The sequence below is a fragment of the Lepidochelys olivacea genome, assembly GCF_965140295.1.
Source record: "Lepidochelys olivacea isolate rLepOli2 genome assembly, chromosome: 1".
Classification (NCBI taxonomy): Eukaryota; Metazoa; Chordata; order Testudines; family Cheloniidae; genus Lepidochelys; species Lepidochelys olivacea.
Genome location: NC_140411.1, coordinates 170664554 through 170736642, shown reverse-complemented (window position 1 = coordinate 170736642; position 72089 = coordinate 170664554). Strand labels below are relative to the sequence as shown.

Sequence of the window (72089 nt, the reverse complement as noted above, 5' to 3'; positions counted from 1 at the left end):
TGAAATCCATCAAGATATGACTGCAGGGAGGAATCTCTCCTTCCTTCTAATGTGGCCCACTGAGTCTACTTGCCTCTCTGGCTTTCTGCAACAGATGGGGGATTGGAGAAAGACTGCCTTCTTTATACTGAATCCCTGCTCAGTCTCTGCCCTTTGGTCCAATGATAGCTCTCTGTTGAAGGCTTCAGAGATAGCTATGAAGTGAAATCTGTCTCAGCAGCATCCTGAGGCAAATCAAGCTTAGCAAGTGGTTCCAGAACACAGGAAGAGACCAATATCAGATGGATCAGACAACACCACATATTCACAAGCTTGCCTTTGTGTTAGGACTTCCTCACATAGTATTTATAAAACACCTAGACCCACGGTTGATGTGGTATAAATACATGAACAGTATGATGGCAACTCCATCACTGCACTCTTCCCAGCCACTAAGCCTGTGGAGTTGTCACCCTGGCAAGTCTCCGGTGCTTCCCATCTTACTACTGGAGCTTCTGCTACCACAGCCAAAACCAGCCAGAACACAGCTGTTGAGCCTTCCTGTATCCCCAAACACTCAAACAATTTACATGTTTTTAAATTAACTGTATCGACTCAGAAAATGATCTGAGCATCATTGTAGACCTCTCAATGAAGCCCTCTACTCAATGTGCAGCTGCAGTTAAAAAAGCAAACAAGATATTAGGATGCATATGGAATGGGATGGAGAATAATATGGAGATTATTATAATGCCTTTCTATATATCAACGCTCTGGCCTCAGATGGAAAACTGTATGGAGTTCTAGTCACTCCATCTCAAAAAGAATATTACAGAATTAGAAGGGGTTCAGAGAAGGGCTACGAGAATGATTAGGGGCATGGAAAAACTCTCATATGAAAAGAGATTAGAAAGACTGGGGTTGTCCACTTTAGAAAGAAGAGGAATAAGACTTGACATAATAACAGTATATAAAATAATATATGGTCAAGAGCAGCGATTCTCAAAATCGGTCCGCTGCTTGTTCAGGGAAAGCCCCTGGCGGCCGGGCCGGTTTGTTTACCTGCCGTGTCCGCAGGTTCGGCCAATTGCGGCTCCCACTGGCCGCGGTTCGCCGCTGCAGGCCAATGGGGGCTGAGGGAAGGGTGGCCAGCACATTGGCTCGGCAGGGGCTTTCCCTGAACAAGTGGCGGACCAGCTTTGAGAACCACTGGTCTAGAGACAGTAGATTGGGAGCTTCTCTTCACCTTATGTCACAACACAAGAACAAGAGAATAGTCAACGACATTAAAAGGTTTGCCACAGTAAACAGTATTCAAAACTGATACAAAGAAATACTTTTTCATAGACTGTCTAATTAAGCTGTGCAGTTTGTCACAGGATGTTGTTGAGGCTAAAAACTTTAGCAAGCTTCAAAAAGTATTGGATATTTATATGGATAACAAGGATATCCACAGTTATAGTAGGTTTCAGAGTAGCAGCTGTGTTAGTCTGTATCCGCAAAAAGAGAATAGTTAATGCTAATATACATTTTAGAAGAGATAGTAAACTCATGCTTCAGGGTTTAAATCAATCTCTAACTACTAGGGATTAGGAGATTTTACATAGGAGGTAGATTATTCCATTCTGTCCAATGTGAGGTTTCTTGCACCTTCTCTGTAGCATCTGGTTCTGGCTATTGTGAGTGATGGGATATTGGACTAGGTGGCCCCTGGGTCTGAGCCAGTATGGCAATGCTTATGTTGCTAATTTCTCAGGTATGAGAATAAAACTCTCATGGAATACCATAACTGCGTCAGCTATCTCTCCTGGCCCCATGCAAATATTTGGCACTGTGATAGGGCCTTCAGTGGCCAGGCAGCCTAGTGGCCAGATTGCTGGGTAGGGGGGCCATAAGGGGACCTGACCCCTCCTTTTCCCTCAGTTTCTGGCCCAGGGTCCTGTGCCGCTCACACCTCTAAGTAGTGGGGCTGGATCTTTCGCCGAACTGTGAGGGGGCGTTTCAGGACACTTTCCTGGGCTGCTCCCTGTGCAAGTCCTTCAACGTGGGGCGTGGCCCCAGTAGTCCAGTTTCCCCACAGTTGGACTTAGCTGTAGGTTCCGCTTAGCAGGGAAAAACTTACTTGTTTTCCGTGGCTGCGTGGCTGGCAGGGTGCCAGTGTCTGTCTTCAGGCAGGCAAACAGAGAGCTCCTGCCTCTTCACCAATCAGCCCCTGACTAAGCCAGGCCCCCTTCTTTTCTCCCTCCTCCAGGCCTGGCATTGGCTGCAGGTATAACGGGGCTGGGCTAGCTGAACCCATGGGTTTTCTTTAACCCCTGTTTTGCCAGGCAGCCAACTCTCTGCTCCTTCACACATCCTCCCCCTCATGACCACATTTGTGGTGTGCCCCTCCCCCCCAAACATCCGGGGAGAAGAAGTCTACATTTAGATGGGCTCTCCTGGCCCAGTGCTGTACGTGGAAGGAGAAGGGTTGGAGGGAAAGGTACCATCTCATGATTCAGGGGTTTGTGTCCTTCATAGCATGCAGCCAGCGGAGAGGGGCATGGTTAGTGACTAAAGTAAAGTATGTGCCTAGAAGATAATAACGGAGCGAGTCCGCAGCCCATTTTACCACCAGGGCTTCCTTCGTGATTACGGAGTAGGCCTTCTCCCTCGGGAACAGCTTTCTACTAATGTAGAGGATGGGATTTTTGTCGCCTGATGGAATTGGGCTTTCAGAGTTTGAAACACCTCCTCACAGGCTATGGTCCACTGGATCCTTTTAGGACTCTCATTCTTGAGGAGATCAGTAAGCGGGGCCACAATGGAGGAGAACCCTGGGATAAAGTGGCAGTAGTAACCAGCCAGTCCTAGAAACTGGTGTACTTGCTTTTTTGAGGAAGGAGAGGGGCACAGCTGGAGAGCCTGGACTTTGCCATTCAAGGGTTGGATGGTGCCTTTTCCCAACGTGTATCTGAGGTAGGTGGCCTCATCCTTCTTGAGGTGGCATTTAGCGGGGTTCGCCATCAGACCGGCCTCCTTGAGGGACTGTAGCACTGCGGCCACATGTTTTAAGTGGTTCGGCTAGTCGTGACTATAAATTACCACATCATCTAGGTAAGCAGCTATGGGAGTGGAGAATGTGGTCCATTAGTCACTGAAATGTGGCAGGAGTGCCATGCAAACCAAAGGGTGTGGTCTGAAACTGGAAGAGCCTGAAGGGGGTAGTGAAAACTATCTTTTCCTTGGATTCGGGTGTGAGGGGGATCTGCCAAAATCCCTTTGTTAAGTCCAGGGTGGTGATATACTTTGCCTTTCCCAGCCGCTTGAGCAGCTCATCAACATGTGGTATTGGGTATGCATTGAACTCTGATACTGCATTGACCTTGCGGAAGACAATGCAAAAGTGAGTACTCCCATTGGGTTTTGGGACTAGTACCACAGGGCTTTTCCAGTCACTGAAAGACTCCTTAATCACCCCCAACACTAGCATCGACTGGAGTTCCTGTTTCATGGACTCTCTTTGTTTCTGGGGAAGGGGCAGAGGGTTTTCCCTTACCTTAACTCCCAGTTCCATCTGGATATGGTGGGTAAATATTGCATAAAATACTGTATACTAAAGCTGCATGAAACAAAAAATGTTTTATTGCCCAAAGTTTCAGAAGTTGAATTCAAGCAATTTTATCTTGACAACATTTCTCTTTTCCTACAAAATTTTGCAAAATAAAGTTTTTACAAGAAAGGTAGAGGTTCCCCTCATCCAAAAAATGTTTTAAAGGTGAAGAAAAAAAATTGGAGGTATTTTATGAAATTACAATAAAATGCAAAAAACCTCATGTTCTGAGGTTTTTTAATTTAATTGCAAATATTTTGCATACTGACGAAAAGATGTACAGTTCCCTATACAACTCGAGGGCAAACTAGTAAAATTAAAAAACAAAGGGCATAGTAATGAAGTATGAGCAGAGAGAGAGAGAGGGAGAAAGAGAGAGGATTTAAATAGGAACAGTATTAAATCTTTCACTAGTACCTTGGTAAAACCTGTAGCACAACATGTCCAACTCTGGACCCTTCCCTCTTACCAATTCAATTCCCAAAAAGAAATGCAGCCATTTGGCATGTTGTCCTTTGCTGGACAACTGCTTGGAACCAGGGATGCTGCTCCCACGATCCTTCAGAGACTGCAATGCTGGTCTCTCCGTGGCAGCTGTGGCACAGGCTTCAGAGGGCCAGGGGCCCTTTCACGTTATTCCTTTGATTTAAAAAAATGGAAACACAATTGCTACAGTTTCATATATTTTAGAATTAAATTTTTTTAAATGATCTTAAATAACATATACAGTGAAGGGCACTGCTGGCAAAACCCCTATCAGTCTATAGACATACCCGACCCCCATAGTGTCCAATGCCTTGGGAAGACAGCAGACTACTAGTTCAGTTTACAGCAGCAGTCATGTTTGTCTTCATGGACTGGATCTCATGAATGACAATCACTGTGCGATTTTTATAAAGCACTCTCCAGCAGACACTAAGTGACTGAGAGCTTGTCTATCCAGTGGAGTTATGTGCTCTATGGGGTTGTGATTTCTAGGGCACTAGCATGGTGCACATTAATTGGTCTGTGTAGCCCCTGCTGGTGCACTTTAAAGTAGTGGTGTTTGAAACAGTACTATGTTAAAGCGCACCAAGGAACCTTTAGTGTGCACCAGCAGGGTCTACATGGACCAATTCATGCACAACACGTTCAAGCTGTGTGGAAATCACACCTCTGTAGAGCACATTAGCCTACCATGTAGACAAGCCCTGAGACTTCCACTGTTTTGGGTAGGAATATCACCCACTGATGGTTCCTTTTGCAGGCTCTCAACTTGAGTTGATAATATTGATAATTTAGCAAGCATTCAACCTGATACTGAAAGCAATGGAGAAAAATCCCAGCAAGGGATGAATGCAAGTACAGTGATTTGATATTACCATCTGCACATCAGGAGAAATGGGCTATATTCCTAACTGTGCCTCTGATCATTGTTTGACTTTAGGCAGGCACGTCACTTAACCTTTCTGTGCCCCAGAGTCTTCTGCTGTAAAAATAAGGGTTATAATTAGAGCTGGGAAGGAAGATTTTCAAGATTTCAAAAATGTTTTTATTGCAAATTGGGACCAAAAAGTTGAAATCTCAACTATTTTTGCAAACAGAAAACAATTCAGGGCACTCAAAACATTTCATTTTGATCATTTTAAAATGTTTTGTTTTGATTTTGACCTATTTAATTTTTTTTATGCTTTTGTTTGGTTAGTATTTTTTACTATAAGTTAACTTAAATTTTGAAATGAAAAGTTGTTTCAAACCAAAAAATTGAAGTTTTTTTTTGAACATGTCAAAATGGGAAATTTGGTGAACTGGTTTTCATGAACAATCTTGTTTTTTTACAAATCATAATTTTTCAAAGGAAAAAATATTTCACTGAAAAATTCCAGACCAGCTCTAGTAATAATACCCACTTACTTTTGCCCCTTCTTTTGATGTCAGAATTACTCTCTGCCAAACAATAGCAGAATTCTGGGGCCTTGTAATTTGCTTTCTTAGTGAAGGACAAATCAGTAACCTGGGGTCTGTGTGTACCTGTGACAGGGTGTACCAACCCTGCACTGGTGAGGCGAGAGTTAAGGAGCTGCTTTGGGCCCGACAGGCCACATCCCCTCCCCTCTGCTAGGCATGCTCCCATTGAAGGAGCATTTAAAGGGAGCAACTCAGCTCAGTCTGGGTGTACTGTGGAGGAGAGCAGTCAGGTGCAGCAAACTCCTGCTGGGAAATTACAAGGGCTTCACACTGCTAGGACCGAGCCTCATAGTGAAGCCACTGGGAGCCAGTTGACCACAGGAGCCAAGGGTGGCTGACTCACTGAGGCCAGTGAGAGAGAATGTGGAGATGGATCAGAGAGATCCCATGTCCAGCCCATGATGATGCCAGAGAGACTGGAACAAGGGTAGGAGGTGACCCAGGGAGCATGCTGTGGGGTATCAGGCCCTGAGCCCTGTACGAGGGCTACTGTTTCAAATGGTCCTGGGTCAGAACCTGGTGGAGTAGGGTAGGCCCAGCTTCCCCTACCTACCCACCCACTCTTGCCAGTAGGTGATGCTACCCCTGAACTGTAGCCACTAGGCAGAGTGGCCTTTGGACTCTTGAGAGTGGGCAACACTACCTTGGGCTGGAACAGCCAGATAAATCAACCCTTGGACTCACCATTCGGAGTCATGTCTCAAAGTACTGCCACTAGGCGGTACTGCTGACCTGGAGCACACAACCAACCCAACAGTTACACTAAGTGTAAATTGCTTTATTTACACAGATATACCAGTTCTGACATTAAATGGTAAACAGCTTCTTACAGGAATCTCAGCCCAGCACCAATGACCCTGAGAGCAACTCTGGCTCCAGAACTGACTCTACTCAGAGACCAAAACAGAGGGCAAATTCTTCTGCTGTTCACATCGCTCTCTCTCCCCATAAGCTGCCTCTGTACAAAAATCTTGCATAACTCCAAACCATATTCAAAACTTGCTCTCACAATATAAAATTGGAAGACTATGCGTAACAGTCCTACTTGCTGACTCCTGACACAGTGCTAACCTTTGTAAAGGGATTTGAAATCCTTAAGTGTTGTTGTTATAGCATCCTATGTGTTTCATATAATAAAGACTAAAATACTAAATCATGAATCACTTTAACTGAAGTAGTGAAAAAGACTATAGTTTCTAAGGCAAAACTCTCAGCCAACTTTAAAAGACATGTATATGGCATATATTCCCGCCCATGGGAAAGAGATGCTGGCTAATCAGAACCAATTGGGGACAAATTCCAAAGCAATGAGATTTTACCAATGAGACCTTGGAAACACAAACTTAATTTCATTGTGTAGTACTGACCTTGATACCTTATATCACAAGTTCCAATACAGTATCACCCATCTCTACTGTTACTTTGTCCTCTAGCTATCTCTTTATTCACCTTGTGTATTGTCTAAAATACTAGATTGTGAGCTCACTGAGACAAGCACTGTCTTTGTGTGGTTTGTTTAAAGAGTATCTCATACAAAGGTTTCAGAGTAACAGCCGTGTTAGTCTGTATTCACAAAAAGAAAAGGAGTACTTGTGGCACCTTAGAGACTAACCAATTTATTTGAGCATGAGATTAACATGCTCAATAAATTAAATACAGATTAACACGGCTGCTACTCTGAAACCTGTATTAAGGATAAAATTTACCAAAGGAAGAGGAAACCTTTCACTGTTTTTTGTTTTGTTTTTTAACTGTGACAAAATTTGGGAATATTGAGAGTGTTAAATATACACTGTATGTAGAGAAGAATTTTCTTTTAATGTAAGAAAAGGAGTGTTGGTTGTTTGTGTTTTACATTTTTGCTTGTTTAGGTTTTATTTTAAAATGTGAAGGATATTAGTAAGAAGTTCACGACTCTCTCAAATCACATTAGTGACAGATTTTGTTTGGTTTCCAGTTTGCCAGAAGGGAATGGAAGAGTATGCGCCAGCCAGGGAACGTTGCTATCCACTGAAAAATTTGTCTGGATGGAAGAGTTCCTTTTCATGGATGGGTTGTGGCTTTTGGCATGCAGGAGGCAGGAAGCAGTTGCCATAACTACTATGCAATTTTTTAAATAAACTTCTCTTTAAGGTAAAGAGACCTTTTAAAATACATGTTGTTATTACCAGCCCTGGTGGAACCAATCTGTTCAATATGGTGGGTCATAGTATATTGTATGTGGTCTCTCTGGTGTTGGTACACACACTAAAGATACACTTCTTTTAGGCCTGTATCCAGTGATGAGCTGCCAAAATCTTAACAACCGGTTCCCTATAAAAAGTTCTGATTTAAGGGATGTGCCCCAGTATGTATTTTTTGTACCAACAGGGTTACCATATGTCCGTATTTTCCCGGGAGGAATTTTTAAAATTTAAAAATTCCTCCCGGACGGCGATTTAAGAACCAAAAAGCCTGACCTGCCTGGGAACATACGGATGTATGTTAACCCTGCCTAAAGTTCTTTTTTAAAAAGATGGGCCTGAACTAGAAATGAGCACCGTTTCATGTGTGGGTCCCCGCCACTCCCTGGGGGTGTGCTAGGGTGACCAGATGTCCCGATTTTATAGGGATAGTCCCGATTTTGGGGTCTTTTTCTTATATAGGCTCCTATTACCCCCCACCCCCTGTCCTGATTTTTCACACTTGCTGTCTGGTCACCCTAGGGTGTGCACGTGTGGGTTCCAGCTGCTCCATACCCCCCTCATTGAAGCAGGTGTGCAGGGTTACTGCCCTGGGAACTGCAGGGCAACAGTGGACATGGGGCCGGCTGCAGATGGGGGCGCGGGGCAGGGCTAGCTGGAGGCAGGGGCTGCAGGGCTGGCTGCGGGCAGGGCACGGCGTGCGGAGCTGGCTGGAGACATGAGGGTGCGGGATTGGCTGGAGGCAAGGGGGTGTGGGGCTGGCTGCAGACAGGGCAGGGGCTGCCTGGAGGTAGGGGCTGGCTGCAGGCAGGGCAGGGGGGTGCAGGGCTGGCTGCAGATGGGCTGGCTGCGGGCAGGGCAGGGGGTGCGGCAGGGGTTGGTGTGGGCAGGGCAGGGGGTGTGTGCGGCAGGGGCTGGCTGCGGGCAGAGGGTGCGGGGATGGCTGGAGACAGGGGCTGGCTGCGTGCAGGGAGTGCGGTGGTGGCTGGAGACAGGGGCTGGCTGCGGGCAGGGCAGAGGGTGCGGTGGTGGCTGGAGGCAGGGGCTGGCTGCGGGCAGGGAGTGCGGTGGTGGCTGGAGACAGGGGCTGGCTGCGGGCAGGGCAGAGGGTGCGGAGGTGGCTGGAGGCAGGGGCTGGCTGCGGGCAGGGTGGTGGGTGCTCACAGGGAGAACAGCAGGACGCAGCCCAGGCCCAGCAGAGCAGCCGGGGTCCCACCTGGAAGCAGCGGGAGCCCCAGGGCCAGGGAAGCAGCAGCAGCAACAGGGCTCGTGCCAGGGGGCAGCCCACATGGCTCCCACAGCGCAGCGCCCCCCGTGGCCGGAGGAGGAATTACATCACATCCTGGCTAGAGCCCATCAAAGCCTCAGCACCCCCTGCAGGGAAGCGGGCTAACAACCGGTTCTAAAACTGCTTCAAAATTTAACAACCGGTTCACGCGAACCGGTGCGAACTGGCTCCAGCTCACCACTGGCTGTATCCTACCTTTGGCTCGCCTGGAAGAAAGGGTGTGGACAGCCGCAAAACAGAGCACAAGCAGCCTTGCGTGGGATGAGAGTGCTTGCCCAGAATCATTTCATGGTGCTGAATATTGTGCTAGGAGATCATTTTTAAAGCATAAGGGTAGGATTTCCGAAAGCAGCTAAGTGATTTAGAAGCACAAGTTCCATTGACCATCGATGCGCTAGGCGTATACACACATAATTCAGTACATAAATACATTCAAATAATAAGAGACCAAACTGACAACAAACACAAACAGAGCTGGCTAACATCCCAAACTGAGCAGCACTACATAGCCTCAGCTTATGTTTCCCTCAGCATTACACAAGCCACTGTCATTATCAATGAGCAATTGGCAACTGTTGGAAAGAGCAGAAAAGAACAATGCAGAGAACATGGAGCTAGGTCACTGTAGGAAAGCCTGGCATTTGCTGACAGGATTTCTTGTGAACAGAATGCACTGGCCGGTGTCTGTATTTCTGTGCATCTAATCTAGCATATTCATATTGTGTCCATCATCATAGTATCCAAGGTCCTCTGCTTCACCTCACTGTGCAGCCTGCTGAGTGCGTAGGCAGACATTTTGTGTGGGTGGTCAATGTTTATTTGTGAGATACATTATTTATGTCAACCTCTTCTCTGAAACAAAGTTGATGACAAATTGCATTGCCCTCAGAAACAGCGAGCTTTGAAAATCCTGAAGACCTACAAAATGTGTCAAAGAACTATGGTCTTCCGAAGCATTCCTCTTCTACTCCATCACCATATCTTAAATTCTTACAGGACTGGGAATTTGCAGGAACACTACATACAGAAACCAATTCACTGAGACAGAAGTTGTCTTATCTGTACACTGCATTCATTTTGAAACTAAAGCTATCATATTTGTTTTGTCCCTGCCAATACAAGAGAAGACAGAAATCCACAAAGCACTCTTCATTTCCCCTTAGCTACTGTCTCATCATCTCCTGTCTCAGAATCTGCCTGAGCTCACCTACTTGAGGTCAGTAGTAGGCAGCAGAAGAAGGCTTACAGGGGAAACCTGGTGGAATGTGACCATTTGACCTGAATAGTTTTGTATCAGCATCTTTTGGGACATCACATAGATCTCCTCCTGACTTGGGTTTAAAAAAAAAATTTAGGTTGATAAAAGCCAGAACTAGCCTTTAAAAGCCAGAACTAGGCTATATTTATGTTGAGTGTGTTCTGCTTTTTTAATCACTGGAGAATGCCACTCCATCAACATATCGGTTCTCTACTCACAGAGATACTACTGTTTTCTTTCCTTTGTTATTTATACACAATTCCATCTCCTCTGTGCATACCTTATATGTTTCCATTACTTGTTTTTGAGTTTCATATTTTAACTATTCTTAATCTGGTTTATAGAAATGTGGCCTAAATTGCTTATTATGTGTCTTATTCTGCATGACTGAAGTCATTGGCCCTGCTCCTGGAATATGATACTCAGAGACTGATTTCTGCACTCACCTGAAATCAGTGAGGCTCCAATAGGGCTCTGTGACTGCAGTTGTCCACCTACATTCATCATATTTGAGGATTGGGGCAAATGCAAGCTTTGTGATTGTGAACAAACACATAGGTGTTTCCATTTTCCACAGAACACACAAAAACCGCTACGGAAGACCCCAAGCCCACCAGTACAAATGTATGATGTCTACATGTAGAAGAAGTGTATGCCTTGTTTTCTGGATGAGGTCAACCTCTTTTAGCTTGTACATCTTTGGGATACAATTGGAAAACAAGAGTCCACAGACATACCATATAGAATGAATATTTGAATCTACGATACAATTTATATTTATTAATTTCACTGAAACCACAGAATCAAGTGTTTTAAAATTACAGCTGGTAAATTATACACAGGGAATAGTACATTGGTAAAGTATTGTCAGGATACAGTACAGATCTCATACAATGAAGTTCAAACAGATTTAGCCTATATAACAGATTATTTATGGTGTAAACTGGCTGACATGGTTGTGCTCTATTTTGTTAATTCACCTTAATTAGTCATTTATCAAAACAAAAATAAATTTTAGTAACATATCTCAGTTTCCCAAAAGGTACTGGTATTTCAACAACACGCTATGTAACGCCTCACTGAATATGTGGCCCCCAGTACAGCTTATTAAGAGGTATGTGAAATTAACTGGAGACAATAATTATGTGTTTTCCCCCTAGTCTTCCCTACGACACCTCTCATTTTGGTCCTACATGACTTTATGTACATGTCCCAGTGGTAGAACTGAAATGGATTATTAAACAACTGCCCCAAAGTGTTTAGATTCAGCATAATTCCTGTGTCTCACGAGACATTAGTAATGTACATTTGCATGACTTTCACTGAGTAATGCTTCAATGACGAACAGTGTTCACTGCACACTACATCACATTTTATAAGTCAAATTGTGCAAACCAGTTTATGATACATTATGAGAAATTCTGCATTTAGTTACAATAGTATAAATAGAAGTCGAATCATTCCGTGAAGTTACTCTAGATCTACATTGGTATAACAAATCAGAATTTGGCCCTGTATATGTGAGAATACTGGAGACCCATGTACCTGTCCATATATACAAAATGCATTTTTATATAGACTGAGTTAATCTATACATAGTCATACAGATACCTAATTGTTCAATTTTGAATAGATAAGATTTCAGCTGATATATACAGAAGTGTTTTTAATGTCCTGACAGCTATTGTAAATATCTAAGTAAGGAGAAACAACTGTGTGGCTTTTGTTTTTGACAATTAACACTGCATAGAGAAAGAAGCAGGACAACAAATCTGCCAAGATATTCAGGAGAAATATTGAGTGTCAGGAAACAAGTTCTCATTTCATTTACCCAGAAGAGTGTTATTCTAGTTGGGTTCTTCCAAGACTTTTGTGTTACCACTGAAAACTTGAATTTGCAACAACAATGGGCCAGATCCTGGAGCTATGTCAATTAACTCCACCTGAAGATATGTCACTGACAATTTTTCTCATGCTAAGAATCACTACAGGTGTGCACATTAAAAACTGAAATAGCTGAAGGAACAGTTAATGGAGCTGACAAGTGTAAACATTAGCAAGCATTTGCAAAGTTACTGACAAATGTGTAGAGTTCCAAACTAGAGAACCAGCCTTATAAACAAGCCAATATTCTGTGCACTCATATGGATGGTAACAACAAACAATAACCCTCTTGGGAATGCTCCTCGTGACGAATATTAATGCAAAGCCATGTGTTGGCAACTATTTACAAACTATGCACTATCACAGGGATGTGCCAAAAATAAACTCCCTGTTTCAGCTACAAATTGCAGTCCTCACTTAAGATAACGTTCGATTTTGGCAACCCCAATATAGCAAAGTGCTCCTTGCTCCTACCATTTCTTTGCAGAGGACAACATATAATTTTTCTTATCAGTCTTAATGAGAGGAGAATGTTTACCCAAAAAAGATTGTTCTGTAGGACAAAATGATTAACTCTCCTTCCCCAAAAGTCTATTTTTAGGGTCTGATTCAAAGCTCCCTGAAGTCAATGAACAGGCTTCCATTGACTTTAGTGGGCTTTGGATCAGGTCCTAAGTGAGGGAGAACTGTACACACTATATAAACGATACACAGCTGAATAATTTGGACTAGCTTGTTTGCTTTGTGTGGCACTAGCATTAAGCTGGAGTGATGAGAAGGTTATTTTGCATCATTAAATAAATGACTATACAGATGTTGTAAGTTTGCTTACACTGCTAATTTCTCCTCAAATAGGGCCCAGTCCAATTCCCATTGACTTCAACAGGAGCTGAATCAGACAAACTGTGGAAGCAATGAGAGCTCATAGTCCTGTCCAGGGACACATTGTGGGCTTTTTGGCAAATGCACATTTGGATGACTTTTGTGTGTGTCTTTTTGAAGTGCAATATAGTATGCATGGCTAGAAAATACTGAAAATAAAATGAAGCAAGTGTTTCTGGTTGGCTTTTCGTTATACCTGACGATAGGAAGATGATAGTATTGAACTACGAGTGCTGATGTGATTGGAAAAGTAGCATATGTCACTGTAAATCAAATCCTACAGTATTTGTGGTATATTTTCTAAAAGGCACAAAGGAAGAACTATTCATAGTGTCCGCATTAATGTACAAGCGGTTGTGCGACTGAACGCTCACACACCATCTCGACAACTCAGATAAATTTCACTGTTGGAAGCATATACGCATCTCCCATTCATTATGGGCCTGCTCCTGCTTCCACTGAATTAAATGGCAAAACTCCCATTGACTAGAATGGTCAATGATTGAGGCCTCTAATAGAATCTGTATGAAAGGAGAATCTGGCACTTGTGGTTCAATGATTTTTAGGTCAATGGGCTCTACGATTTGGTTGTTATGAGACTTCAGAAGCACATTAAGTATATCAAGGAGCTTTGCACACTGTTTCACAAAAGTTAAAAATCAAAACTTCTTTTGGAAAGGAAAAATCTGGTAGCAGAAAATGAATATACATATATACACTGTGTGTGCATATGTGTATACACACACCTATTTCATGCAGAAAACTTCCTTTAAAAAACAACCAAACAAAACAAACAAAACGCAAAAGCAACCAGTGCTACACATCATGTAAACTCAGAAAGTGTATTTTCCACACAAATATAAAGCATAAATAAAAAAAAAAGAAAAGATGATAGCAAAACATTTTAAATATAGAATTTGCACAATTGGTAATTTTGTTAAATAAGAATAAATAAATTCATTACATCCATTCACATACCAGCTGTAAAAATAATAAATTATTTATTTATTTTCAGTGCTGCGTTGCTTTTTTTACATTTGTGATGAACCCCCAAACTCCCCTCTTCCCCCCCCCCCGCCCCATGGGACAAAACTGTTTCCACAGGAAGGTGACTAAGTTGAGTTTCTTGATCAACTCAGATCAAACGTAATAACCTTTGTCATAGTGAAAATAATTATTCTAAGAATGTGAGATGTCTTATGTAGTGTAAGACCCACCAAGTAATAGCGACACGAGTGGAAGACAATGGAGATGCATCCCAATACATCAGCTGTGAATTTAGTACTGGAGACACGAAAGGAGATTCCTTCTGTGTTTTATTTCTACATAGAGAACATTATTTTGGGTTTTTGAATTGGGTTTCCATTAGCTAGAAGCATTTTCTGAAGCACTTTGGGCAAAACTCAGCAGTGATATAAACTGTGGTGTAAAATATTAATTGAATACTTAGGGACTAAGTTGGTAAAACAAGAGTCAAAATGATAAAGTCATGTAACTTGCGCCAAAATTGCATCCAGCAGATGCACAAAACAACTGTAACTGACACGTGGAGGGGCTGGAATTGGCATTGTAGCAGGAAAAGCAGCTAAAAGCAGGGTGTAAAATAAAGCAGGCAGACTTACCTTACTTTTCACCATCCTGTTAGCTGCTTTCCTTGCTATGTCACTCTAGGCCCCCTCACTGTGTAAGTTACACTTGTTTTGCATATTCACTGAATGCTAAATTGATGCAATTTATACTATCTTACTCCTTTCACCTGTGTTTTAGCCAACTTACTCCAAATGCATAACTTAAACTACTAGTTATACCACCACAAGATTTGGCCTGGAGACTTCTAAGGAAGTTGCTCCTCTTCATTTGAGTCCTCCCTCTCCTGCACCTGAGCAGTACATGTTCACTTCAGAAGTTTCCTCTAGCACATGCCTTTTACTGTAAAAGGTTGCCACTCAGTAAGGGCCAAATTCATCTCTGGTGTAACTTCACTGATTTCAAGTGTCTTTGGGACACTTGCTCATGATGCAGCTTTGGGGAGAGACAGGGAACATTCCACACACATGCACAAAGACAAATCTCACTCCCCTAATCAGAGCCTGAACCAAAGACCATTGAAGGCAGTGAGCTTTGAATCAGTCCCATTGTGAGATTTTTGTCTACTCCCCCTCACATTTTCTCTACAACTACAAAGTAATCGACTCTTGATCATCAGTCTGAAGATCTGACAATCCAGTTTCCGCTCAGTTGCCCAATTTTATGTATTTGGTAATCCCACTAAGGTGCTACATGAGTTAGAAAAACTAATTTTAGTTAAAGGATGGGTGACAGTGAAAGGGAAATATTCACTGTTTGGCTTGTTCTGATACCTACTTGTTACACAAAAACTCTAAAAAAGTATACATTTGATCTAAGAATTCTTTAAATTTAGAATCCTTTGTGGTTTCATTTTCTGGAATTTGTATACCATCCAAAAAAAGTTTACTCATCACTGTTTAAAATATGAAAAATATGATTCAAACACAACTCCTTGCACATTCTGTCTTCATAAGTAATGAAATTTTAGAAGAGACACTGACACTGTGGGCATAGTCTTTCTTTGTAATGAACAGAGACGGAAAGTTTGGATCTGAACTGACTAAAAGTTTGGGGATGGTCAATGTCTGTTTAGATTCATTTCATTCAATTAAGTGTAAGAATTCTAAAAAAAATCAATATTTTTTGTCCAGGTACATTTCTAGCAATAAGGCCACACTACTCTTGACAAAAACAGTTGGTCTCGTGTCTAGTAACATACCCACGCATCCAATTATCACAAATTAACATGTCCTGTTTCTATTAGTATAATTAATATATTGTACAAAAATAGACATTTGTCCAAGTTCCAAATGTACAGCTGTAGTAATTCTCTGCTATTTGAAAATGACTATCTACTTTCTAGAGTTCAGAGTCCCAAATACATGCTTGTGCCAGTCTGAAGGGAAATTTCCCTTTTGGGCTTTGCAAACAAACCAGTTTCCTTTACTGAGTTACTGGTGATGTCAAAGACTGATCTTTTCAGAAGAGCCTCAGGGAGTCAGATTCCCTCAGTCCCTTAGGCTCTTTTGAAAATCCTGACTGAAAAACAGACATCTAATTACATACACTCAGACCATGTGGACAAACTGGTGGATAAGGTCTGGGTCAGAATCTATTTTGTTCTAATCTAGGTTCTATTAGGTGCATCAGCAGGTTTATGTAGACTTTAGGCAACATTTGTTCTTTTGGGGGCTTGGAATCAGCCCACTATTTGTTACTTGCCTACAATGAAATGGCCTTGAGCAGTGCCAGATCTTCTGTCAGATAATAACATGATCTGGAAAGAGTTGCTGAAAAACATGAAGAGCTTCTACCTACTCTGTGGAAACAGTCTTACTGAGATTGATTATATCCACCACATCCTGACGTGGTTTAACTTCCCTGTGACACTTAATCCTCCAAAATATGCAAGGTGTACGAAACGTGAATGACTTCTACAGCTTTTTAAAACACAATGAAACAAACAGAATTTTTTTTACAAACTTCTACTGGTAAAATGGATACCAGAGTTAGATATGGTGGACAAAACACTGATCAAATACTATTAACTGCTTGCTGTGTTTTTTGACCTTCTATAGTCTCTTCAGTAGATGTAGGTACATTACACATTGTTAGATTTCACATGGAAGCCATAGAGAAAACAACAGAGAAAGCAGCTGAGAACAGTCTCAAAATATCTGAGTTATCTGAACTGTAATTTTTGGTTCTATAACTTGCTTCTACAAAATAATATATGCCTTTATTTTATTTAAAGACTAGCAGCTATTGTTCATCTGCATGGCTGCTGAGATGCTCCCTCTTGTGAGAATTTCTTGGAGGAAGAGCATTGTTTATTATACAATTAAATTTTGCTGTCAGGAAATTCCTAGAATGGAAATGCATTTCCTGTTGTCAGAAAATTGTCGCAACTCTTAAAAACAACAGCAAGCTCTTCGTTTTCCAGTAAAACGTCCACAGCCATTTCTGAAAAATGGAAAAGGTCCACAATGGCTGCAGACATACTTTGGTCAATCACTTTGCTTATAGAAAGATTGGTTTTTTTTAATTAGTAGAACCAAGTGATATAAAGTGACATACCAAAGGGAAGACATTTATAAACTGTATAAAATAAGCTACTGTGGTATCATGGGTAAATATGACAAAGTTGTCTAAGGACATACTGTATTAGAGGTAGCTGAAAAGAGGGAGATGATTCTGTAACCTTCAAATATCCCATGATTGTCCATTCACTGGTTTTTCCTCTTCCTTTTTTGCAGACACAGAGGGCTTATAACAATTCTAATGTTTAGTTTCTGCGACATACTAAGATCACCCCACTGTCACTTAGAGCAGTGCACATCTTCATTTGGTCCAAATAGGCAGATTCTGCCCATAATTTGAAACTGTATGTAAGTACATTGAAGCGTTGGCTTCTGTCTGGCTAGGTAGACCTAATACTAGTATGTCAACAATGGCTTACTTAGACCTCTTTTTAAGAAGATCATAACCACAGGTTAACATTTTTTTAATAAGCACTGCTTAAATGCCGATGGTCTCTGAGAGAGAAGACATCCTTTAGCTAGTTTTCCATGCCCATCTTGGCACTGGACAGTCCTGGTATGCCATCCTGTGTCGCATGTTCGAGAACAAGAAAGCCAGGGTCCAGTCACCCACTGTGGCTGCGTGAGCTGTGGTGTTACTTTATTACTGTTGCTATTGCTCGTGACATAGTTAGTCATCTGCGTTTGCTTCTTTGGCACAAAGAAACTGTAACGGACATCCACTGCTTTAGTTGGGTCAGTGGCAAGAATCTGTACTATAAGAATCTCCTTTGTGGCAGAATGTCCCATTGCATGCAAGAAATCATCCTTGTGACTCCAGCCACTATAGTTCATGACAGTTCCATTGAGGTCAATGATTGTTTCTGAAGTGGAGATCATGTATTTGCCATTGACAAGATACTCACCATTTTTCCTCTTTAGGGCCAGGTAAGCTGTGAACCTGTTCTGGACTTTAGACTTGAACTGCCGGACTTTGATGTGAGTTGCCCCTGTGGGTATTTTCACTATATCCGTGTAGCCCTTACTGCAAGGAGGAAAGGAACATGTTAAGTAGCTAGTGAGAAATAAATGGACATGCTTTGAGGGCCTAATTCAAAGCTCACTGAAGTCAATAGAAAGCCACCTGTTGACTTCAATTGGCTTTGGATCAGGCCTTGAAAGCACTCGGCTTGAGGCCCATCTCAGATTGATGCTATCCAATTAATTTTTAACACGTTGTTCATTGTATTTTTTGATTCATTTTTATGTCCTTGAATAAAATACACTGCACTTACTTCAAATGACTTAATCTTTGGTTTCAGTACTAATATTATATGAGTTGGATTCAAGAAGAATGAACAATAACTGACAGTTTATATACCTGAAGCTTCTGCATTTGAGCAAAGGAGGGGAGATATGAAATTGGAAGCACATTAGGTTTGCCAAGGAAAGCTAAAAAGATATGCATCTGGAGCAGGTAGCCACCCCCTACAGCTGAGTCTCCATAGCAGTCCTCACTTCCCATGCAGAGCATCTATCCCAGTCGCCTTCCTATCTCTGACACCCCGACCTTCCATCGCTGTCTGCTTCCCCGCTCCTCACGCAGAGCACCTCACTCTACCCCCACTTCAAATCGAGTTTCTGCCACCTCTGTATGCGTTACATTGTATTGGTTACAGCTGTTTCATACTGCCTTTGCTATAATGATGATTAAGGAAAGAGTGAGCAAGCTAACAGCTGGGTAAGGTACCTTGGGAACATTTAAAAATAATCTTGAACACTGAGGAAAAACTGTGTTTCCTTTGAAACTTCATAAAGCTAAAGGTTAATTGCAAAATGTCTAATGAAAGGCACGGTCAAATGTTTAACTCAGATAATTACAGCATCTTTACTTCATTTGTCAACCACTACTTGCAAGGTATCTTATTTCAATTCAGATTTAGAAAGAGATGTCTAATTCTTATACTCAAGGTCACAAGTATTCAGAATTGTAGGCTCTCTAGAATATCTAATATCTCAAGAGGGATACAATAAATCTAGAGAAATAATAAATACATCATTATAAACTATTAGCTGAACTGTTGATACATTTATTTTCACTTATAAATCTCTGACAAATAAGCTGATTTTGGAAGTATCACATTTGTGTTTGAAAAGGCAGTGTAATATCTTTTTAAAGTAAAAGGAAGGAATCATGAGAAAATGTGATAAAAATATAAAAAATGAAGATGTCTCTCTGGGAGCCAGTTAGCCGACAGGCCGCTATGTTTATGAAGTTTTGAGTATTTATGTAAAGACTAAGTAAATGTGCTACTCTAGATTAAGTACTTGTATTATTCCATTGTTTTCCTGGAATAACTAACGATTAAAATCGAGTTACACTGCCAGGAGTAATGAGGTACAGATAAAGTCTATGAATTGCACCATCCACCACTGCAGGAAATATTTGTATAAAATTACATTACATATTTACATAAAATACATATCCAAAAATCTGTGTTGAAAGAATGTTATTAAGGTTACAAACTCAAGAGCCCAAAAGTTAGGAAATGTCAGAATTAAGGTCGCTCATGGAAAAAACAGTATGTGATCATGTAATTAAAGACTGTATCATAATGCAAAGACAAAAGATTGCACAAAAAGCCTTAGTTCTGGCATCTTCTAACTTCTGAGTGCTTGACTTTGTAACCTTAAAATTCTTTAACATTAAAAAACCCTTAGAAAATTACATTAAAAATTAAGAAAAAAGGCGTAAACAAATTCTATTACGAGCAATTTTTACAATGGGAATTATTAGGTAAATTTAATATAAGGCATATTACTGTTCCCCTTATAAATAGAAAAACAACAGCCACTGTTTTACTGTGAAGGATATACTGGTTGGACAGAAACTAATTATACCACTAAGATCAGTAATAATTCTGTCTTTTCTGTGACAAAGAGATTTTTTTAAATGGAGAGCTCTCTTTTAAATTAAGTATTGTATTTGTAGTGATGGTGGTAAAACTTTTGATCAACAACTTGCTGTAAATATTTTTAATTGAATAAAAAATCCATCCTTGCTGGCCAGCATTAATCACAACTGTTCAGCTGCCTGGGAAATAAGGGCCACCAAAGGTTGACTGATTTAGTTTCCATAGGTAGAGAGTGATATACAGACAATGAGATATTAAAGGCAATATGCTTGATTTGAGCACATGATTATAGAGGGATGTAATTTGCAACCATGCCTCCAGACTGCACGTAACCTAGCAAGGGGCAAGTAATAGTGCCAGCCCTCCAACAGAGTTGAGTTTTTCAATTCAATTTGTGACTCCATAGGACCCTCACAAGCACAGGTCACCTGGGAAATGCACCATGTCAGTGCATCACTTGACTGCTCCAGCCCCAACCCTTGCTGCCTGGTTCCCCACATTCTAGGGGATACTAACCTGGCTCCAGGCCCTCTGGTACACATCTATGGTTACAGGTAGCTTGTAAAACTACGCCTCTATTCCGGGCAAACTTTTCATTGCTGGGGCTGCAGCCTAGGTTCTCTAGCAGAACCTCAGAATTGAATTCGGTGCAGTGTTTTTCTCTGATTATTACATACCCTGGATAGTGTTAGGAAGCTTGTTTTAAGCATCTGAGAAGTGCAATAAAACTTAGGCCTGTCTGGGATGTCTTATATAAATGAAATTCATGAATAGAAATCTGGCACCCAGTCAGACTTGTGCCTTTACAAGGTCTTATGAGTAAGGCTATGTTCTAGTCACAGGTATTTTTAGTAAAAGTCATGGACAGGTCACAGGCAGTAAACAAAAATTCACGGCCCATGGCCTATCCATGACTCTAACTAAAAATACCAATGAACAGAACTTGGGGGTGGCGGATGGGGAGGGCTGCCTGGGGGCTCCGCGGGTGCTGTGGTTTCCGGCCAATGGCAGCTGTGAAGCTAGTGCTCTGGGCTGAGGCAGCCTGCAGAGCTGCCTGGTCATGCCTCCGCCTAGCAGCTGAGCAAGGGGGATGTCGCTGCTTCCAGGGAGCCCCACAGGTAAGCGCCGCCCAGAGTCCACCTCAGCCCATCCTGTGCCCCAACTCCCTGTCCCCTCCCACATCCAAACTCTACTGTGCGGCGGCACGGTGGCCCCAGACTGCCTGAGCCGCCCCTGAGCCGGACACACCGGCCGCTGCGGAAGTCACAGAGGTCACAGAAAGTCACAGAAGCCATGACTTCCGTGACCTCTGTGAGAAACTTGCAGCCTTACTTATGAGCAGTACTTTTACTTCTAACTTAGACACATCTATTCAGTAAGCTTCATTTGCATCTATAGTTATAAAAGCCTGCTAATAATTCTGCTTGCACAAAAGGGTACAGTTATTTCCATTCAGAATTATTACCTCTTTTTATTAAAGGTTCCCATGACTTTTGTGCAGCTGGAATTGTCTCCTCCACACACCCCACACTTGTCATATTGGAGCTTTGAACCGATGATGCCATCACAACCAGTTCGAATGCACTTTCCCCGGACACATACTGAATTACTGTATGGCCTACATTCAGTTCCGTCAGTCACCTAGGGAATTAAATCTTTGTTAGTTAAAACTGTAAAAAAAAAAAAAGATTTGCTTTTGTGTATTTGATTGGCAAGCATCGCTATTTATTTAGTTCAGCCACAGTATACCTACTTCAGAGTAACAGCCGTGTTAGTCTGTATTGGCAAAAAGAAAAGGAGTACTTGTGGTACCTTAGAGACTAACCAATTTATTTGAGCATGAGCTTTCGTGAGCTACAGCTCACTTCATTGGATGCCTACTGTGAGTTATCTAAAGCTGTACTATAAAGGAACAATTAGTGTAGTTTTTAACAGTGCCCTCTGCATGTTTGAATTCTAGTTCACACTTTTCTGCTTGCTTGGCATTTGGTGTGATGATTAACAGAATACAGTTCTTATTCTGCCAGCCAGGACTGATGCAATCTAACCCTCAGGGCACTGAAGCAGCAGAAACATTAACAAAGGGGCCACAGGCATCTGACATATGGCTCTTCTGTTTACCCTGAGGCACTAAATCAGAAGTGCTGATTTAAGGATGATTTTATGAACAGTGATACTTTGCACTTATAGACAGCCTTTCATCTGACCATCTCAAAGTACTTTATAAAACCTGAATTAACTCAGCCTCAGAACATCTAGAGGAAGAAAAACACATAACTAAGGGATTCATAGGAATCACTTCACTCTTGATTCTACCATGTCAGAAATAATAAACTTTGATCATAGGTCACATAACAGACCATTGGCTTTAAGACAGGTTTCAGAGTAGCAACCATGTTAGTCTGTATTCGCAAAAAGAAAAGGAGGACTTGTGGCACCTTAGAGACTAAAATTTATTTGAGCATAAGCTTCATGAGCAGCTGAGCTCACGAAAGCTTATGCTCAAATAAATTGGTTAGTCTCTAAGGTGCCACAAGTCCTCCTTTCCATTGGCTTTAAGTGAGTTACTCTGGATTCATATCAGTGTAGCTTGGAGCAAAATTTAGCAGTTTACAGACAGACAAAGCAACTCCTTTCAACTAGAAAGATCCCAGTGTGCACTGCCATCTATAAAGAGAGAAATCTTTTCACCTACTATTGATGTGAAAGTAGTATTGACTGAATTAGCAAATGCAATTTCATGTGCATGCACAAGTTTAGATGTGGAAAACTGTCTAATTTTAGAGGTCAGTTCTGGCCAACGCTCTTCTGGAACACACGATTAAACAAAAGGTATTCTTCTCCTTGGTACAGCCTAGCTACAGAGCTTTCCAAAATACCCTCAGAGCCTGGTACTGAAATTGTCACGGAAGGTACATTACCTTTGGAGAAAACACGACGTAGTAACCCGTCCCTTTGGCTCGGCAGGTGAGCTTGCACACATCTCCAGGAAGCACTCCAGCATACTTAGGGACCCATTCAACAAATGTTTTGACACCCTTTGCATCAGACTGATAGCCATTTCTTGCTTCACATTGTTCTTGTCGAAAGGCTTTAGCTGGAGAATTATCGTTCATCTCATTAGTGTTTAATGTAGGATATACTGCAAATGTCAGTATGCACAGCTACCTTCTTTGGTCTTATGATACCATGTTTAATTCACACCATCCCTCCTCCTTGCCCTAACACCTGTTAACGGCTTTTGAAAATCCTCTGAATCTTTTATTTTGGCAATGCTCCCATGACATTATAAGCATCTTAGTGACAAAACTCTGCTCATCTGGTTCATTTCTGCAGAGCAGGGCTGCTCTTTATGGAATCCTCCTGTCATCTCTTTACAGGGTTAATTATGCTTTTGAATTTAAACTGGGTTACAGTGACTTTGTTATCACTTGTAGCTAAAGTTTCCACATTGTGGTACACTTGGGGGAAGCTATAATGGACAGCTTCTTCTTTTTTTGTCTCCTATGGAGATTACTATTTACCATATAACAGGAACAAGAGCTGTAACGTCAAGCAGCTTTGGCTGCTGCAGAACATACCATTTGCTGGGCAGGATGCAACGTTGCAGGAGCGATAGATGGCCCTCTTTCCAGTGCAGTATCGCCCGTTGTTTCTAGGAGCTGGGTTGTTGCAGTGACGATAGGCAAACTGAACCCCTCCACCACATGTACGGGAGCACTGTCCCCAAGGACCCCAGGAACCCCAGTTACCGTGGTTTGAAGCCTAGAACACATGAAACAGTGGGTTGTGAAAAAAATGATTCAAACCAGAATGAAGATACTATATCTCAAAAGCACAGATACTTGTCCCCAAAATGGAAGATGTATTTCCTCTCGTTTAAACTGGGGTTTTCCTCATATTAGGATGTGGAGGAACTCTGAGAAACTTTTCACTTGCAGTCATATCCATTTACTGCCCTTGATCTTCATGTAGGTGGCATGATGTCTGGCGGAGTTCTGGATGTGGGTCAAGGGCAGTATATGGCCTAACTCTGCAGAACCAAATTCTACCCATTTCACTGGGAACAAACACTTCAATTTAAAGGACTCCTAATCACATTTCCATTCTTTCTTTGTAATAATTGCTCTGCCAGGCTCACTTCACTTAGCTCCACTCTGCCAAGGTAATATGCTGCTATTATTGATCATTGTGATCCCTGAATATTTAAGTAGTACAGTTGTATGCCACTGCTTGTGGTAAGGAGATATTGTTCTTCATCGTGGAGTCCTTTTGCTAGATTATCAGTTAGATAAATAGCCATGACCTGACCAACCTAAGCAAGATTATGTGACTCCGATTTGTATTTTAGATTTCTCAAGAAATGTGAATAGTGTTCATGGTACCTTTATCAAAATCACTTTTGTTTTCAAAGTGACACTTCATATGCATGCCAGCCATATCACAGAATGCTAATTAAATGATCTTCCTGAATTATATTGCTATAATCTTCCCCAATTAAGTGACTGTCTTTCGTTTATTCAGCACATAAACAGAAATACAAATTGAATTTCATAGCTGTTCTAAGTTCAAGATGCAAAGGTATGAGCTGGTAAAACAGAGCTTGGCAAAAGGAGTGTAGTTAAAGTAACTTCTCAACCAGTGTGCTAAAGTGCTGACAGGCATTGGCATAAGAGAGAGCAGTCAGATACCGTTTGCAGCTAAGCTTGCCAATCAACTAACTCTGTGCAAAATGCACCACTTCCACTGTAATTACACTTCTGAAATGTATGCATTTTATACCAGGAGGATGGGAATATGTCATTTGTGAAAATACAGTTATACAAAGAAAGAATGCATGTAGGTCTGAATTATTCTAACATTTCTTAAACATTCTCACAAAGCTGTTTGGGGCAGGGACCTTCTTTTAGGATTTATCCTGTTTCTCGCACCAGTGTCGTGCAACATGAACTTCAAGCAGCTCAAGATTTGCACTGGACAGTTCCCCTGTCTATGGAGAAACTCCATCCATGTAAAGCTGGTGGAGGGGCTCTGTCACCTCTTGTACCAGCTCTGATACCTCCCACTCAAAAAATCTGTTCTTGGTGTCACAGGCATGTTGAAGAGGAGCTCCAATATACCTGATTCTCCACTGGTTTAAGGTCCTCAAGGAACTTTTCTTCTGTGATGTAAATTAAAGCTATGCATATTTAACTTACGTCAGTGGTGCCTGAGAACCAGGGAGCTATGAATGGGAGCCTGACAGCCCCTCCATCTCCTGAGTTCTACCTCACTGCGGAATCAAGGTCTATATATTAAAATAATGTTTCCAGTTTTCCTAGGGTGAAAGCTCCAATACCCTGGGAGAAGAAAACGTGCTTCCTGACATTCAGCAACATTTTTCCAGAGGTATCAGAAGAGGGTCTTCACAAGCAACAATTTAATTGCATATCAGATAAACAAGAAGGCAGTTTTTACTCGATAGACTATGGGCGTAACCCTGCCAATGCTCCGTCCCTTTAACACCCATTATAATCAGCACATTGCAGGATCAGGCCTTCTAAGATTTCCCCAGGCTTTGGCCCTTGGAGCACTAACATACCGAATAATATTTCTTCTTAGTTTTGTCAACACATTTTCCTTGGAGGCAGATCCTTCCTTTCCCACATGGTGTCCCCTCCACAGCAGGTAGCTTCTTGGTCAGACACACCATCTGACCTTGGCGAACAACTGCACACCACAGGCGAGAGCATACGTCCATCCCAGGACACACTGTGTACTCAGGTCCAAATGCCAGTTTGCACTGACGAATGGCATCGTACGTTTGTCCTGGAAGCTCCTCAGGGCCCAAGATCTGCTTTCGTGGTTGGTCAAGTAAACAGTTCCCTGAAAGAACAATCCAGTTTATTACTCACTTCCTTGTTATCTGTACTATAGGACCTGTAGCTTTCAAGCTGTGATAATGATTATGGACCTGATCCAAACCTCAATGAAGCTAACAGAAATACTCCCATTGACTTCAGTGGGCTTTGGATCAGACACTGTTATTGCAACTGGGTTCTCTATCTTCAGCACTCCAGGGAACAGGTTTCAAACTCTTGTTTGTCTAGCTGTTTATTTTGTCCTGTGGTGAGCCCTTCCTCCCTCCCCCCCCAACCCCCCCCCCAAACCCCTATAAACATTAGGGCACTGAACTGCACTGAGGCAATTTGGGACTTGCATGGTGTTTCACTGTATCTGAGTTCACTCAAAGTGGGTTCCACTCTATTTATCAATCTGTGATTTGAGGCATGATCAAGAGTCACATAAAATAAGCAAAGCTGTCATTTGAATTTTGAGCCAGAACATTTGAAAAGGCAAAGCTGCTAAAGGAAAGCCAGAAAACGCATGAAAAAATAGATCTGTAGCCAGTAGGGCCCTTTAAGAAAAAAACATCAGTTCAAAGAAAAATATAAGCAGCAAATCAAAGGTTATGTTGGTGGTAAATTTAAATTGGGCTCCTCATGTAAAGAATCACAGTTAGCCACTTCTGGACCCAGTTTTATTAATCTTTAAATAAAAAAGAAAATAAATTAAAATATAAGATAGAATGCTGTTATTTGCAAAATGTCAAAAATCTGCCTGGCTCCCTCTCTCTTTAAAAATGCAATGCCACATTCACATTCTTCAAGAGCCCTGTTCTAACAAAAAATTTCACGCCACTGACAAACTCACATGCTGACATGGGAAACTCGGTCTTCACTCTAAACTCTGTCATATCATGTGGTATGGGCATATTTCACTTATCCTCAGCCAGAATGATTTACCACAACCCATCTTGTTTTGCAACCAACACCAGCACCACCCCTGCCCAATCCTGGGTAAAAAAAATGTGTAATATAAATACTTCACAATTACTGTAGCTTACAAAATATGAGAATTCAAGGTCTGGCATCATGTTTCAAGACCTAGTTTAGAGGCTTTAAAAAAAATGAACAACAGGTTTCATTTCCCTCAAGAAACACATTTACTGCAATTGTTTGCTTTCCCTAAAGACCACTAAGGGCTCTCGACAGCTAAATTCAGCCAAAAATCCTTTCAGCATCATCACTTATTTATTACTGAGAAGACCCATCTCATTAAATTTAGTCTGGACTACACTGACTTTTTAAAAATGAAAACAAGGTGTGCTTCTTCTAACAGATAGGCTGGTATCCCAAGATGAAAGTCATTAAAAGGACCCTACTGTGTAATGTGTCTTGTAACATAAAATACTAAAGGAATAGTGGAGGGTGAGGACACACACGTTTTCTACAAGATGAAGGGCTTGGGTTTCTAAAAGGAAAATAACAACTAGCAGCAGTTGCTGTCAAAAACTGTGTTCAGTAAAAATAAAAAAACAGCAAATGTCTGCCCCCATCACACCATTCTTGCTGATGGAGGAAGTTAGCACCACTTTGGGATGCTGACAAGAAAGAGGACCAGCTTGTTAGACTTAGCTGTATTTATTACTACCAGATATACATAGTGCTTATCAAACTCTACAACACCAACTATTCAGTATTTTAAAACATATGACAAAAATAATACAAAACTGCCATAGTATTAATACTCAAACATTCCTCAGCCCCCAATGGCTTGTCTACACTCGAACAAACCATTGGGTTTTAACACATGTTAACTCACATGATTGAAAATTCTAATGTAGACAGGACACAATCATTTTAGTTGACCCTTGGATTAACCATGACCAACTAAAATGATTGTGCCCTTCTATACACTAGAATTTTCTGTTCTCTTAGTTAACACATGTTAAAATCCAATTCTGTATTCAAGAACAGACATTCTACATATGAGCCCTCATGCCCAGAAAATCAAAAAACTCAAGTTTTTCCTAACTGGGTGGGGAGTCAATTCCAGAAATGAATTCTCTTTACTAAAAATACCCTGTCACCAGTCCCTGGACAAATATATCTAGGGACTATAAACTTAGGCAGGGTGATTTCAGCCAGTTTAGCTCTCATCCAAGCCTCTATCTCAGCCAAGATCTGTGAACACAATTGCATTGTGACTGACTGCACAGTCCAGATCTGATTAAACAAAGATCTAAAATTAAGCGTTATTGACATTTGATGGCAATGCAGTCCAAGCCATCTCACTATCTCTTCTAGCAGTCTTACACACATGTTGCACAAGAGAGAATTGTACAATAAAACTCTGCATGAGGCAGATGAGCAGCGGTTGTAAACTTCTTGGGACAGAGACTCTCTTTGTCTAGGCTCCGTATGGTACTGAACACACTGGCATGCAATAAATAATGACCAAAAATACAGACAATCAGTACAATATGGTAGAAAGAAGGTAAAAGCAAATGGAAGGAATTTTCTCCTGTCTTCTGAAGAGTAACTAGGCCTTTTCTTCCACAATATCATATTGGTGCCTTAAGTGAAATCAGAAACAAAGTCAGCAATTAAATCATGGCTGCAAAACCAGAAGAATAATCCAGTGGTTAGGCTGCTAGCTAGGTGTCAGAAGACCTCAGTTCAATTCACTGCTCCACCACAGATTTCTTCTGTAATCTTCGGCAAGCCACTTAGTTTCGCTGATTCTTTGTCAGTAACATGGGAATAATGTTGCCCACTTGCCTACATCACAGGGGGTGTTGTGAGGATAAACATATTAAAGATTGTGAGGTGCTCAAATACTATGGTAATGGGGCCATAAAAGCACCTTAGATAGATGGGGGGAGGTGGGGAACTATATGGGAAGGTTAACTAAAGTCTTAGTAAGGAAGTCACCCTTCTTTTATGAAGACAGCCTATTAATAAGTCCAGCAATTTGGATTTCATTTCAGTTTCAACATGCTTTAGTTATCACAGTTAATGGTTCACAAGCTTCTGGTCTGTCCAAAGCAAAATACAGTGCTAGTTTACTATGTTCCAAAGAAAGAAAGTAAATCTCTTCTTCTTGTACAATCTCTTCCATATTAGATTGCACAGGACAATGTAAAAGTCAGAGACAAACAACTCCAAAGCATGGAGATACTCTCTCTCTCTGTCTCTCAGAGATGCTATAGTGTGTTCTACAAGGTATCTCCTCCTCTATAGTGTGGTACCTGCAGCTCCGTGCTCATGATGTCTGAATGAATGGGTAGGTGCCTCTTTCTGCCTGATAGCATTTTGGAGTCACAATCTTTTCACCTGTCTACGTGGGGAAATGCAGAAAAGTAACTTCTTCAAACGAAAAATTCAGAGGGAGCCATCCTAAACTTCAGCCACCAGGAGTGGGCCAAGAGGGGAAAGGGTGCAATGGGGAAGGGCTGGCACTAAATTATTTTGGGGAGCCCTGAAAAATCTGATGTATCTAGGTCAGTGGTGGGCAACCTGCGGCCTATCAGGGTAATCCATTGGTGGGCCATGAGACAGTTTGTTTACATTGGCTGTCTGCAGGCACGGCCACCCGCAGCTCCCAGTGGTCACAGTTTGCCGTTCCTGGCCAACGGGAGCTGCGGAAAGGTTGCCCACCACTGATCTAGGTCCTGTTTACTCTTAATACACCCTGGCCTTCAAACTGGCTTCATGATCCAATAGGGTTCAGTGGCTGAAGTGACATCATTTGTATAGTGCTTGCTGGGGCGTTAATCTAAGTGGGAGCTGTTCATCTGTGATTTCAGTTAACCTGAAAAAGAATAAACTAAAAGATTCCCATTCCTTGTACACCGAATGCCCTTGCAACATTGTTATTCAGGGAAATTAAACCATTTAGACTGTTGATTAGGGTTTTTTTGGGGAGAAGGGCTTGATTTCATAGGTTATGTTTATATTTTGTCAATGCAAATCTTTGATTTTAAAATAGATGGAAGATCCCACCCACAGGGGATACAATAGAATGCAACAAAACTATTACAAAAAATGTCTTCTCCGTTTAGAAAAGATGTAAGTTCAGATGATCAAACAATCCGACTGTCCGAGCTTCTACAGAGACTCCATTATGATTTTGAAATAAATGGAGTAGTACCAGGCATGAAAGTGGCTCGTAGGTCAGATTGTGGAGCACTTCACCATGTTGGATATTTCAATGGAACTATTGGTGTTCGTGACTAAGTGCTCAGCAGGGTGAGAAAGGGCAACACAACCTGACCCAATCATGTTAAATGAAAGCCAGATTCTGAGAGTCTTCCTCACTTTGTGTAGTATATTACTGTGGGAGAAGTGGCACAAAAATCTTGGGGATGTTTTGTGTGGTAAGGTACTACTCATTGTGAATAAGAAGATTGAACATGGCCCTGAATGATTTGGGGCCCAATCCTGCTCCCATTGAAGTAAACGGAATGAGCCCTTTGGGCTTGATTGCCACAACTCCAGTTACTCTCCAGCTCAGACTGTGACTCCAGCCATGGGGTAGGGCGCTGGGGCTATTCAGTATACACTGCCCAATGCAAGCAAATTGGCAGTGAGGAGAATGGGAGGAGCCCTGTCTTTGCACTCACACTCATTGCCCCTCATAGAGTAGCTGGCGGGGTTCACAGTATGGGGAGAAAAGGGATGAAGTAACTTGCTCCCTCCCCAGAGAAAGGTGGGGGGAAAGGGAATAAACTGTGGTTCTGAATCACAATTCATTCTTTGGTCTGCTCCAGGCCTGACACAGCTATGTGACACAGATCTGCTCTTGCACATGTGGAAACTTACCTGTTAAAATTAAATTAATGCCAAAGCGATATGTACCATAAAACAGGACAACCCTAGATTAATGGAGCTCATAAAATTAGGAGTGAAAAAATGAAGTAATTTTCCAGATACAATAATAGGATAAAGCATTTTGGACAGCCCTGAAATTAGCCAATAAAATATTTACCTTACTTGCTTTAAAAAAATCCCGGACATTCTGACATGTGGTACCTTTCATCCATAAGTGTTGCAGTTACCATAACAACTTGATCCATTTGCTCAATTACGTCATTTTTATCTAAGTATTTTGGAATTTTTATGGCTTGTTTAAGAATTGCAGTTGCTTTGCAAGCATAATGAAGAATTGAAAATGCATTTAGGATTATTGATTATGCTTTTTTTAAAAAAGCTTTTTATTAAGTCAAAGTTACAATAAAATGTTAACATACTACGTTGTACAGTACTTTTTCAGGATCAGGTTAATAATCAAAGACCCTGACTAAAGACTCTGGCTTGCTAGCTGAGGAGCCCTTCTCCTCTGAGTATGCTAGACATTTCTAAATAGCTACTTCGTTTTGGCAAGAGATAGAATATTAGTTTTGTCCTCTAAAGTACTGTATAGTAGACTGGGGCTGAAGTTGTCTTTTTGTTATTTGTGTCAATAGTACCTAGCACAAAGGAGTCTTAATTCCTGGCTGGCACCTCTAGACACTAACATGACATAAATAATAAAAAATAGTAAGTTGGAGGAATGAGGCTTCTAAGTGTAGCATCTTCACTTTTTTAGCCGAATATCTGATAACCTTTAATGCTGATTTTAATTCCTTGATAAGCCAAGGTGTTCATGCATCTTTTGGGTAAAGTGCTCCCTGGACTCTCTTCTTCAGTATTTGGAAAAAAAAGTAATACTGTGGTTGTTAGCTAAACTTTACCAATGTTCCCAGTGAAAACATCACATAATCCACCTACATTCCATCCATGTTTATCATGCAGGCTACTCAAGGGGCTAGATTATGCCAGCCTTAGGGCTTCTCTATATGAACAAAAAGAAAAAGGAGGACTTGTGGCACCTTAGAGACTGACAAATTTATTTGAGTGTAAGCTTTCGTGAGCTACAGCTCACTTCATCGGAATGCATCCGATGAAGTGAGCTGTAGCTCACGAAAGCTTACACTCAAATAAATTGGTTAGTCTCTAAGGTGCCACAAGTCCTCCTTTTCTTTTTGCAGATACAGACTAACACAGCTGCTACTCTGAAACCTGTCTATATGAACAGTTAGCATGCAGTGCAAGCTGGGTGTAAATCTATCTTGCACCAGCCTGCTGTGTACTAACTGTCATATGGACACCACACACTAAACATTCCATAGTGTGCTTTGATCTACACTGTTTTGAAACAGGAGTTGATTTACACCCATGCTTGCCACACGCTAACTATTCATACAAACAAGCTCCTAGGCATGCTGTGTACTACCTACTGCTTGCAAGTAGCTGCTTGGTACTTCTCAATAGCAGTAAGGATGGCAGAATCTGGTCCACAATTTTCCTAACAACATAAGAATGAGCTTTTTGTCAACACTGCTGTGATATACAACAGGAGTGTGCAAAGCTGAGGTCTATATCTGACACCAGGTTTAATAATACATACCATGACCATCATCCAAAAATTCAGTTATGGTTGCTGAAGTGCATTTGGACCAGGGTTTGGACGCATCAATGCTAGTCAGGATGGAGGACATTAAGCGCTTATCTTCCATGGAGCCAAAGTTCTCCTCACAGAATTTGGAGTCATCATGGGAAAGCCCAAGCAGGTGCCCTGTAGCAATGCAAGTAGGAAATGTAATTATATTATTTCCCAGTGGATAGGATTTTAGCAGGGAAGTGTCTATTCAGAGTGGGATGCATCAATCTGAAATGAAAACGTGAAGATGGCCACTTTTAAGCTTTCCATTGGTCAGATTCTCAGCTTGAAGTCAATAGAGTTCTGCTGATTTACACTAGTTGAGACATAAATGGAGCAATGGTGATTTATATCAACTGAGGATCTGGTCCTTAGTGTTTGCAGGATCAGGGACAAAAGGTGTAACAAGGAGGACAAACAGTGATCTCTACAAATACATTGATATTCTGTGACTGACTGGTCAGGAGGGTGCTCAAGATGAATATCTCTGAGTGTTTTCAAATACCAGATTTACTCAGTTGCTAAATCTAGCAACAACATCTACTCCTCTCAGTCTCTGGGAAGCAATGTATTCATTCAAATACATTTTCTATTTCACGAAAACATATAATGTATTCCGACATACTGCGGCATAAATGTTCGGCAGAATTTAGCTATGCAACTCTCTTTAAATGTAATTAGTCTCATATAGTTAAAACCTGTACACTACAATAAAAATTGATCTCCGTTACTATCTGCTATAGTAATGCGATATTATTATGTGGTAATACAGTGTAAATAACAATTCTATACAACAGTATGCTTGCACTCATTCATACATTACTGTAGCAACATATTAAACCAACTATTTATATGTGATGAATGTCTAATTATAGACTTGTGATATCTATGACATGTAGGCATTGTTTTTTTCTCTGTATATATGAATATTTTCCTTTGGGGATATTTAATATGTATGAGCCATATTCTGCTACCCTCACTCTGCAGTAAGGTAGTACTCATGTTTTAGGGTGGTCAATTCTGGCCCTATGTTACTATTTAAACACCCCATGCAAACACCAGTTTAAAAGAGTTGACAATTTTTTTGTTTAAGGCAAGTATTGATGCTGAATAAAACTTATTGGAAATATTATTATCTTGAAGAGATGTGTCTCTTAGAAAGAGCGACTGAATAATCAATGTGCCATTGGTAACCTATATTACAAATTCTATGATGTTATAGACTGATAGCTTAGCGGATCAACAACTAATTTAACAATGAAGGCTCTATGATGTTCTGCTTCTGACTTTGCTAAAAGCCCTGCAAGCCTTTACTCAAACAATGAGCTTCTTCAAGAAACCTTAAGACCACACTTTGTTTCGCTGTCTCACCATATGATGTTATCAGTTCACAGTACTTGTATCATATTAATGAAATGAATGGCAGGCACCAGGGTGTAATTCAATGTCTGAAAAGAACTCTAGGTGCAATCCAACTGACATATTAATAAAGACTGACTCACGTAAGCTTCTTAGCCACTGTAACTAGAACTGCTTTGTTGACTTGTTAAATCACTGCCTCGTAACAAATTTACACCATTAGTTCCCACAGCTCTGCTGACATATTGCAGGAGTGTTGGTCAGTTTCTAATGAGAACAACTGGCTATTACCATGACTAAAGCTAAATGAACTTGTTGATGCATTGATTAATAGGAGTATTAACACAAAAAATAATTTAAAATATCCCAACAGCCATGAGAATGCTATGCTGATGAGATCTAATAGCATAATGGACGGCAGCTTTAACGGCTCAAAAACAATTGACAGCATAATGTCTAAATATCAAAGGTCATTAGAGGGCACTAAGGTTGCATTAATTACATTCAGGATAGTGTGTTTGTGAAATAAGGCATTCATATCCCATGAACAACAAGAGGAGCTGCATTTCTAAGTCTTTGGGCATTGTGCTGAATATTTGCCATTAAGTGCCTATAAATACTCTACGATTACCACAGAAAGGGATATGTAACATTACATGGCACATACTATTCACTAAATATTTGGGTATGGATAGTTATTGAGTGTGAATCAGCAAGTACAAAACTTAACAATAAAAAGAGAAGACCCACTGAAGTTAATATTAAGCATCAGTGAGGTTAAATAAAAAATGTATTTATGCATTTTTATATATTCCCCAGCATGTTCCAGGGTAACATAGCTGGAGCACCACAAAGCTGGCCCTGTAAATATATACCATCTGCTCATTCAGTCCAATTACTACCCAACAAAATTAATGGTGACCTAAGTCACCCAATGGACTACTAAACTTTTCACAATTGCAAGTGCTGTAGTGAATCAATGTTTCACACTGTCCACTGGAACTACTCAAGATTTATATCTGTATAATTGAGAGCAGAATCTGATGCTAATCCAGATTTACATTAATGTAACTGACAACAGAATTTGGCCTATTGTTTTAGGAGCAATGTAGTTGCCTGTTATTTTTTCATTTAAGAATATTGCAATAACTCAATACTATAATTCATGAATAACATTGTTGCTGCTTGGGAAACTATTAATCACCTTTAGTTTAGATCTTACTGGGTCTCCTATCTCAAAGTAAAAGGCTCAGATGATTTTGGAGCTTGTTCATACTGCTACAATTTTATCAACTAAAGCAAATTTAGAGAATGAAGAATCAGTGTTTCTGGCACGTTAAAAAAAGTGAGAAATCAATTCTGTCAGAAAACAATTTTAGTAGCTTACTGATTTCTGAGATAGTAAATTTGAAATGACAATTTAAGTAGGCAAGACAAAAAAAGAGCGGGAAAAAGGTAGAATTATTATCCCCATTGTACACGTGGGGAACAGGCATGACTGTTCCCTCTTGGCCATGCGTACCTTCCTTTCTATCCATCCATCCACCTATCCAACCTACCTACCCACACACACACACACACACAAATAGTAGGGTAGCAAAGTCAAGCACTCAAAAGTTAGGGAATGCCTGAATTAAGGTTGCACATGCAACCTATAAGCAGGCAAAACCCCACTAAAAACTGCAGGTAAGAACAGAAACCTTGGGAAAATATTCTTCTAACAAGTGTTTTTATAAATGGTGCCAACTGCAGCATGACACTATTTTGTACTACTATGAACTTAAGTCAGGAAAGAATAATAATAATACTAAAAAAGGCTCCCAACAGCTGTCTGACAATGACTGATTCAGACTGGGTTAGTAGATCATTTTATGTTTTTTACTTAATGAAGCATCTTACTGGTGTTGACAGTTCCCACTGAGTGAAAATGATACAATATCATTTTCCCAGAAGGATGGTTTTTAGTTATGTTATGCTGCAGGAATGCATAAAAGGGTAAAAGAAACAGAGTAGATGATGCAAGGTTCCCCCTGGTGCATGCTAGTCTTCTTACACATTAAACTGTTCTCTTCCAAAACAGCAAAAGAAAATTTAAATGGACTCACAGCCTCATTAATCCTTCTGTTTTGAAATTAGGGAAGGATTGTTCATTTTCCAAACTATTAAAAGCAACATTAAAACAGTATAAGGACTTTGTCCTAAGAAATGCTGAATGTTCTTTGTCAACGTGCTCAGTGCCCTCAAATCCTATTGACGCCAATGGGAGAGGATAGAACTCAGCACCATGGAAGAATTTTTAGCACCTCACAGGATTGAGGCCTATATTTTCAGATGGACACACAGAATCTTGCAGAAAAATGAGAATACTCCTAAGGGACTGTCACAAACCCACCAAAGCCTAAATCTCTCTGAAAACCAGTGCACAATAGGCCTGATTCTCAGTTATACCACAATTCCTTTACTGTGCTCTGGCAGAACAAAGGGGTGCAGAGGGTCTCTCTGACCAGCATGGAGCTGGCATAAAGGGCTTTATGCTAGCCTTGCTCACAGCGTCTGGCATAAAGGGTGGTTCAGGGGCACATATGGGGTGTGTTGGGAGCTGTGACCAAAACTTTCCGGCTGTTCTCTTCTTCCCATGGACTGTGAAAGCAGAACAGAAGTCTGAGCACACCGAGTCTGCTCTACTTTATGCTGGGGGTCAAGTAGATCCCAGGTGGGCCTCTGTACATGGGGAGTGCAAAGGTAGCGTCAAATCACCTTTACTCTCCATCCCTGTCCCAAGCACAAGAACAGAGTGAATGAGAATCTGGCCCAACATATAGCATGTAAATTACAATGTAAAATATAATCAAAGATCCAAAATAGTGTTTGGGGAGCAAAGTCTGTTATGCGTATACATTATCGTTTAGTCCCTGGATTAAACAGCATACTAAAGTATTGTCCCTAAACTAAATTTGACCATTGGACATATGCAATGACAGAGCGTGCTAAAAAATGTTCTAAACATTATAATTTGTTTACTTAGGAAAGCTCAGCTCAGATGAAGCATCTGTTTTCAGTGAGGTCATGCCTTTCACCTAATTTTCCAGCTGGGATGATTGAGATATAAGAAGGTCAAGAGACTTGCCCAAGGTTGCACAATGAGTCAGTAGCTCACATGGGATTAGAGTCCAGCGATCTCCTGGCTCAGAGGTTTTTGCTCTAATCACCAGTCCATACATTTTGGATAATCACTTTTTCTCTTCCATGCAGTAACTCATTTAGGATAAAAACAAATTTTTTACATTGTTTTTCTAACTATGAAAAACAATTGGTCTTCATGAAGAGCCACATCCTGCTATCACTCACAGGGAGAGATCACTTTGAAGTCAATGGGAGCTTTACATAAAAACTGACAACCATAAGCAATAGTGATTTACAAAGTTCTGTTTTATAAGGTGTTTTGAATTGTAAAAGCACAACAAAATTCATACTGAGAATCTAAAAATGTGCTTTCCCCTCTACTTTCATTTGAATCTTCATTTTCTTTGACTGGTATTCTTCAATTATGACCAAAAATTTACTTTTTAATTTAAATCTTCAGCCCAGAGGCAATTTTAAAATCTCATAGTTAATAAAGCTCTGGACCACTGACTTGAACCTTAATGATTGCATTAAAGTTCAGTGCAATAGCAGACAAAAACAGAGAACAATGCACAGCCAAAAGGGCCTTGTCTTACAGACATCACATAGACAGAACTCCCACCAGTCACTTATAACAGGCTTCAATGGGAGTTCACATATACATTCAGTCCAGGATCTACATCAGGATCTGCTGGTGTTGACCTTGATGGAGCACATGGGTGGCAGAAAGGCCACTGTGGAAAGGTTCAAGAGAAGAAAACAGCTGCCATCTCGCCTCCGTGGGGGTGGGTGGGGAGGGCTGTAGAAAAGTAGCTCATCCCGAAAAATGTTTAGCATTGCCTGGGAAGAAGGCACGGCCAGGAGATGCGCTGATTCAGCACATTCTCTCAGAAGCCTCCATCAGCAGGATTCCTGTGCCTTAAATCTGTTCCCCAAATTTTGAGGCACACCACATGAATCCCCTTATGAGACACAAGGAGATTAGATATTGCAGGAATGTATAAATTACATCTCCCTGTGCCAGGTTCATTGATTCTCTGACTACAACATGAGGACTTCAGGGATCAGGACCACAATGTTTATCTTCATTTACAGCACTAGCAGAATATTAAAAAATTCTTTGCTCTCCTCTAGAACATGAAAGGCTGTGGGGGCGGGACACACATGCCCAACATACACTTTTACCGATAATAATTATCATGTTGAAACATCAGGCGAAACCTGGTTTCATTCCCACTTCCCTTCAGATGGCTGGGACGCTGATATTTGACTCTGTGGGTTTAATTTATGATGTTTCAAGATCCACTGCAGCTTATCAAAACACAGCCTTGTTTAATCTAATCATGTATGAGGGTATATTCCTACCTAGATCAGCACAACTCCCGAAAACCTCTAACCACAGCAGCAAAACTCGGCAGTGAGGCTGTTGTGTCTGAGTCACTTCCAAAGTCTCTGGCTGAACATTTTGCTCTGATTTTGGATCCTCTCACTTCTCCTTCACAATCACTTCACAGCCTTCAATAAAGCAAGGAACTTAACAGGCTTAAAAACAAGCATTAGAGAAAGAAAAGCTTACGCATGTTCAGAAATTGAGGATTCAGGTATTCTAAATCAAATCAACCTCTTTCCGCCATCCCACCTTCCATTCCCACCTACAGCCAATTACAAACTGGCCCAGCTTCAGGAAAAGGCGAATTATTTTTAAGCCCCATGTGTGCAGCAGGTGGAATGTAATAAAAATATTTCTGGATGAGCCAAGATTTTTTAGTAAACATTTAACCTGGCATTAACGACAAACCCTTTTGTACAGCGCCTGTTTGTATTTTGAAACCATCGCTGAAGTCTCTGCCCTATTCCTTACCTCTCACCAGGACTTAGTGTTGAGTGCTCATCTTGTTTCTGAGGTCTTAACCCAGATGCTTTGGTAGCATCAAAAGTTAAAATGTAAGCTTGAAAAAGAAGATACAAAAAGAATGTATTAAGTGATTCTTCCCCTGGATACCATCAGAGAAGATTTGGATGAATTGTAGTCTCTTGGTTTTAGAAAGAAACTCAGACTAATTATTGTCACCTGGATATTTGCCCAAACTTTACCTTTCATGTGGGAAGAGTAAGATGAAAGTTAGACATCCTTCACCATTGTTTCTCGTGCTATGAGATTCTGTGCCCTTGGCACTGTATCCCCTTGGGATGGAAGGACTACAAAAGATTTGTTCCGATCTAGCCTAGGGCTTTTTCTTATCTGTTTTATCTTGACAGCCTTAAACTCAAAGGGCTACATCTTCATCAGTAAAAACAAAAAGCTACTGTGAATTTAGTTACATTTCGTGCATATACGAAATAACACAAATGTTAAAACACTGACATAGACAAAGAAAATGACAACTTTCTCTGCGTACTCACATATCTGTCATATAGTATAATTTACCTGTGAGTAAAAGCGGTGCTCAGATATCAAGCGAAACTCACATTGACTTCAAAGTCTTGTGGAGAAAGGTCATAGTCACAAAGTTTGCATGCAGAGTTTAAACACGCCTATTTCAGTGTGAGGGAGGTTCAGATCCAGGCTCTGGGTTTGGCCTTTTATGGAGATAAGAGACAACTATCAAATTCACAGCTGGGTCCAGGTTCTGAACCTGCCCTCAACCCTTTTATCATTTTTGCATCTGGGGTTTTGGTTTGTGTCTATACTTCAGTATGTTTTTCCTGAGTAAGGATTGCAATATCACTGTCTTTATACTGAGCTCAGAAGCATGTCTGCAGTGTTAAGAGTATTTGCACTTGCAACTGTAAACTGGGTTCTCACAAAATGGGAGCATGTGCTAACGCATACCGTAGGATGTTGACACAGAGAAAAAGTTTCAGTAAGAAACATGTTATTCCCAAATTGTAGCTTCCATACCGCTCCATAATGTCATGACTGTACCTATCTGTTGAAAGTGGAGAGGAGGAATTACAGGGAAAAGGATTCAGAGTAACAGCCGTGTTAGTCTGTATTCGCAAAAAGAAAAGGAGGACTTGTGGCACCTTAGAGACTAACCAATTTATTAGAGCATAAGCTTTCGTGAGCTACAGCTCACTTCCTCATCATTTTCTTTTAGGGAAAAGGATGAAATTAATGAACAAACAAAAGCTTAATTAGATCAGTGTTGTAAATGTCAAGTTACATTCTAAAAATAAAACACTGGGAAGAGCATATGTGAGCCACATTACTCAGGAGGATACAGAGAGCAGTGATGTGCCAGTTTGATCACAGACGGAGAATTAGGCAATTTTCAAAAGGCCAGATGAATGTTAAGGTTCCTAGCAGAGAGACTGATGTTATCCTCCATCACTGCTTACCAAAATTGCCTTCTGCAAAGTTGAAATAAAGAACAATTAAATGTTCAGTTGGAGCCTCACCTGGTAAGTTTCTATGCACATGTAACTCTCCATGAAGTAAACAGGAGTTTTGCATGCTGTTTTGCGGTGAAGACAGTGGACTGGGATGCAGGTGATGTAAACTGGGTTCCTGGCTCTGCCGCAGGGTTCCTCTGTAACGTTGGGCAGATCACTGGTTCTCTGTTTGCCTCAGCTTCCCAATTGTGGAATGGGGGTAATACTGTGTCCTTTCTCCTAGCCTTTGCCAGTCTTATTTCTTTAGACTGTAAACTCACTGGGGCAGGGTCTGTCTCCAATTATGTGTGGGAAAAAAATCTAGCACTTTGGGGTCCTGAAATCAGCTGGGGTTTCTAGATGCGGCGGTAATATAAATAGCAACAAGTGGTTACTAAATTGACAAGTGTAATACTGAAAATTAAAGGATGTCTGGCGACTCTGCATCATGTCAAAAGCCACATTCTGATTGGCTGCTTGAGCCTTTTAATAACATCACGCTCATGCAGCATACCTCAACAGGGCACAGATGGGACTTCCACAGCGTTAGCAATGAAATCTTTCTCTCACATTTCTATAGTCCCCACTACCATGGGGCCTAAGCACATCACAATTTTTGATGTGTTTATCCTCTGTGAGGTGGCAAGTATTTTTACCCCCACTCTAAAGTGGGGGAACTGAGGCACAGGGAAAACTAAGTGACTTGCTTTAGGTGACAAAGGAAATCTGTGGCAGAGCAGGGAATTTAACTCATGTCTTCTAAGTTCCAGGTTAGAGCCCTAAACTCTGGACTACCCTTCCTTAAGGGGAAGGACAAAAAAGCTGCAACTGTCAGGAAACAGAACCCAATAAAATAGATCCAAAGTAACAGGGAAAAGTTATTTACAAACCTTTTCCTACGTGTTTTGCTCACTTTTCTACTAGGAACTATTTGCCATGGAAGAAGGATACATTGCATAACCACTCCTAGAACTGTTTTATTTTTAAAACTGAAAGGTAAAGATAAATCCAAATCAGGGTGTGCATGAGTAACCTACTGGTGACCTTTTCATGTTCATAGAATCATAGAATCATAGAATATCAGGGTTGGAAGGGACCCCAGAAGGTCATCTAGTCCAACCCCCTGCTCAAAGCAGGACCAATTCCCAGTTAAATCATCCCAGCCAGGGCTTTGTCAAGCCTGACCTTAAAAACCTCTAAGGAAGGAGATTCTACCACCTCCCTAGGTAACGCATTCCAGTGTTTCACCACCCTCTTAGTGAAAAAGTTTTTCCTAATATCCAATCTAAACCTCCCCCACTGCAACTTGAGACCATTACTCCTCGTTCTGTCATCTGCTACCATTGAGAACAGTCTAGAGCCATCCTCTTTGGAACCCCCTTTCAGGTAGTTGAAAGCAGCTATCAAATCCCCCCTCATTCTTCTCTTCTGCAGGCTAAACAATCCCAGCTCCCTCAGCCTCTCCTCATAACTCATGTGTTCCAGTCCCCTAATCATTTTTGTTGCCCTTCACTGGACTCTCTCCAATTTATCCACATCCTTCTTGAAGTGTGGGGCCCAAAACTGGACACAGTACTCCAGATGAGGCCTCACCAATGTCGAATAGAGGGGAACGATCACGTCCCTCGATCTGCTCGCTATGCCCCTACTTATACATCCCAAAATGCCATTGGCCTTCTTGGCAACAAGGGCACACTGCTGACTCATATCCAGCTTCTCGTCCACTGTCACCCCTAGGTCCTTTTCCGCAGAACTGCTGCCTAGCCATTCGGTCCCTAGTCTGTAGCTGTGCATTGGGTTCTTCCGTCCTAAGTGCAGGACCCTGCACTTATCCTTATTGAACCTCATCAGATTCCTTTTGGCCCAATCTTCCAATTGGTCTAGGTCCTTCTGTATCCTATCCCTCCCCTCCAGCGTATCTACCACTCCTCCCAGTTTAGTATCATCCGCAAATTTGCTGAGAGTGCAATCCACACCATCCTCCAGATCATTTATGAAGATATTGAATAAAACCGGCCCCAGGACCGACCCTTGGGGCACTCCACTTGATACCGGCTGCCAACTAGACATGGAGCCATTGATCACTACCCGTTGAGCCCGACAATCTAGCCAGCTTTCTACCCACCTTATAGTGCATTCATCCAGCCCATACTTCCTTAACTTGCTGACAAGAATACTATGGGAGACCGTGTCAAAAGCTTTGCTAAAGTCAAGAAACAATACATCCACTGCTTTCCCTTCATCCACAGAACCAGTAATCTCATCATAAAAGGCGATTAGATTAGTCAGGCATGACCTTCCCTTGGTGAATCCATGCTGACTGTTCCTGATCACTTTCCTCTCATGCAAGTGCTTCAGGATTGATTCTTTGAGGACCTGCTCCATGATTTTTCCAGGGACTGAGGTGAGGCTGACTGGCCTGTAGTTCCCAGGATCCTCCTTCTTCCCTTTTTTAAAGATTGGCACTACATTAGCCTTTTTCCAGTCATCCGGGACTTCCCCGGTTCGCCACGAGTTTTCAAAGATAATGGCCAGTGGCTCTGCAATCACAGCCGCCAATTCCTTCAGCACTCTCGGATGCAACTCGTCCGGCCCCATGGACTTGTGCACGTCCAGCTTTTCTAAATAGTCCCTAACTGCCTCTATCTCCACAGAGGGCTGGCCATCTCTTCCGCATTTTGTGATGCCCAGCACAGCAGTCTGGGAGCTGACCTTGTTAGTGAAAACAGAGGCAAAAAAAGCATTGAGTACATTAGCTTTTTCCACATCCTCTGTCACTAGGTTGCCTCTCTCATTCAGTAAGGGGCCCACACATTCCTTGGCTTTCTTCTTGTTGCCAAGATACCTGAAGAAACCCTTCTTGTTACTCTTGACATCTCTCGCTAGCTGCAGCTCCAGGTGCGATTTGGCCCTCCTGATAACATTCCTACATGCCCGAGCAATATTTTTATACTCTTCCCTGGTCATATGTCCAACCTTCCACTTCTTGTAAGCTTCTTTTTTATGTTTAAGATCCGCTAGGATTTCACCATTAAGCCAAGCTGGTCGCCTGCCATATTTACTATTCTTTCGACTCATCGGGAAGGTTTGTCCCTGTAACCTCAACAGGGATTCCTTGAAATACAGCCAGCTCTCCTGGACTCCTTTCCCCTTCAAGTTAGTCCCTCAGGGGATCCTGGCCATCCGTTCCCTGAGGGAGTCGAAGTCTGCTTTCCTGAAGTCCAGGGTCCGTATCCTGCTGCTTACCTTTCTTCCCTGCGTCAGGATCCTGAACTCAACCAACTCATGGTCACTGCCTCCCAGATTCCCATCCACTTTTGCTTCCCCCACTAATTCTACCCGGTTTGTGAGCAGCAGGTCAAGAAAAGCGCCCCCCCAGTTGGCTCCTCTAGCACTTGCGCCAGGAAATTGTCCCCTACGCTTTCCAAAAACTTCCTGGATTGTCTATGCACCGCTGTATTGCTCTCCCAGCAGATATCAGGAAAATTAAAGTCACCCATGAGAATCAGGGCATGCGATCTAGTAGCTTCCGTGAGCTGCTGGAAGAAAGCCTCATCCACCTCATCCCCCTGGTCCGGTGGTCTATAGCAGACTCCCACCACTACATCACTCTTGTTGCACACACTTCTAAACTTAATCCAGAGACACTCAGGTTTTTCTGCAGTTTCGTACTGGAGCTCTGAGCAGTCATACTGCTCCCTTACATACAGTGCTACTCCCCCACCTTTTCTGCCCTGCCTGTCCTTCCTGAACAGTTTATAACCATCCATGACAGTACTCCAGTCATGTGAGTTATCCCACCAAGTCTCTGTTATTCCGATCACGTCATAGTTCCTTGACATCACCAGGACCTCCAGTTCTCCCTGCTTGTTTCCAAGGCTTTGTGCATTTGTATATAAGCACTTGAGATAACCTGTTGATCGCCCCTCATTGCCAGTATGAGGCAGGAGCCCTCCCCTCACAGACATTCCTGCCTGTGCTTCCTCCCGGTATCCCGCTTTCCCACTTACCTCAGGGCTTTGGTCTCCTTCCCCCGGTGAACCTAGTTTAAAGCCCTCCTCACTAGGTTAGCCAGCCTGCTGGCAAAGATGCTCTTCCCTCTCTTCGTAAGATGGAGCCCGTCTCTGCCCAGCACTCCTCCTTCATGGAACACCATCCCATGGTCAAAGAAAACCAAAGCCTTCTCTCCGACACCACCTGCGTAGCCATTCGTTGACTTCCACGATTCGACGCTCCCTACCTAGGCCTTTTCCTTCCACGGGGAGGATGGACGAGAACACCCCGGGGAGGATGTTGTTCAAGGCATTAGACCTTTGGCCTCATATTTTCCAATACACCTGTGATGTCCACTTGTTTCATATTAGTATGCAACCTGTGGGTTTACGGTTATAATTAACCTATCTCTTCAGTTCCTAATGTTATCAACCACATGAATAGTACCATGCCAATTACATGTCCAATGCATATTTTAATACAGGAAAATCAGTACATATGTATTCACCACAAATGATTGAACATCTTTACAGGTTATGTTTTAAAAGTATAGCCCATACCTGCTGCTTGCTTTTGCTTGTGGCAGAAACTGGATTATTACCTTCAAAGGTAATAATGCTGTTTTTGATGCATCATCCTTAGCATGAAGAATGTTGTATCTGATTCTCCTTCACCATATGCCTGTTTTATGTGAGTCTAACTTCACTGGGCTCTGTTAAATTATTCCTGTTTTACACCAGCATAAGTAGGAGAAAATTGAAGCCCAACTTTTCTGAGTCCCCTGCTATGAAACCTTCTCCAAGTCTAACTTACTGTCTGCTAACCAGTGTTCTATGAATGTTATTTCAAGACTCCACCAGTTTGTTTTTGCTTTCATGTTCATAGACCTCTGTTGATTCCACCTGTCATTGCTAGTCATTCACATTCTGTCTTTCAAAAACCACTGTGAAAAATTCACATATTTTCTCTTTTAGGGGTAAATCCAAACCCGATGTATGTGGGTGTGAAAGTCCTGCTGGTAGCAGAACCACTGAGGTTCCATGCTGTAGCAGACAGAAGAGTCCCCTTCTGGCCCCCTATGCATTTACCCAGCCCCAGACTGTGTACTTGGGATGCACACAGCTGTGGATTTGATCCTTATTTCCATTTATTTTATTGATCTTCCTAAGAAAGGACACAATCCTGCAAAAAGTCCAGCGCCGTCTATGAGGTGGTAGGTGCCTTCAAATCCCACTGAATTCAGGTCAAAGTAAGGGTTTGACAGGGTCAGATTAATTAGTTACCACATTTGGGTTCTCATGTTATAACACATCATAAGTCCCTTAAAGAACTGCAGACAATTATTCTGATTTGCTTCTTAGCTGGCTTGCTTAACCAATCCTGCTAATAGAAAAGACCAGCTAGCTTTGGAATACTTAGAATACCCCTGTCCTGAGGGTGTTTTCTGCCCTGCTAGGTGAATTCCACTGAATAACTAAGTTATTGTAAAATTAAACCCACTCCCTTCCTGCAAAAAAAGGGAACTGTAAGACTCCAGTATGGTAGGAAGGAATTCGGCCTTCAGCTTAGACACATCAGGGTTTTTCCCAAAGAGTTTAACTACAGGGTAGTCCCACCACACTTTTATTTTTCTTGACCTTTACTGTCATCTAAGTACCAGACTAAGCAATGTTAGTGTGTTTTTTGCCAGTGTCTCCCACTTTGGGTCTCTCACACACACACACTTCCCAGCATCTCACACTTTGGGTAACAAACACACACAAAGACCAATCTGTGACTGGACACCCCCTCCTTATTAAAATCTTATGGTGAGGAAAACCTGGCTATTAGTTTAAACAACTTAGAACTAGAGTTCTTGTGTGCAGTGGGGTACTTATTTATCCACTAGTTTCAATCCCTGCCTTTTTTATATTTAAAATTATAGCTTTTACAGGTTCACGGTAAACCTCTAGGTAAGAAAGTGGTGGGATTTTTTTCAAAGAAAAATCTGCTTCCAAATTACTAAAAATAATTCAAGCATGTTTATATTTTCTTCTAATTGAGTTCAAAGGTATCATCTTACTCATTCATCTTCTCTCTTCTCTTTAATGTATAAGATATTTAAAAGTATTCTATGAATTTATTACTGGTGAAAAGTATCCACAGAACAGATCTAGTATGAGTGGCAGCAGTGCAAGCTTCCACAGCATTCTCTGCCAGTATGCATTAACCTTTAGCTGGAGGTGCCATCTCTAGAAGTCAGAGGATAATTCAGTCTATGTGCTCCTTAATTCCTTAGCCATTCTGCTAAGGGTGTCAAGGAGGGAATCAGTCAGCTCCAGTTCTGAAGGTGGGTTTTGTGATGTGGACTCTTCTTGCTGGGAAATGAACTAAGCAAACACAATTCCTATAGGGTCAATGAATAACTATCATATAGTGGCACCTATCTACCAATGCTTTGAATTTGTGACTTAGAAGGGCTTTATCTCCTATTATGATTCCAGCCCCCCTGTTTAAGAACTTTCAGGATCAGGATCCACTCTGACACCATTTTATAGGTTTTCCTACAGCAAATGATTTAGCTCAAGCCATCTGTAGTTTCATTCGACTGTGTCACTGCAAGAGTGCCAGGTTAGTTTCTCCTTATTATTTGAGGGTGTCTGGTGGAGAGGCTAGAGCCACTAACATGAAAACCATGAGTAAAGCCCAAGTGACTTCTGATTGCCATTCTAGGGATATTAGACACAGGACTCTTTCCCCCTACCTGCTAGCTATTTGAAAACTGAACTAGTGCAATGATACTCCCCAAACAAACTTTACTTTGGTTTGGCATGAGGTACAAGGCAATTCAGAAGTTGGCACTGCCTGAAAGTCTCTTGCCTTGTTATTTCCTTCCAAGAATGTTAAAAAAATTGTTTTCCATTTCCATTACCGTTCACGCTACAGAGCTAATAGTTTTTATACAAACAAATCTCCAGCAATTATGATAGTATGAATGATTGAGGAAAGTGAAGATCTGAAACATAGTGTGGGATCTACTGGTAAATTAAAACTGACGAAGGTGTCAGCAATCTGTCTCGAGGAATATATGATACCAGATGTAATTTACTGGTATGCAACCCCTCCTCCATCATTAATGCAGTCTTAAATGTCACCTTCTGAAGGCCACAGAGTGGATTTTTAGTGTAAATTATTGCCTGCTGAGCATCAGCTGACACATGGTTGAGTGATTTTTGAGACTAAGTCTCTGGCACCTAAATACTATTTTCAGCTATTTTAGAACTGATTTTAATATTGCATTTCACCATAAAATTGGAATGTTAATAGGGTGAAAATAATATCAGCATTTTCCCATTCCATGAAAGCTGATTTCAGCCCACTCAGCAGACAATAAAAAAACATACTGACTGAATGTTCATAACGATTGCTCCTGAAAGGTCCAGTAAGTGATTCTGCAGTGTAAGTTACTTCCCACAGTATGTATACTAGATGCATATAAACCATAATAGACCAGGCCAATATTTTCTCATAAGGGACATGTACTGACATTTTTGGACAGTAGCAGTCCTTGAATTTTCACTTCAACTACTGATTTAAACTGACATTGTCAGAAAGGAAACACCTACTGTGCGCCTTCACTTGCCTTCTGATCTCTTATTAGTTAACCCCAAAGTGCATATGTATACAGCTTTAATCCCCAAGTGTACATCTGAACCAGGGGAAATCTGGAATTAATTGTGAAGTATTTTGGTTACTAATGCAGCTGTTACAAGTGTTTGATTTGGCAAGGGAACAGAAAAGGCACTGCATACCAATTTCGTGAGCCACTGTAAAAGCTGCATGGAGGCCGTCATCTTCAATCACTGCACAGCTGCGTTCAGGAGAGCATATGGTCCCAACGTCTGCCATTCCCAGAGTATCACATGAATGATGCCCACATAAATCCTGCCAAGAAAGAGAAAAAAGTCATTAAGATAAATGTTTATACCCACAGGTAACAACAAGTAGAGTCACCGGCCCTTTGCAAACAGCTGGACCCAGATAATACTACTAGTACTTTGGACGGTCATCTATTAAGGATCTCAATGCACTTTAAAAGCAATCCCACCCCCATGAAAGTCAATGGGAGACTTTTCATTGACTTTGAGGGGAGTTGGATAAGACTCGTAATTAATTACTATGGTGCCTAGAGGCTCCCACTGACATCAGAGTCCAATTGTGCTAGGCCAGGGATCGGCAAACTTTGGCACGTGGCCCATCAGGGTAAGCCCCCTGGTGGGCTGGGCCAGTTTGTTTATCTGCCGCATCCGCAGGTTTGGCTGATCGCAGCTCCCACTGGCCGCGGTTCGCCGCTCCAGGCCCATGGGGGCTGCGGGAAGCAGCGTGGGCCAAGGATGTATTATTAATCGCCATTTTACAGATGAGGGAACTGAATTGTAAGTGATTTTTTTCAAGGTCACTTAGAGAGAGCTGGGTATGAAAACAGATTTCTTGACTCGCAGTCTCCTGTTGTAACCACAAAACTATGCATTCCTAAATGGCACTTATAATTAATAATACCTATATTTTTCATCAGTAGATCTCAAAGCACTTCACAGGCGTTAACTGATTTATCCTCATAACATCCTTGGGACGAAGGGCAGTGCTATTATCTCCTTTTTATGGATGGGGAGCTGAAGCACAGAGAAACTCAATGACTTGCGCAAGGTCACACAGGAAGTCTGTGGCAGAGGAGAGAATTGAATCCCAGATCTCCCAAGTACTAGACTAGTGCCCTGACCATTGAACCATTTTGCCTTTCTTGCTGTCCTTTAGATTGTCGAAAAACTATGCTGTATGCAGTGTGGTTGGAGCCATGTAGTGGTGGGAGTCTGCTATAGACCACCGGACCAGGGGGATGAGGTGGATGAGGCTTTCTTCCAGCAGCTCGCAGAAGCTACTAGTTTGCACGCTCTGGTTCTCATGGGTGACTTTAATTTTCCTGATATCTGCTGGGAGAGCAATACAGCGGTGCATAGACAATCCAGGAAGTTTTTGGAAAGCATAGGGGACAATTTCCTGGTGCAAGTGCTAGAGGAGTCAACTGGGGGGAGCTTTTCTTGACCTGCTGCTCACAAACCGGGTAGAATTAGTGGGGGAAGCAAAAGTGGATGGGAATCTGGGAGGCAGTGACCATGAGTTGGTTGAGTTCAGGATCCTGACACAGGGAAGAAAGGTAAGCAGCAGGATACGGACCCTGGACTTCAGGAAAGCAGACTTCGACTCCCTCAGGGAACGGATGGGTAGGATCCCCTGGGGGACTAACATGAAGGGGAAAGGAGTCCAGGAGAGCTGGCTGTATTTCAAGGAATCCCTGTTGAGGTTACAGGGACAAACCATCCCGATGTGTCTAAAGAATAGTAAATATGGCAGGCGACCAGCTTGGCTTAACGGTGAAATCCTAGCGGATCTTAAACATAAAAAAGAAGCTTAGAAGAAGTGGAAGGTTGGGCAAATGACCAGGGAAGAGTATAAAAATATTGCTCGAGCATGTAGGAATGAAATCAGGAGGGCCAAATCGCACCTGGAGCTGCAGCTAGCGAGAGATGTCAAGAGTAACAAGAAGGGTTTCTTCAGGTATGTTGGCAACAAGAAGAAAGCCAAGGGAAGTGTGGGCCCCTTAATGAATGAGGGAGGCAACCTAGTGACAGAGGATGTGGAAAAAGCTAATGTACTCAATGCTTTTTTTGCCTCTGTTTTCACTAACAAGGTCAGCTCCCAGACTGCTGCGCTGGGCATCACAACATGGGGAATAGATGGCCAGCCCTCTGTGGAGAAAGAGGTGGTTAGGGACTATTTAGAAAAGCTGGACGTGCACAAGTCCATGGGGCCGGACAAGTTGCATCCGAGAGTGCTGAAGGAATTGGCAGCTGTGATTGCAGAGCCATTGGCCATTATCTTTGAAAACTCGTGGCGAACGGGGGAAGTCCCAGATGACTGGAAAAAGGCTAATGTAGTGCCAATCTTTAAAAAAGGGAAGAAGGAGGATCCTGGGAACTACAGGCCAGTCAGCCTCACCTCAGTCCCCGGAAAAATCATGGAGCAGGTCCTCAAAGAATCAATCCTGAAGCACTTACATGACAGGAAAGTGATCAGGAACAGTCAGCATGGATTCACCAAGGGAAGGTCATGCCTGACTAATCTAATCGCCTTCTATGATGAGATTACTGGTTCTGTGGATGAAAGGAAAGCAGTGGATGTATTGTTTCTTGACTTTAGCAAAGCTTTTGACACGGTCTCCCACAGTATTCTTGTCAGCAAGTTAAAGAAGTATGGGCTGGATGAATGCACTATAAGGTGGGTAGAAAGTTGGCTAGATTGTCGGGCTCAACGGGTAGTGATCAATGGCTCCATGTCTAGTTGGCAGCCGGTTCAAGGGGTCGGTCCTGGGGCCGGTTTTGTTCAATATCTTCATAAATGATCTGGAGGATGGTGTGGATTGCACTCTCAGCAAATTTGCGGATGATACTAAACTGGGAGGAGTGGTAGATACGCTGGAGGGCAGGGATAGGATACAGAGGGACCTAGACAAATTGGAGGATTGGGCCAAAAGAAATCTGATGAGGATTCAATAAGGATAAGTGCAGGGTCCTGCACTTAGGACGGAAGAACCCAATGCACAGCTACTGACTAGGGACCGAATGGCTAGGCAGCAGTTCTGCGGAAAAGGACCTAGGGGTGACAGTGGACGAGAAGCTGGATATGAGTCAGCAGTGTGCCCTTGTTGCCAAGAAGGCCAATGGCATTTTGGGATGTATAAGTAGGGGCATAGCGAGCAGATCGAGGGATGTGATCGTCCCCCTCTATTCGACATTGGTGAGGCCTCATCTGGAGTACTGTGTCCAGTTTTGGGCCCCACACTACAAGAAGGATGTGGATAAATTGGAGAGAGTCCAGCGAAGGGCAACAAAAATGATTAGGGGACTGGAACACATGAGTTATGAGGAGAGGCTGAGGGAGCTGGGATTGTTTAGTCTGCAGAAGAGAAAAATGAGGGGGGATTTGATAGCTGCTTTCAACTACCTGAGAGGTGGTTCCAGAGAGGATGGTTCTAGACTATTCTCAGTGGTAGAAGAGGACAGGACAAGGAGTAATGGTCTCAAGTTGCAGCGGGGGAGGTTTAGGTTGGATATTAGGAAAAACTTTTTCACTAGGAGGGTGGTGAAACACTGGAATGAGTTACCTAGGGAGATGGTAGAATCTCCTTCCTTAGAAGTTTTTAAGGTCAGGCTTGACAAAGCCCTGGCTGGGATGATTTAATTGGGGATTGGTCCTGCTTTGAGCAGTGGGTTGGACTAGATGACCTCCTGAGGTCCCTTCCAACCCTGATATTCTATGATTCTATGATTCTATTTTGGTCCCAGGCTATTAGAGAAACAAGGTAGGTGAGTCATATCTTTTAGTGGACCAAATTCTGTTGGTGAACGAGACAACAAAATTAACAACAATATTACCTTTCCCAATGCTTTTGCTTTCAGATGGTTGCATTAATGTTACATTGCGTGGACATGCATATACATATTTGGCCTGATGTAAAGGTCAACAGAAAGACTCTCATTGAAATGTCAATGGGCTTTGGATCAGGCCCTTATGTATTTTGCATATATGTAGTATGGACTGCTAAATCGTCAGAAAGTTTAGCACACTGTAATGTGCAAAATGCAATTAACAGACAGAGATGGTCAGATGGCTTAAAGGGAAAATACCAAAATATGCCTATTCCATAGTCCATCTACCACTTCAGCATGGTTGAATGAAAGTGCCATTTGAAGACAACTATATTTTCAAATGGATCTGTCAAAGAAATATCTCTGCTTGGTACCTTTTTTCTCTAAAATAATTCAGATTCTATTCCTTTCTTCCTTCCTTCAAATCTCCATTTAAAATGCACCACTTCTGTCAAGCCTGAACATACATATTACTCTAAAATTTCCAAAGTGGTGCATGGGGATTTCATCCTGCCACTTCTATTAATGTCAAGACTGCTACATATACAGAAGTTGGTCCAATAAAAGATATTACCTCACCTACTTTTTGTCTCACATATATACATGTTTCAGAGTAGCAGCCATGTTAGTCTGTATTCGCAAAAAGAAAAGGAGGACTTGTGGCACCTTAGAGACTAACAAATTTGTTAGTCTCTAAGGTGCCACAAGTCCTCCTTTTCTTTTTACATATATACATGTGGCTTTCAACACGCCAGGGCATCTGTATTCAGCAATGCTTTGTTAATATGGACATGTTGCTGACATCACATCAGACTGCATGCTGTGTGTCACCACACAACAGACAGGGTTTCAGAAATTTTGCAACACCACCCAAAAAGTGTATTTATTCTCAGTTCCAATAGTTGACCAAAGGGCTGTACATGCCAAAGTCAAACCTATACCCAGCTCACCAACAAATGTCACTACCGTGCTCATCTTTGTAACATTTGAATTTAGCCAAATTAAAACAGGCTGGAAAGATGTCCCCTATATTTTCTTTAACCTTTTTTCCTGTTTTTACAGAATTTCACATAAGGCGATTTGAATCCCAGATGAGCTGCATTAGTTAGTCGTCACAACCGGAAAATCCCAAGGGAGGAGATCAATTACTCTGAATGCCATAACTTTCAAGCCATGATGTTCCTAAGGTGTCATGCTATTAGGAAGGGGTGTGTGTTCCCTCTTAGGGAGGGAATGAAACATGTGACCATAAACCCCTATACAGGAAAAAAAAGAAGGATGAAGGGAACAACAGAAATTGTGGATGTAGAGAGCAGACCCATGGATCCAGTATTTGGTGGTGGTAAAAACTTTGGTCATTTGGGTCATCTAAGCGTCCATTCCTGTGATGCAGTAGGTGCCAGGCAATGTGGAAGAAGGGTGGGTGTACACTGCAGGCTCAGTCTATTAATTCTGGTAGAGAGTTGGGCACGAGAGGTGTGTGTGTTGGGGATGGGGTGGGGGGTTAAAAGAGGACCTGTGGTGTGGGAATTGGAATTGCTGTCTGGTATTAGCTTCGTGGTGTAGAGCGATTATTGGAAGAGTGTGGCTGTGGGTTGCTCTTTAACAATGGCTGTAACTAGAGTCAAACTTGAATTGGCTGGGTTTTGGAGATTCAGATTTACATACTGCCAGCAGCGGTTTATCCTGTTTTTCAATCCTGGGTAACTGTGCATAGATGCATTTTTTTTTACTTAAGTTAATGCTATCATTACCAACATTTACTTAGGCAGACTTTTAGACACGCATTTCCATGCTGTTCTCAGCTCATGATCTCAATTACGTTTCTTTTCCCCTGCATCTCCATGGCTGCTCAGACTTGACCTATGTAACTCATTTTACTGTGGTTCTGTATATGTACACTATGCATTTTTTAATCCTACCAAGTGATAATTCTGAGACAACTGTTCTGCAATTACATTGCTTCATACTATTTACCTCAACTCGCTACCCATTCCCTAGTTGCTTGGTCTTTTTCAATAGCAAAGACTTGAATGTATATTATTAAAAACCTAGCCTGTTTATACTTCTGCAGATTGAAACTTTTAGGACAGATTTTGTCCTGATGTACACATGTCAGTGGTCCCACTGACTATTGATGGTTAGTTGTAAGTATCAATAACATTCTTAGCTTCCCTTGGAGGTGTCAGATGCAACCTTAGATGCTCCTAAAGTAAAGTTGCTGGGAGTATATTGGAGGTTTTTATTGCACCTGAAGAGTATTCTTGCTTAAAATCAGGCCCTGATGTAATGATGTAACCTAATAAATCTGCAGGCTTGCTCAATTTTTCAAACTGCATCAAAAGCACTAAGCAAGCATGGGCCCATATAATGCTTTTAGTTAGTTTCCAAGCATTATTTCCACATAATGTGTGGTTTTCATTTAAAGAGTTAGATACCCATTCATATCTGTCTAATTTCATCTGACCTTTATCTCACTTAATTATCTCCAAATAGTGGTGGAAACTTTCAAAAATAAACATTTCTTGCTGTTTCTAAAGAAAGAATTCAGTCTGCCCTTTGATCTAGATTGCAGTAGTTTCAAAATGATGTATCAATAGGAAACGCATTCACTGTACAGGAGACAATAGATGGTAATCCTAAAGGCTTGGCAAAGAAATGATTTAGGAAAAATGAGCTGTGCATCGAAAGATCAATAGTTAATTAGACAGCTCATTAAAGGCCAAGTTTTCTCAGCATTCTTGAAGTGCATCAAGGAAGTCTGGTCTTTTGCCACCTCCATGTGGCATTGTTGTGAATGAAGACAAGTGTGAAGTGTCCCTACTGACACTGGAAACTAATTTTGCTTGAAAATCTTTAATTCTAGTTGTATGTCTGAGAACTGGAATAAACTGATCTGTAACAGATGCAAATTTTGAACCCTGACATTAAATAGTGCCTTAAGCTCTAGCTAGATATACTTTGAGCAAGAAGTTTAACTTTTCCCCACATTTCTTCCATTCATAAACCTTGCTCTTCAAACACACTTAATTCTTCATCGTGTAACATCTTTTGCATGTTAGAACTGTAAAAGCTGTCTAAAAGCATTTGAAAGAGGTTTCTGGACATGCCAGAAAAAAAGTGCCTTGGGCTACCAAATTGGTAATCTGGCAGACAATTAGAAGTCTGTGCATAAATGCATTAGGCCTAGCTTTTTGGGGGGAGGAAGTCAATACAAATATTGTGAAATATTGCAATGGTTTGCTCACATCTACTTACATGCACAAAATTACCACATATTATTTTCCCCAATGACATTTCCTACACAAAACATATGATATTTATATAAGGTCAATGGAACTGCTCTGCAAGTAAGAATGACAGCAAATGTTGTAATTGTTTAGTGTAATAAGGATCAGTTACACTGGACATTAAACATCAAAAACCTATGTAGAGATACTGCTGGCAATTGGCACAATGACAGAGTGACCTCTGGCTTACTAACAAAGGATAATAATTTGGATGAGATGGTAAAATAAAAAGAAATAATGAGAGCCAAAGAAAGCACGTTCTCCACTCAGTGAAATTATCATCCATTGAGCTGAGATAATCCAATGCTTGCTGTTAAATTTTAACAGCACTGTCAGCTTGATAGTTAAACTAAATCACATAAGCAGGACCCATATAATTGCTATGTGGAAAAGGGCAGGACTGTGGCCTCTGGCTCTAATGTGAACTTTTTTGTTAGAGCCAGGCATGACGGTACTATCACTGACTATGCTGAGCAGTACTTATGAAAGACTTTTTCATGTTCTGGTTGCCTGTATTTGTTGTGAGAAGTATCTATTTTAGTTTTCATATGATTCAGGGTGGAATGAAAGGAAAGAAAGAGAACGGGATTTTGTCCAGATGTTTTCAGTAGTTCTCCTCTGGGAGCTTGCATTCAAGTTTAGCTTAGGTCATGAATGATACAGGTTGGGGGAATTGTACACAGGCCTGGATTAAATAATTTTGGGACCCTGTGCATTATGGAAATTACCCCATCCTTAAACTACACAGAGCATGTGATATAGAAGACAATTGCCACCGTAGGCAAAACTTCACTGTGCCGCTTCCCACCTATAAACTCTTAACAATACGCTCTTAACAATGCTATCCCCTTGAAGAGAACGTCTCAACTGGGGGCAGGGAATGGTCATATTTTTGGGGCTGGAGGGGGCATGCAGCAAAACCTCTGTTTGGTTTGCTGGTTGTGGGAGAAGTGGAGGGCCCAAGCGCCAGTTCACAGCACCACTCACACAGGTTTGCCCCGGCCACCACTCCGTCATGACTGGTCAAATCTGAGTGAGTAGGGTTGCGACCTGGAGCAGGGGCTCATAGAATCAATCAGGTTTTGGGGGGAGGGTGGTTTGGTGGTCAGGGACCTCCTGAGATGGGTGGGGGCTGTAACAATCAGCCATACCTAACTCTGTTTTAGCTTTCAGCACAAGCTCTTCTACTCCTCCGCCCCACAAAGGCAAAAAATAGTGACAAGAAACAAAAGTGATAGTCCTGAACTGGACTGGTACTGCAGTTCCTCTGCCACCCACGGAGCTCAAGGCCATACCTTAGCCTCAGGGGGGACCACAGGGCCTTCCTGCCCTGTTGCAGCCTTCCACTGCTGCTCAGGAAAGCGTTTGTCTCTCTTGTGCCCCCTCCACTCACAGATCTGGGTCTTACTAATATCTTCCAAGTGGGAATCAGAGCCAGTCATTAAAACTGCTGCTTGGCTGTATCAGCTGGTTCCCAACACCAGTCTGATGGATTCTCCTTAGGCCAGGGCTTGCTGCTCCCTGACTCTGCAAGCCCTTAAAGGGGCAGACAGTGCTGTGCAAGTTCACACTTGTTAATCTGACCTGATTTTATTGGGTACTTGCTGAGAAGACTTAACCCAAGAAAACAATGGTATTGGTTCAAGTACAGTTTGGAAGCTACATCACGCATGTGTTTGTGTTGTGACAAATAGTCTGATATTTACTGTTAATGTTAATAAGCATTGTCAATATAGCAAATAAATAGTTTCCAGAGTCTAAGCATTAGACATAAACAAAAGAGATTTAAGCAAAACAGACTAAATTCATCCTTGGTGTAACTCCACTAAAGTCAATGAATTTACAAAAAGTGTGAACGTGGCCCAGAAATTTAGAACCATAGTTAGAGACCTAGCCACAAAGTAAACAAAGACAATAACAGATCTATGGAGAATGTATTTATCTGGCCTAATGAAAAGTCCTACAGAATTTAATGATTTCAGAGTAGTAGCCGTGTTAGTCTGTACCAGCCAAAAAACCCTGAGGAGTACTTGTGGCATCTTAGGGACTAACAAATTTATAATTTAATGGAAAATTATCACCTATTATATTTTTTTAACCATTCTATAGAATTCAAATACTCTACGGGGCCTGGTTCTCTCACAGTCAGCAGTAGGGGCAGAACCAGGCCTACAGAAAGAATATTTTTCTTTATGAAATTATGTAGGCTTTGAAATAATATCTGTATAACCCTATCACATTTCTACAGAACCTAGTGATTTAAAAATTGCACCTCTATTAAATTCTATAACACTTTTCTGTAACATTGAAGCAAATCATTGAATTTGTCATACAAGAGTTAGGATTAATTGAAACTAATGGGTCTGATTTTGTAATCCTTACTCAGGAGAAGCACTTGTTGATATCAGCACATAGCCCCGGATCCAAGTTAACAAGAATTTTCACTTAAAACTTTGGGCCAGAGTTTTAAATGCCCATGGGTATTATGGTGCCTAGATGCTTTTGAAAATCCCACTAAGTGTCTAAATACCTTTCAAAGCCTGGCCATTTGTCTATATTAGAGAGAGTTAAACCCAGATCCCTTGCAAATTATATATTGACCTCTTGTGTTATGCAGCATGGCTCATTTTGAAGCACTTACCAGATTAAATACAGATAGACCACCTATCATTGAGCCATAAAGGTCAATTGCTTTTTCTAAATCAGGACTCAGTAGTTCTGCTTAAAAACAGATTGCATAGGCACTACCTGTAATTTAAATACTAACAACATAATTACTGGTAATAATTCTACACTGAGGGAAAGCCCTTGGTGCATTCAGTACTATGAATATTTACATATTGATTTGTCTTTAAAAAAAAAAAGTGAAAGGAAAACAAGAACAAGGGGAAGGACCTTGAAAGCACTTTCACATTCAAGCAAGATCAGTATGTCTTTCAAATATTTTGCTGTGTGTAATGTGAGTTCTGGTACAAGAGTCCTTCCAGAATCAATGTAAGCGTTAGGCTAGAGAACTACATGGTAATATGCATGCTTAATGTACACACTGATGATGCATAATGAGTTACTTAAAGTTTGTGAAATGTGTTAGTTTGATAAATGAATTGTCAATATTATTCTGTTGACACACAGACGCAAAGATCAAGGTGGGCTTGGCTAATAAACAGACGGAAAATGTATCTCACACATTTGCTCCATGCCTGAAAAACAAGCCATTTAGAAGAAGACATCTGGATGTACAAACACTGAGCACAGCAGCATTCAGAGCCCAGGAAAACATGGAGCCATAGCTTGGCGTCTAGTTGCTAAGCAACCTACTTCATACATTCAAAACACAGTTGTAAAAGTTGGATCCTCATGCCAACTGCTGCTTCTTCTCATTGAAAAACAAAACTGTGTGTGTGTGGGGGATCTTTCTTTGAGGTTAAAAAAAACCTATTTTCTAAGAGCTGTACCTCTTCTGCTTGTTGATCCTTTAACCCTTTTTCATGTTTACATTCTGAGGTCTAACTGAGATTCACTTTGAACCTTCCAACACCATCAGATGAAAGCGGTATGGATCTCAGCACATTCCCTTCAAAAACAGTCCAGGAATGCACATAGTAAGAAAATACCTGTGTTTTTTCTCAGTAAGACAAATATACCTATGATGCAACCTCCATGAGCTTAAAATACAGGGACAGATCCTCAGCTGATGTAAATCAGTGCAGCAATTCATTAAATTGAGTTGAGCTATGCTGATTTACGTCAGCTGAGGATATGTCAAATAATTAATTGTGTCAAAAACCATAAACCAAGCAAACCGCAGCCAATGATTTTTCTTGGAACATATTTCCGTTTGTTTGGTAATAGTGCAAACTATTTTTCCATATGAAGGCTAATGTGTCCTATGAATGTTATTACTATAATCACTAAGATCAAACAGAGACTGCAGAAATTGTGATATTTTCCTCTTTGCTGTGATATTTTCATTTAAAATAAATGTTTAGGATCAGATTCTACCACCTGTAGTCCCTTTGAAACCTAACTCACAGAGTAAGATATTATGCAATGCAGTCCAATTGTTAGTGATCATCTCAAAGTTTAGGGCCACAATCCGCCATCCTTATTTGTGTGAAGCACAATTAGTCCCATTGAAATCGACAGAAGTACTTACAGAGACATGTGAGAGTGACAGAATTTGGCCCAGAATCGCCATTCAATATTGATGTCTATAATCAAAAACGAAAGCAGTTTGATACAATCAAGCTAGCTTCCTCTCCTTCAGATTGTAATTAGCAAGGTGACTGTTTTAAAATGAGATCTGATATAGCTTTTAACAAACAGAATGGATGGGTTTGAACTGCCACAAGAAAGCGCCTGCTGTACAAGTTTGGGATGACAGAGACTGAGCCTAATATTTCAAGTATTTATAGCTACAAAAGTAAGCCAGTCTTTTTTCTTTCCCTTTCCTCTTGAGCACCTCCTTCCAGAAACCATCCAAAGAATCCTTTTTGGCAGCCTCCTGTGATGCAGCAAAGCAAGAGAATTCAAACTAACAGAAAGTCCTGCAGTTTTTTATTATTTTCTTACTGAGGAAAGAAAAAATATAACTGAACGGGATATTCTTACAACAGATCATTGCCTAAACTATACCACATGTCCACAGGAGCAGTGCCCCTTAACTATGTATGGCAATGCAATTAAGGCACTGATGCAGAGTTTTGCATGGATGAGAATTGTGGTATCCGGCCTTTAATTGATTAGGAGACCAATTTTTCACTATATGGATAGCAAGGTACTACATGCTCCTCCACAAACTGAGTTGAACGGAGTTAGTGAGGCTTCGTTTATGTGTCTTATATTTAAGTCCTAGTTTTGTACCACAAGTTCTGTATTCCTCCGGGCCTAGTGCCATTTTTCTGTCATGCTGGGAATACCATGTTAAATTACAGCAGCTAAGCAAGGAAGTCATGTGCTCCTTAAGGTGTCATCTACCAATTCATTCTGTTTTCCTAATCTTAATCGGTCAAATTCATTCTTGGATTAATTTGGTCTAATGGGTGTTGTCAGTTCTTTACTGTGATTGTACATAAATGATGGAAGATGAACTCCTGTTAACAAGGAAATGTCAAACAGACTATGACAGCAATGTAATTTCTCAAGTGGAGATGAATTTGGTCTAGTCCAGGGATCGGCAACCTTTGGCATGCGGCCCATCAGGGAAATCCGCTGGCGGGCCGGGCCAGTTTGTTTACCTGCCGCGTCTGCAGGTTTGGCCGATCGCAGCTCCCACTGGCTGCGTTTCGCCGCTCCAGGCCAATGGGGGCTGCGGGAAGGGGCGTGGGCCAAGGTATGTGCTGGCCGCCGTTTCCCGCAGCCCCCATTGGCCTGGATTTCCCTGACGGGCCGCATGCCAAAGGTTGCCGATCCCCAGTCTCGTCTCTAGTAGCCATGTGTCCAGATTATACAAATTAACACCGGCCCTAAACACTTGCAGTCTCTATCCAAAAGTAGCCCAACTCTGGAATAAACATGGGATGCTGCCGGCCAGGGAGGCAGTGCATCAGCAGATGCGCCAAAGAAACTTGCAAAGCACCTGCACTCATTACACCTCAGTTTAGATAGCACCACTCATAAAGTTTGGAGGGTTTTGTTTTGCTTTGTTTTTTTAATCATCATGATTCTGTGGTGTTGTCAACTAAGCAACTAGTTAGGAAATGAGGTAGGATCCCACACAGCCGGGGTTTGCAATCAACTTTGTTGCTGTCCAGCACAGTGACCTACACACCAACAGAAGCGAGGGTCAGACACCTGCCCTGCAGACTGGAGGACTGTAAAGGTGGCTGTAAAAGAAAGGGAAACAACGGAGGAGGAAGGAAAATCAGGCCAGACAAGAAAGGAGGGTAATTAACCACTGAAACAATTGACCAAGCGCCATGGTGGCTTCTCCATCACTGACAATTTTGAAATCAAGATCGGAAGTTTTTCTAAAAGAGATGCTTATCGTGGGGACATTCTCTAGCCTGTGTGCTACAGGAGGTCAGACAAGATGATCACAACGGTCCCGTCTGGCCTTGGAATCTATGACTCTAGAGACCACTGTCCCATTGTGCGGAGCCCTGGTTGGGCTGGGCAAGGGGTGCCAGGGCCGCAGGCCACCTACCTCTCGGGTGAAGAGGATAGCGGCGTCGTAGTGCTCCTCGTGCCCGTCCTCCAGCGGGTTGTGCTGGTGTTGCCACTTGCAGAAGTTCTTCAGGGTGGTGGCCGCGTTCTTGTTGACCTCCAGCCCCTTCTCCTTGTCGCCCAGCACCACCACCTTCACCACCGCCAGCCGGATGGGGTTCTCGATGCTGGCGTGCCCGTAGAGCCGGGAGGCGATGGTGGCCAGGGTCAGCAGGTAGTGCTGCAGGCCCTTGCCGTACTTCTTGGCCATGGAGCCGTCGGCCACCAGCAGCAGCTCCACCTGGCGGGCTCTGGAGATGGAGCGCCTGCTTCTGCGCCCGGCGCCCGGCGGGGCAAAGGGCCCCGCGGCCAGCTGGGGCTGGGCGGGGCGCTCCCGGCCCCCCCGCAGCCCGCCTTTGCCCTCCAGCGGCGGGGCCTGGCCGGAGCCGCGCGTCTCGCAGCTGGGGCGCGAAGGCACCGTCTGGAAGCTGAACTGGTCCTTGCGGAAGAGGTGCGGGATGAGGGCGGAGCCGGGCCCATAGACCCGCCGCGGGGCCGCCCCCTTGGCCCGGCGCAAGGGCTTCACCGTGTAGCGGGCGTGTTTGACCGCGAAGTAGCCATCCAGCCCCCCGCAGAGGTTGAATACGGCCAGGGACTGGGGGCTGCCGTCCACCGTGCCCCGGTAATAGCAGTGAGCCCAGCCGCGGGGGTGCTGCACAGGGGCCTGCGGACCCACCAGCTCGTCCCTCTCCAGATCCAAGAGGAACCTGCTGCCCCCCGCGTAGAGGAGGTAGCCCACCTTGCCTCCCCCGGAGTAGATCTGGTCAATGTTCTGCACCGGGCCGCTGGTCCGGGGCAGCTGCTGGGGGCCAGGCTGACGGGACGCTGCTGCTGCAGCCCCGGGAGGCGGCCGGGTTTTATCATCAGCAGGTGCTGCTGTTGTTGCTGTTGGAGATCCGGTCTTGGCAGCAGCAAAGTGCAACTCCGCAGCCAGCAGCAGGGAAACAAACTTCAGGACCATATTTGTCTCTCTTTAAAAAAAAAAAAGAAAAAAAGTCACCCGGTGGAGATCAACAGCGGAGCTTAAGGGGGGTGGGGGGGGGGAATCCTCCCAAGCTTGAAGCAAGTGTGAGTGGGAGGAAGGGGGAAAAAATGTCAACAAAGGCAGCTCGCGTGTGAACTTTCGCGTTTCTCTGCAGGGAAGAGTCGGGAGCACATGGAAGGAGAGCGCCACAATCCTAAAACAGCTGCTGCCCAGGAGGCGAAGGAGGGAGGCTCACACCCGGCGAGCGGAGAAGTTTGAGCACTTTCCGCTCTTCTTCCACTTCTCTCGCGGAGTCACTGCACCATCCTCCTCAGCAGAGGCCGGCGGATCCGCTACAGATCGGCCCTTTCAGCAGCAAGTGCCTCGCCTTCCTTTGCCCCCTTTTGTTCGAAGAGAGGAGAAGAAACACACACGCCAAAAAAGGCTCGATCGTCTCCGGTGAGATGGTTAAAATAATAATAAAATAATAATAATAATGCCCTGGATTTTGTAAAACAGCTTCTCCCTTTCTAGTGCGGGTTGTTATCCCCAGTCTGTCGATGTGAACAAGAGGAGAAGGGAGAGAAATGTGAAGATGAGAGGAGGTGGAACAATGAATTTATAGCGGAATGCCATCCTGCAATGGCAATTTCAACAATTCGTCACTGCAGGCTGCCTCTTAAAGGGAGAGCTTCAAAACCACCACTCCCACACTTCCTTCTCATTTAATCAGACACAGAGAGAAACTGGGGGGGGGGGGAAGAGAGAGGGACTGAGGGGGGAGGAGAAAAGGAGAGAGAGAGAGAGAGAGAGAGAGAGGGACTGAGACAGGAAGGCAGGAGAGAGAGGAAGGAGCAGGGGAGGAGAGAGAGACCGGGAGAAAATGTTTAAGAAAAACACAAGATTTCCTTTGAATCATTTAAAGCCACAGTGTCGCCTGGAACTGTTTGATATTTCACAACTGATCGGGGTTGGCTAAGCTTTGCTTACCTCATGTCCCGCAAGGTTCCTTCCCTACCTTATTGTTATTTGTGTATTTTTTTAAGTGGATGAGACAGTTTTATGCCTTTCTTTTAATGGGGATAGGAAGTTGTTGGGACTTTTAGAAGTGATCCTTTCCACAGAGGGCTGTAAAGCACATGATATCACTTGGCTGGGGTTGTGCAACCAGCAAAAAGGATGAGTTGCTCTGTTTAACGGGAAAAAGAATTAGCAAGCCGGTGTTTTACAGTGACTTACTGCTTCCTGTATTTACTGCAGGGACACAGATTGCTGCAGGAGGTTTTCTAAAACATTTGACTTTAGAAGTTGGGGAGATTCATGCCTCTCTTCTCAGGGCAGAACCTGCCACATTTACTGGTCAGAAGAAAATGCAAAAAATTTCCTCCCTTTGTCTGTATGACTGTGATTCTTCTGCACACACGCCTGTCATTATTTCAAGCAAACTGTCATTTAGTCTGGGTGGGCTGTAATTTCCCTCAATTCCCAGGGAGGAGACAGGGTGGGGAAGAGTTAACACTTACTTTAACCTTTGGAATGCTTTCAAATACTTAGATCATCCCCCCACTTCCACACACACAATACACACATTTACTTTTTCATCTGATCACAACATGTAAAGCTATCCATACTCAGGTGAATTGTCTGATGAACAGTACAACAGTTCCTTAGAAGGGAAGGAAGAATCACTGTCCTGGTCTACACTACGAGTTTAGGTCGAATTTAGCAGCATAAGATTGATTTAACCTGCACCCGTCCACACCACAAAGCCATTTTTGTCAACTTAAAGGGCTCTTAAAATCAATATCTGTACTCCTCCCCGACAAGGGGATTAGCGCTGATATCGACATCACCGGTTCGAATTTGGGGTAGTGTGGATGCAATTCGACGGTATTGGCCTCCGGGAGCTATCCCAGAGTGCTCCATTGTGACCGCTCTGGACAGCACTTTCAACTCAGATGCACTAGCCAGGTACAGAGGAAAAGCCCCAGGAACTTTTGAATTTCATTTCCTGTTTGGCCAGCATGGCGAGCTCATCAGCATAGGTGACCACGCAGAGCTCATCAGCACAGGTGACCCTGGAGTCCCAGAATCGCAAACGAGCTCCAGCATGGACTGAACAGGAGGTACTGGATCTGATCGTTGTATGGGGAGACGAATCCGTCCTATCAGAACTCCGTTCCAAAAGATGAAATGCCAAAATATTTGAAAAAAATCTCCAACGGCATGATGGACAGAGGCTATAACAGGGACCCGCAGCAGTACCGCATGAAAATTAAGGAGGTGAGGCAAGCCTACCAAAAAACCAAAGAGGCAAACGGTCGCTCCGGGTCAGAGCCCCAGACATGCCACTTTTATGATGAGCTGCATGCAATTCTAGGGTGTGCCCCTACCACTACCCCACTCCTGTCCGTGGACACCTGCAAGGGGGGAGTCTCATGCAACAGGGATAAGGATCTGGGGGACGAGGAAGAGGAGGAGGAGGATAGCGCACAACAGGCAAGTGGAGAAACCGTTCTCCCCAACAACCAGGAACTGTTTATCACCCTGGAGCCAATACGCTCCCAACCCTCCCAAGGCAGGCTCCTGGACCATGAAGCCGGAGAAGGCACCTCTGGTGAGTGTACCTTTGTAAATATAATACATGGTTTAAAAGCAAGCATGTTTAATGATTAATTTACCCTGAAGACTTGGGATTCATTCATGGCCAGTACAGCTACTGGAGAAGTCTGTTAACTTGTCTGGGGATGGAGCGGAAATCCTCCAGGGACATTATTAAGGGGACATTCAGAGGTGGCCGTTCCTGCTGGGCTGTTTGCCTGAGGCTGAAAAGAAATCATCCCCGCTTTTAGCCACGCCAGGGGGTGGGGATGGGGGGTGGGGGGCCTGTTCACGCTGAGCTGTTCACGTTTCGCTGCAGGGATCTTCCCTGATACTAGTCACGTGGTAGGAGGAGGGGTGAAGCGATCATCCCAGAGAATTGGGTGGTGGGGGCTTACCATGGCTGCCTGCAAGCCGCAAGAATCCCGCAAGGTTCCTTCCCTACCTTATTGTTATTTGTGTATTTTTTTTAAGTGGATGAGACAGTTTTATGCCTTTTTTTTTTAAATGGGGATAGGAAGTTGTTGGGGCTTTTAGAAGTGATCCTTTCCACAGAGGGCTGTAAAGCACATGATATCACTTGGCTGGGGGTGTGCAACCAGCAAATTACAATGGGAATATTGGTTTTGCTGAGGTCTGAGCGAGTCAGTAAACTGCACCAGCACACTTTTAAACTTCCAAATGCACATGCTACCACCATTCTGCACTTGCTCAGCCTATAGTTGAAGAGCTCCTTACTACTGTCCAGGGTGCCTGTGTATGGCTTCATGAGCCATGGCATTAAGGGGTAGGCTGGGTCTCCAAGGATAACTATAGGTATTTCAACTTCCCCAACAGTTATTTTCCGGTCTGGGAAGTAAGTCCCTTCCCGCAGCTGTTCAAACAGAGTTCCTGAAGATGCGAGTGTCATGTACCTTTCCCAACCATCCCACGTTGATGTTGGTGAAACGTCCCTTGTGATCCACCAGTGCTTGCAGCACCATTGGAAACTACCCCTTGTGGTTTATGTATTGGCTGCCAAGGTGGTCCGGTCCCAAGATAGCGATATGCATTCCGTCTATCACTCCACCACAGTTAGGGAATCCCATTGCAGAAAAGCCATCCACTATGTCCTGCACATTTCCCAGAGTCACTACCCTTGATAGCAGCAGCTCAGTGATTGCGTTGGCTTCTTGGATCACAGCAGCCCCCACAGTAGATTTGCCCACTCCAAATTGATTCCCAACTGACAAGTAGCTGTCTGGCATTGCAAGCTTCCAGAAGGCTATCACCACTCGCTTGTGAAGTGTGAGGCCTGCTCTCATCTTAGTATTCTTGCGCTTCAGGGCAGGGGAAAGCAAGTCACAAAGTTCCATGAAAGTGCCCTTACGCATGGAAAAGTTTTGCAGCCACTGGGAATCATCCCAGACCTGCAACACTCTGTGGTCCCACCAGTCTGTTCTTGTTTCCCGGGCTCAGAATTGGCATTCCATGGCATGAACCTGCCCCATTGCCACCAGGATGTCCAAATTGCCAGGGCCCGTACTTTGAGAGACGTCTGTGTCCATGTCTTCGTCACTCTCGTCACTGTGCTGCTGTTGCCTCCTTTTGCAGGTTCTGGTTCTGCACATACTGCAGGATAATGCGCAAGGTGTTTACAATGCTCATAACTGCTGCGGTGATCTGAGCAGGCTCCATGCTTGCCGTGGTATGGCGTCTGCAGGAGAGCAGAATTGCAGCGGAAGCGGTGGCTGACAAAGGATGCCATGAGAATAGATATTTATAGAGCACGACGAGAGGACCTGCAAGGTGGATTCATGAGAGCAGGAGAGCAGAGTTGCAGCGGAAGCGGTGGAGGATGACGGTTAGCACCGCACACATTTCCCAAGGAAGAACACACGTACCCGGGAGCTCATGACAGACAACATGGAGAAATTCACTATTGAGACAATAGCAGCAGAGCAGAGTTGCAGCGGAAGTGGTGGATGACGACGGTTAGCAGTCCTACTGCACCAGCTGCTGAAAGCAGTATGGCATCCGCACGGAAAAAAGGTGAGAAACGATTGTCTGCCGTTGCTTTCACGGAGGAAGGGGCGACTCATGACATGTACCCAAAACCACCGGCGACAATGTTTTTGCCCCATCAGGCATTGGGAGCTTAACCCAGAATTCCAATGGGCAGCGGAGACTGTGGCATAGCTACCACATTGCACCGCACCGTAAGTCGATGCTAGCCATGGTAGTGAGGACGCACTCCACCGACTTAATGCGCTTAGTGTGGACATACGCAATCGACTGTATAAAATTGATTTCTAAAAACTGACTTCTATAATATCGACCTATTTTCGTAGTGTAGACATACCCACTATAAGGCAGGCCTCAGAGAATCATAGAAAACTACAAATGGAAGGGACCTCAAGAGGTCATCTAGTCCGCCTCCCTTTGTTGAAGCAGGATTAAGTACACCTTGACCATCCCTCGAGGATGTCCATCTAACCTGTTCCACTTGAAGAAAAGGAGGGCACTGAGGCATAGGAGGGCATTGCTTCTGCTGTTCCCATTCACCTACCTGAGAGAAGGTCAAATCACACAACTTTCATTTGCAGTAACTCAAAGATAAATCATTGCTTGAAGCAAAGGAGTCTAGTATGATGCATTTGGTGTGTGTCCTTTGAGGTTCTCCAGAAAAGGACAGATTGCATCAGATGATTTACAAGGGTTGCAAGAGCCCATGCCACTTAGCTTTCCATGCAGGTTAGGACATCTATGTGTCATCTCACATAAGAGTTTAACTTTACGTACTTCAAATAGTCCATGGAAGTTAATGGAACTACTCACAGGAATTATATTTAAGCATGTGTAAATTCTTGCAGGATCAGGACCATATTATCAGGCAATTAAAAGAATGTCAGATTAGGGTTTGAATTCAGCATTCCTGGAGACTCCTTAAAGAATAGAATACTTTTTTAGATAACCACCTAGACTGCATGTTAACATTTGTAAACCATTTACAACACAAATATTGCCATATAAGTGCTAAGTAATATAAATTGACATATCCCTAGTCTTAAATTATATCATTCAATGATTATGCCAGGATGAGAGTTCACAAATGAAAGTTTGCATCTGTTCATTTCTCTATGCAATCCTTTGTTTTTCTGAAGATACTAGTACTTGGATTCAATAGTTAATTTCTCTGAGACCTGGTACTGCTTATTCCCTGTTACAGTAATTTGCGAGCATCAGAAATTGTTGGCAATGAAAGGCTACATTATTAGAGCCCTGCATGGATACAAAACTTGTATCTGCATCCGATCCACAAAAATGATCAGCTGATATCCGCATCTGCAGAAGCCAATATCTGTGGATATAAAGTGGATAGCCACCGATTTCCAGAGCTTTAGATATAAAATTTGGATCTGCATCCATCTGCAAAAATGGTGGTGGATATCTGCATCCACGGATGTGGTTATCTGTGAATATCTATGGATTTGCAGAGCTATATACATTATGCTTCAGGAATGACTCATCGTTTGAAGTTTCTTGAGCTACTTCCCAGAGCTGGTCAATATTTTCTGAATTTTGTAATTTTATGAAAAGTCAACATTTTCATGGTTTTCCCACCTTTCAATTTGACCAGCCGCAGAATTGATAGAAATTTTTACAATTTTTGACATTAAAAAGGGGGGGGCAGGGAAGAGAGGAAGATTTTGAGAAAATATTCACAATATCCTTCCTTCCCTGTTTTGAACATCTTGCATTTTTGATTTTAGTAATGAGTAGGCCTAGTTACCCTCAATGAAGTCTTTTCTTATTTACTTTAGTAGGAGCTGGAACGGGCCCTTGGAAAACATTTAGCACCGGTCTGAACCAGCAAAATACCTTTGAAAGATGGGCTAATGACAAGATGGATGATAAAAAAGTAGCTTGAATAACCAATGCAGAACTCTTATTAATAGTGTGAGTTCTCAGTGAAAGGAAATACAGAACTGAAGGACCAATGTAATGTTCTTCTACATTGTAATATAATTCCAACGGCTTTATTATAGCCCAGGAAAAAGAGAAAAATGTTAAAATGATTATTCAGATTGGCTTGTGTTATTGCTTATCCATTCTGTTGCCATAGATTGTCCTATAGCTAGAGAAACTCCCCCAAATTTTAGCATATAGAAGACACCATTTCCCCAGAAAGGATCTAGATTCTTAAGAAAGACTTGGGCTTATAACATACTATTCCATGGAAACAGTATTGGAGAGCTCTACAATTTGCATTTCAGAATTGTAATAATTCAGCACTGTGACAACTGAAAGCTAGTTCAATTATGGCTTCTATTCTCAGAATTTTCAAGTCTGTAAATCACTTAAGATAGTCTTTTTTCCTCTATATTTTGCTTTCTTAGCCCCTTTTACTCTTACAGCGTTCCCTTTAAACTAGAGAGCCTGGGAGCACATCTCAAGTTGTGGATAGCACTAAATCCTTGTCAAACAGTTCTGACCTGGAAATCACAGGACTGACCTTTCCCAACTGAAAGATACAAGGCCACAAATCCTCAATTAGATCTAAAGCACAATTTAAGTAGTTAAATACTTTACAGCAATTTCAGCACTGGTTTAAACAGACCCAGTCCTATTGACTATAGAGCAGCAGGAGGAGCTGCTTACATCAAGGTTGTATCTCACCCTTTGTCTGTTGACCAAGAAAAAGCTTAGAATTCTTCTGGTAAATTTGTACCAGTAGTATGGGATTTCTGATTAAAGGGGTTTTGCTGCATGGGAGATATGTCTCCATGAAGTAACAAACCACAGCAGTAAGGTATTTTCTCCTATCATTGAACAACTTAGGCTGCCTATATTTCTTGAGAAGACATTTAGATGTTTAGTTTCAGAGATTCCAAGATCAGAAGGGACCACTGTGATCATCTAATCTGACCTCCTATATAACACAGGCCATAGAACTTCCCCCCCAAATAATTCCTAGATCATATCCTTTAGAAAAAAAACATTGCATCTTGATTTTAAAATTGTCATTGATGGAGAATCTACCACAACCCTTAGAAAATGTTGATATGATGTTAATCCGTTTAGCTGCTCTTCCCTCAGAAGTCGTTCTATAAAATGTCCGACTTATTTTCTCACTTTTTAGGTTTTCAATCTTATTAACAGAGATGGGCCTGAATAAAAACCATGGACCTGAAGTACCAAAAAATAATTTATCATTAATTTGTATATATTTTATTGTATTTATATCTCCCATGGGTCATTTTTAATCTAAGACTGGTGGCAAATCTGTTTTTTATGTTAATCAAGTGTGGGATATTAGTCCCATTTGTTTCTCGTCTTCACATATTCATATTAAACTCATAGCCCTAACATTTTCCTTTTCCTTTATTGATTTTCAGGAGAACTCCCCCTAAGAAAGCCTACAAAGGAGAATAAAAACTGCCATATAAAAATGCTCTAGTAGTCTTCGTAGTTCAATAGCATATTTACAACCATTACTAATACTGAATGCTTCAGAGAGGGAATAAACTCCATACTGCACCTATATGTGCAATATTATCACAAAACATTTTTTCTGATTCCAGTTGATCAGTTTATGCTGTAAAGAATAAAGACAGAGAGACTTTTTCATTTTATTCTGGACATTGTTACTACTCTTATTGTCTTTTTTATGTTTTGAATTTATTTTTTATTAATTTATGATAATGTAATACTTTTACATAATTCCTTTCATCCAGAAGTGCCTTACAAATGAATTGCAGTCCCTATACACCTGGGTTGGAATAGGACAATTGTTAAACACCACACACAGTAATAGTGCTCAATAGTGCTCAAAAGAGGAAGTAAAAATTAGAGCTGAATCTGACCCCTAGTCTTTATAACCAGGGTCTGGCCTGCAAATACTAAAGCCCCTGAATAATTTTATTTATGTGAGTAGTCCCACTGTGTAATTCATTGTAGGATCAGACCTTGACAATGGACTGTAACTAATATTAGAAAGATATTGCATTGAAAAACTAAGTATCAACTACTGGTTCAGTAGTAATAAGGTGTACAATGAGTCCAATGGAACTACTCACATGCTATTAACTCAACTCACTATGTTACTCACATGTTTCAATGTTCTCAGGATCAGGCTCATTCATTTCTTCTTTGAAGAGATTACTGTGGTGATGGCCTATGACTTTTTTTTTTTTTAATGTCATGAGTTGGTTTCTCTTTGTTTTTTCCTTTGGAGCAATTGCTATGACATTAGTTTAATATGCGCTTGATAATAAGTCCTTTACTTTGGTTGTGATAAGAAGTTTCATATATTAAAATCCATTTGTGGATTGGTCAATAAATACAGAAAGTTTTCACGCTCTTATGGCACCTTCTTTCTTAGACAGGGACATGTCTATTATCTTCTTTCTTAGACAGGGACATGTTTAAATAGTAATTCAGTTCTGCCTCTTTGATTGTGGTGAAACACAGCAGGCCTGATTTTCCACTGCTTAGCACCTTCTGTAGCTAGTTACACCAGTGCAAACACTGCCATTCTGGATTAATTTTAAACAGTTTATTTTGATCATTTGGAGTAATTATTCCATATTTTAGCTCTTTTTTATTATTTTGGATTTAACAATAATTAAGAACAAAAACCAGACAAGTCCTTTAGGAAGGGGAAAAGTGCAGATAGATTTCCATAAATGGAAATCTCTCCCCAACGCTGTTTGCTGGAATCCCTTGGTTGTAGTCAAGCCTCAGTGTAAAGACTTCCTACTCAGAGCAATCTGGCCTTCACCATTTTAATTACCCTTCTTCATTAATTCTTCCTTGGGAATAAAAAAATGTTTATGCTAAGATTAGCTGAGACCCCCTAATTCACTGGGTGGGGATTATTTTAATTATTAATTTGTGTAAAAAATGTAAAACCGACTGTTTTTAGTGCAAAGACTGTCAACCCAAACCCAGATGTTTCTACAATGGGCTTTTAAGAAAATTCAAAAATAACGTAATCAGACACACAACATATAGGCAGCACTTTGAAAATGTTGCCATCTCTCTCCAAGCTTTTAGGAGTACAAGGCTTGTACCCTATCAATTACAACATCCTTTCTACCCACGATACCTACATAGAGCCTAATTCTAATCCTTTATTTCTTCTTAATAATCTTCAGGTAATTCTTTGTAGCCTTTGCAATAAAAATCCATCACTGCAGCATATTGATTTGGTCAGTAATTTTAACAATCCAAGCATACAGACCTTAATTTTTAGTCCATTTGTTTTAAACATTTCTTTTGAAAATACATTCAAAACCAATTAAGCAATTTCCATGGAAAGTGCTCATTATTAAAGGAAATATGTTACAAAATCATTTTTCAAGCAGTTCTAAGAGATGTGTTTTTGTTTGTTTTGTATTTTAATAAGGT

The 72089-nt window shown here is 42.1% G+C and overlaps 1 protein-coding gene and 1 long non-coding RNA gene across 2 annotated transcripts; one reads left to right on the top strand and one right to left on the bottom strand.

The window, feature by feature from the left end:
- Positions 1–14099: 14099 nt before the first annotated feature.
- On the bottom strand, positions 14100–62272 carry ADAMTS5 (ADAM metallopeptidase with thrombospondin type 1 motif 5). The gene is made up of 8 exons (XM_084622195.1): positions 61074–62272; positions 47964–48096; positions 32290–32457; positions 25598–25881; positions 23598–23781; positions 22938–23113; positions 21482–21657; positions 14100–18146 (listed from the first exon to the last, which is right to left on the bottom strand). Exons 1-8 carry the CDS (start codon positions 62091–62093, stop codon positions 17576–17578), a joined length of 2712 nt encoding a protein of 903 aa, XP_084478321.1. The 5' UTR covers positions 62094–62272; the 3' UTR covers positions 14100–17575.
- Positions 61726–70294, top strand: LOC311517398. Its single transcript, XR_014710683.1, has 5 exons — positions 61726–61862; positions 62272–62555; positions 63357–64713; positions 66291–66728; positions 70076–70294. It is a non-coding gene; the product is annotated as an uncharacterized lncRNA (long non-coding RNA).
- The last annotated feature ends 1795 nt before the right edge of the window (positions 70295–72089 follow it).

Excerpts from the sequence above, each read along its gene's own strand:
- ADAMTS5 (XM_084622195.1), bottom strand. The coding sequence starts at position 62,093 with ATGGTCCTGAAGTTTGTTTCCCTGCTGCTGGCTGCGGAGTTGCACTTT. Across the intron at positions 48,097-61,073 it reads CTATCCTCTTCACCCGAGAG|GATTTATGTGGGCATCATTC; the intron begins GTAGGTGGCCTG and ends CTTTCTTGGCAG. Across the intron at positions 32,458-47,963 it reads TACAGTGGCTCACGAAATTG|GGCACCTGCTTGGGCTTTCC; the intron begins GTATGCAGTGCC and ends GCATTGCTACAG.